Source organism: Aulonocara sp. 'chitande type north' Nkhata Bay, linkage group LG6 (assembly GCF_057382095.1).
Source record: "Aulonocara sp. 'chitande type north' Nkhata Bay isolate Kocher_YH1m ecotype deep benthic linkage group LG6, A_spYH_male_GT1.1, whole genome shotgun sequence".
Lineage (NCBI taxonomy): Eukaryota > Metazoa > Chordata > Actinopteri > Cichliformes > Cichlidae > Aulonocara > Aulonocara sp. 'chitande type north' Nkhata Bay.
This window is the reverse complement of record NC_141349.1, coordinates 27,532,013-27,592,960: the sequence shown is the minus strand read 5'-3', so window position 1 is coordinate 27,592,960 and position 60,948 is coordinate 27,532,013. Positions and strand designations below refer to the sequence as shown.

Here is a 60,948-nt window from a genome sequence, read left to right as displayed (position 1 = left end):
TTTTTTATTTTCCATTAGAGATTTACAAACCATTAATATATACTTCACAGACATATACTAGGGGGTTTCTTTTACAAGCAGGTGAGCAGGTGTAAAGGTATACAAGCAGTAGTGGTGTGTATTTCACTTTAGTTCAGCATTACATACACAACACTGTAAGTGCTATGACTCAATGAGATCAATTTATAGCAACAGAGCAGCTGTTTTTTAAGAATCATGCTTCAGCTTATAAGCAATTCAGATATAAAAAGCTAGAGAATTAACCTTTAATCTCCTAAAGTCTGCTTAATTAGTATAATAAGTATTCAATTGTTTTGATTGTGTTTATGCTAATGAACTCCCACCAAGATCCCACCAAGAGCCTCCTGGGAAATAACAGCACTCCAGGTGCAATGAAACCAGTCAATCAAATGGAGTTAGAGCAGTAATGTGTCTGGAAATGTGCACCCTAAGCTTCGGAGGACAGGACAGGACCATGTCGCCCCCTGCTGAAGACTGTTACTGTTGCCAGTTCCAGCCCAACACCTTTGACCCCTCCCGCTGTAGCTCCTGCCTGCGGCCAGATCACATGCACGTCAGCGGCGCTCCTGCAGCAGATGCTGCACAACAGGATACTCTGCAGGAGCTGGTATGTAGCTACATCAGCTACTGTGCTTTCTGTGTAGCCACCTGGGTATGTACAAAGTCTTTAAATTAAAGATAAAGCATCGTTCAGCTGATCATATAACTGATCACAAGGCCACTTACAAGTTTTTAAACCTAGAAGAGGGATTTGAGCATTTCCCAGGTCTTTTTGACCAGATCCCAAAAAACCAAATGTGGAGCAAGGGTCATGTTTGTGTTGCTAAAGATACTAAAGAATGGAAACTAAAGGTTTTTATGGTCTCACAAAAAACCTTTAGTTTATTTTATTGCCTGTTTTATTTTCTCTTTTTAAATCTTTTTATGACTTGTAATCTTATGTGCAGCACTTTGTGATTCTGTCTTGAAAGGTGCTATATAAATAAAAACGTATTTATTTATTATTATTATTAATACCCTTTATTACAGTGACCTAAAACTTGTAAGTCTTACTTTAGCTACTATCTGTCTGGTAATCCTCTGCTTCATTAAGGATGCATACATATATTGCCAGAGGTTTCTTCTTGTCAAAAGGGAGTTTTTCTTTTCCACTGTTGCCAAGTACTTGCTCAAAGGGGCTCGTTTGATTGTTGGGGTTTTCTCTGTGTTTTTCTAGAGTCTTTAATTTAATTTGATTTCATTTGATTTGGCACCATATAAATAAAATTGAATAAAATTGAAATTGCTTTGACTTGAACAGATGGTCAGGATCTCTGTGCTAAGCAGAGTCAAAGGTTGGAGGCAGATCGTTTGTTATGGTGAAGCAGCCAAAGAAAGAATTTTGATAAAACTTTAAACAATTTATTCACAAATTTGAAAATGATGAAGCTATGAATTCTTATATCCAAAAGATAAAAGGTCAAGTTTGGATTAACACAGATTTAAAGAAGAACTTTCTGATTAGCACAGATATACCGCCTTACCCTTATGGTCTCTGACTGGAAGCCCTCATTGAGGTGATGAAAATTGTAGATCCATTCTTTTGTGATTTATTCAGTCCAACAGCTCAAAAACAATTCACAAGCGCAACATAATTTTGGTTTGTTTCCTAGGTAACCAGCCCATATTTATAATTCATACGATGGGTGCAAAACAGGGTCAACATTGCACAGTTCTATATATTTGTGTACCAAAGGTTCAGGTTGACTACCCAGATGCTCAGATTCTTTGCTTATACGACAGTTTTATAAACATTTAAAATCAAATAAAATGACAATTTACAAGAATGATGTCAGCCTGTAATACAATTACCAAGTGATAAAATTGTGGAGGTGGGAGAAGGATGGTGGCATTTGATTCTGTATCATTAATTAATGAAAGCTCATTACCATCCTTAGGGAATAGGTTGTAATCTGATACGCCCATATTACACATGCAGGCACATATCCTCGTGCAACACCGGCCCACTTAACTTATTATTCAGAGCAATGTCATTGTGAAACTTATGTTAGTCAACATCATGACTCGAATGTAGATTTTATTTTCAAGTGAAAACAGAGTAAAACAAATGCATTTTATTTAGTCCTGCATCCAGGAAGCATCAGGAGCTAAAATGAGAAGAAAAAGTTTTGTGTTAATGAGAAGCTGACCAGAAGGAGAGATCAAGATAATGATAAGAAAGACAGTAAGTGGGCAGTTCTGGTGATGTAAAAGCACTGGAGCAATGAAATAATGATGAGCATGACCAGAGACTAGCTTGAGTTACGTCCTGTGCAGGCTAGATGTGTTGGCTTAGCTGGAACGACTGGAGAAGCTAAGACAGAAGTGGCTACACAGCTTTGACAGCAGATTTGCCTGAAGGTCAGTGATCAGTGACAGTAAGTGGAATTTGTGTTAATGCTCAGACTCAGCAAGTTAGTTTGTTTTTTACTTTTGTATAAAAATTCAGTTTGTTTTGCTGTGACTTGTTTGATTTTTAAAGTGAGTAGACACATGCCATCACATAGTTGCTGTATGAAGCTTTTAGTGGGTCATAATTAGATATAAGCATTGGCTGGTTTATTGTAAATCCAAATAACTGAGAAACCTGCACTTTTAGGAGGTTAAATATTTTTTAAGAATTGCAGAATAATTCAAATTAGACAAGGCTGCAGTCACTATGCCAAACTGACAATTTTGGTTCCCATAAATTTGTTGAATTCTGTCGTTTTTTTGGTTTTAAATTGGTTGAGTTATCCAAGTTAGGACTGCTAAACATGTTATTACTGAACTGTTATAAAAAAAAAAAGCAGACATTATTTCGACACTTTTACTTTGAGTTGAAATAGTTTTCAAAAATAGAGACAAAACATTCTGATTGACAGCATTTTTCTTAGTTTAAATATCTAATTGTCACTATTAATCCAAATGCTTAAGATATGTTTCTGCTCCCCACAAACCAGGATACAGATGATGATGATGACGACACATGTGCCCTGTCTGAGGTGACCACAAGTGCCAGTAGTGATGATGTCAGAGGCGGTTGGACCTACGAGTGGAGTCTAGAGCACAGTCTGAGTCCTGAGTGGGAACTTAATATCGGTGATACTGACATACAATCCAGGTGAGTGTATCCAGTGTCCCGTTTTTAAGAAACCACTTTTTTACCAAGAACCTGCCTGTACTATATACACTGAGTTAGTGAACGAGTATCACTGACTGGCCAGCTCAATAACATCCATTAGCTCAATCATGGAGTTGTGATCATAAATTTATGTACACTCATCATGGGTGTGAATGTCATGGTAATTCTGGGGTATTAATAATGTGAACTGTAATGTCCACTGTATAGATTTTTAAAAACAAGAGCTGGGTGCACAAGTTTTAATGTATTTTGGATTTTCTTAAATCCACACAGGGTCAAAAGTATACCCTCATTAATATTTGGTTAAATGTCCCTTAAAAAGTTGCACCTCAACCAAACTGTTTTGGTCGTTTCTGGCATAATTCTGGATACATATTTGATCACTTTTTATGGCAGTATTGGTAGAGTTCATTTACATTTGTGGTTTTCCTTACACAACTGTGGCTTCAGTCCTCAATAGGGTTGATGTCGGGGCTTTGAGACGACCATTCACAAAGCTTAATGTTAAGCGTGCTTTATCCATTCCAAACCCGTTTTGATGTGTGTTTGGGGTCATTGTCATGTTGGAACACTCAATTGCATCCCAGGATCAAGCCTCAAGACGTCGATGTGAGATGAAGTTGATGAATTTGGAGGAAGAATTTGGTCCTCCTTTTTTTTATTCACCATTTTTGTACAACGTCCCAGTACCACTGGCAGCAAACCACAAACCTCACTTGATCCCTAGCTTCCAGAGTCTAAAGTGCCGATAGTTAAAAAAAACAACATATATAGTTCTTGATATTTTAAATGTTCTTGCTTTGGTGAGCTCTAAACTTTTGAGGAAAAGGTTTAGACTAAGTGGGGCTTTCAGGAGGAAGAGGACCTGATTGACTGCTGATGGTGCTGGATGTTGTGGTGCCACAATAATGATAACTGATCTGTTTATTGATAGTGCAGACACAGTGAGCTTCTCTATCTGGAAATTCAGCATAGAAAGGGGTGCATAATTATCAACATAAAATGTAATAATTACATCAGTGTTTTATACACTTCATCTGTGTGGACAAAAATCTGCTCTCATCATATTTCCATAATAACTACCGTAGCACTCGGGGCTTCTGTTCAAATCACTGAATATGCACTGTTCTCTCACAGTGTAGTGATCTCAGAGAGTCTCTAACTATAACTCAGGCTCTATATTCGGTACACTGAGTCTTTTCCTCTTATCACAGCTGCAGCAGCACCGGTGAGTCTCTACACACTCCTCTAGCATTTTATATTTATTTGAAAAATCTGTTGAAACTTGAAGATGGTCTTAAGAATACATCTGCTTTTATAAATGGCATACTAAGAAGGAGTAATGATATATAAATGATGAATTAAGTACATGATAACACCTAACTAATACATTAATAATGCCAATAATTAAGTTGATTAAGCTAATAATTAAATTAATCTGTAACTTAATTGACGTATGAAAAAAATCAATGCTGTTTATAGAAATATATATTTTATATATAACCTACTGACGGTGCTAATCCATAAAATGAATACGTGATCAGTCTTAATCCTTCTGACCTGTAAGCCCGACCTCCAAAATTCTTGTACGTAAAATTAAATACCATGTGAGCAGGGGCTGTTTTGATGGTTTCCTCTGCTGATCATAATTAAGTTCTGAGTTCCTCTGAAAGTTCCTGTATGGAAAAAGAAGATTAACATTATTTTCCTTCTTTGTTTAATGCCAAGAGTTTAACGAAAGACAAAGCTGATGGAAATCTTAGACTGACAGCACAGCAGATGTGTAAAGATGTTCTTGAAGCACTTCTTCACTAACTTGAGCAAACACTTTAGATGCATTCAAATAACAATTTATCGCCCATCGACTGATTGTTTGCTACCTCTCCCAGCTCTCCAAATCAGTTGGATTCTTCAGAGAGGGGCCGATCCCCCAGCTTGGAGCGGTACTGTGTGGCTCAAAGAGAAATGACACGGCTGGACTCCTCTCCCCCACAAGGCACTGAAAGCTCCTGGATGGATGAGAGGAGAGGGAGAAACAGGTCCCGCCAGGCGTCAGGTCAGTCACAGGCATGCATCCCAGTTAGAACTAAACTCCATCATGAGCATTTTACAGAAAGATAATCCTCTCTGATAAGCTATTTACATTTACATTAAGGCAATGATCACAGATTTGTTTGATTTTCAGAGTCCTGGGGAGATAGGGGACAAGAGAGCGGTTACTTCTCTCCCGACAGAAGAGGTGATGGTGAGCAGCAGATTGAGGAGGACAAAAAACGTCAGTTTCGTTACTACGAGCGGGGGCATCCCCTTCCAAGCAACTATGTTCCCGAGCCCAAGGCCTGTGTCCCTTACAGGAACGTCAACCTGGGAGTGCCTTCCCAGCGAAGAAATCATGAGACGTATATGCAGGAAACTTGGAGAAGTGAATCCCCGCAGAGATACACATACCACTCAAACTTTAGACGAGGAGATTCCCTGACAAATTCTCCGACACGTCACAGCTCTATGAGTCCAGAACGCTACAAGCTCACCGAATCGCCTGTGGGAGCTCAGAGAGGGAGCTCCCTCTGTAGGAGTCAGACTCGGTCTCATACTTCATCTCACAGCTCTCCACAGCTTCCATCATATGGTCCTTCTTGCCATACATCAGGCTGGTCCAGTCCATCCTGCCGGAAGTTGTCCAATGCCTCTCGCACCGCGTCTCCCTCCAGGGCCACACCATCTCACAGGCGTGCAGGCTCTTTGCTCTCACAGAATGGTGAATATGATGCTATAAAGGGATATAGTCGAGAGTCAGGAAGTCCATCACAAGCTTCGAACAGGCACAGTTTAGACTCTGAGAAGCTGTACAGAAATCTCAAGTCTATCTCCCGTCGTGGCTCGTCGGCTCTTCAGCAAAATTCATATGAGCTATCCCAACCATCCCCACGAATCAGAACAGCTGTCAACAGCTCGACCAACACTCGAACTCGGAACAGTCGTGACGTTTCACCAGCCAGGAACGGCTACGGCACCAGCCACTCCCCACAAAGAGAACCCTGCTCCAGAGACAGCAGGCTGAGTCCACAAAACTCATGGCAGGGGTCCGCACACTCTTTACTCAGCATCCCGGCCTCACCTGGATCCTCGTCATCGAGGCGGGGCACAGTCTCGCAAGTCTTTGGTGGATCACTGTCACAAGCTACAATTACAGGAACAGATGAAGCCGATGAAGGAAAAAACAAAGTCATAGGTGACCGAAGCAGGAGCGCCATTAGACGAGGCATGGACACCCTGCTGATCTCTGAACCCAAAAAGGCTGCTGTAGATGCTGAGGAGGTAAATAAGTCGTGTGAGCAGGAATTTGGCTGATTGTCAACCTTGAGTTGTTAGCCAATGAACATACTGTGGATAATGCTCCTTTCTGGCACTTAGAATGACTAAACCTATGAAAAAAGACTTAATCTTTAATTCACAACTAGCAACTGACACAATAAACTCATTAGGAAGTGTTTAAAGTGGTAAAGTAAATATTCCATTATGCCATATTAATGAAATGAAGATTTAAGGCACTCCTGCACTTGCTTCAGTTTTTAGAATTATCTATTTGTTTAACAAACACTATATAAAAATCAGTCTTGCCACATGCTAACATGCTAAATCTTTTCTAAATCTAAGGTGGGGATGACCATAGATGATTACATAGTGCTGGCTGATATTCCCAAGATCCAAGTGGAATCAGAAGAAGAGTTTCCAGGGCTGAGGTTGAGGAACCAGAGTCCCAGTCCATGCAGGGACCAGAGACTCAGGACATACAGGTTGGTGATGTGGCATTGTCTCACTGCTAGTTTTGAGCACTTGCATCTGTTTAAACACCTAACTGGGCCTTACCTAAATGCCAACTGAAATGTGGTTGGACACAGAAATATTCAGCTCATCCAAGACTGACAGAGGTTCTGAGATGCACACGCTAGCCAAAATAGGCTTTAGCAGTTATAGTTGAAGTTTTCTTACCACATTTTAAACCTTATAAATCTTCAGTTGTAATGTTGCAGGAACCAAAATCAACATTAACAGCACTTCATATTGCCTTTCACTACTTAACTGCTACAAAAGAAACTAGTGGATAAAAGTGTTTTGTAGTCAGTGACTGCCTGAATTATCTCCTCTGAGATGCTCTGGTAGGTCTTCAGGGCAGCCACCGGCTGGCTGTTATTTGCTTTCTCCGCCTTCAGTTTTTGGCTTCAGTTTAAAAAAAAAAAATTAAAAGGCATGCTCTGTTAGGCTGAGATCAGCTGACTCACTTGGCCATTGAATCTTTGCGTTGAGAAACTGAGATGTTTGTGCAGTATGTTTTGGGTCATTATCCATTTGCACCGTGAAGAGTTGTCCAATCAATTTGGCAGAACCTGACCACAAAGTATAGCCCTGTAAATGCTCAATTCATCCTGCTACTTCTATGAGCAGTCACATCACCAGTAAACACCAGTGACCTTATTCCATTGCACTCTCTGATAATTGTATAAAAATGGCTGTAATCCATAAACAGTTAGTGCAATACTTTGGTTTAGTTGCTTCACTTAGTGTTTAAAGTCTGGACTTGTGCACTACAATCTGCTGTGATCTGTGCGTCACTCCTTCACTAGCTGGAAAATTAGTGGGCAGAAAACTCTTTGAAGATATGTATTTATCTGATGTGGTAACTGATAGCATTAATTTATGGCCTGAGAAAATAAACATGCTCTTGAACCTTTTGCAGAGGTCTGCAAAAGTTCACTTTCAAAACATATTTCCTCTTTTCATTTCCTCTACACATTAACTTTAAGGTATCAAGATGAAATAGACAGATCGAGCCAGTTCTACAGTTCAAGGCTGGAGTCAGATGAGAGGGGGAGAGGCAGAGAGAGAGGGAGAGACAGACGGGAGAAATGTCGAGACTCTGAGAACGGACGATCGTCTCGGAGACGATCGGCAGCATCTCTTCATACACAGGTAAGATGCAGTCACTGCAGGCATGTTTATCACAAACAGCTGTGTTTAAAAAGGCAAGAACGTCCTGTCTGTTTAATCCATCAAAGACCTCAGAGAGCCAGAGTGGAAAACACAGATCCTCCAAGGTGAATGAGCGACCGGCTCCTCCTGAACGTCTGCAGACACAGGTGAGCACTGTCCAATCCAATCCAATCCAATTTTATTTATAAAGCACTTTAAAATACCCAGCACAGGAACAAAGTGCTGTACAGAAAATAAGTTAAAACAATAGAATAACAAAAAACAGCAAATTAAATAAATAAAACACATAAGACATAAAATTAAAACAGCCCTATGTTAAAGCAAAAACAAGATAAAACAGCATCGAATCACCTAAAAACAACTAACTCATGACTTCCTGCGTCTGTATATATCACACGAGCATTTGGAGGAAAATAGGTCATTCATGTATTTCAGCCCCTCGCAGAGACACACACTCGCAGGCAGAAGTCATTACCTAGCACTCTGTGTTTTAGGGCAGCATGTTCATTCGATTTATCATCTTTATTAATAGGTTCCAGGACGGTTTCAGTTAACGGTTTCCTGTATTTGCAGTGTTGTGCTGTCATGACTAAAACAGCTGAGTCACTGTACACTGATGGATGACCACGAAATGAAACGTTCAACAATGTTTCTGTTTCACTGTTGAAAACTTTTTTTAGTAGTTCACACAGCATTTCCATATGTAGGCACCTCTGTATGTGTGAAACTTTTATGACATCCTCTTTACATATCACATCGGGCACTTCTTCCAACCTAATTCCTCTATTTCTCCTCCTCTTCATATTACGATAACAACGGATCACATTCTTCATACACGGTGAGTATTTTTCAGTTGGTACTATCGTTCTAATAATGTACCGTCGGTTCCCCTTTCCCTTCCTTTCTCCCTCTGACAGTTTGATGGTTCACAGAAACTACACATCTTCCTCTTTGAATGTTCCTGTTCAGTTGTATTTTTCTCTATCTGCACCTCGCCACATGCGTCGATCTGTATTAGTTATCTCAAGAGTGCAGTCGTCTGTTTCCGACAGTTTCCGCTTCCTCTAGTTTCACAATGAAGTGTGAGAGATAAACCACAAAGAGAGCTCTTTCATTCTGTTTGCTCGTATCGCTTTAATTGCAGATGTTGTTTCTCAAAGGGGTGGATGTCCAGACTGGATGAACATGGCAAGGTAAAGGTATTCTTTTGAAAAACGTATTATATTTAACTAAGATGCTGATTCTAGCTTTAACCACATCCTCATAAAACCTGCCAGACAGGCTCAAAACACCACCAACGTGACTCATCATCGTGAAACATCTTGAAAAGAATGCCAACGAATGGGTTTGATGGTCATGGCACCAGTTAGTTCATCCTTGTCCATGTTTACTGTGCTTTCCGCAGTGGAGGAAACACTGGTTTGTTCTCGGTGACACCTCGCTGAGATACTACAGAGACTCAGAGGCTAAGGAGGTATGACACTAAAGCAGTTTCTGGTGTGCTGTTTTTGCACAATCAGGAAGACTTTATGAAGTTTGTTTTTTGATACCAGTAGGTCAGTTTCCTGAAAAATTAATTGTTTGGGGGAGAACTGTGACCTTATTTGACTCAGCTAAAGTTATGCTGCTCTTGTCGTGCTGCAGTCAGATGACCTGGATGGAGAGATCGACCTGACGTCCTGCGTGAATGTGTCAGATTGTGATGTGGACAAGAACTACGGACTCCAAATACAAGTATGTATTTACAGCACTTTTGTTTTTTCTATATAAATAAAATTGAATTCAATTTCAATTATTAATGGTGTTGCTCAGTAGACGAAAACACTGTCAATTAATGTCTGTGAAGGTTCTCAGTCATCCAGGTCAATTAATCGCACCTCCACCCCCCCAACTCCCAGTTTCACAGCCAGACAAAAAGATGTTTGGCTGCTCCCTGTTTAACGCGTATATGTGTATGTGTGTGTGTATGTGTGTGTGTGCGTGCGTGCGTGCGTGCGTGCGCGTGTGTGTGTGTGTGTGTGTGCGCGTGCGATTGTGTCTCTTGATCTGCCCCAGACAAAAGGAGCAGTGTTCACTCTCTCTGCTGTGACATCCAGAATTCGGAAAAATTGGTTGAAGTTACTGAAGCAGGCGATCCAGAACAACACACAGTGAGTCTGGCACTATGGTGGGAGACAGTGAGACAGAAAGTGTTCAGATCCTTTAATGGGGACTTAAGGAACACATGAAAGTGTAAACATATTGTAATAATATTCAGAAAATAAATAATATCTGCAAAATGTACCCAAATTCTTAGTGCACATAGAATATGTGATCAGTGTGTTTCGCTTTTACATATTACATTGTTTTATTACTATTATTAATGCATTAGGCTTAATGCAGCAGACTGTGACTGTTGTAGCTGCTGGAACTGGAGTTCATTTCAAGAACCATATACACTATTTATTACATACATACACTATTTAGTCATTTCATTTAACTTAGAACCTGATGCGTGTAAAGCAGTCTGGCTGGATTGTTTGATGTACGTCATTTCCCTGATTTGTCTCTCTTCACTGAAACTGTCAAATAAAGGCGATTCTGGGTCGAGGTGGGTGCAAGCCGATGAGGCAGGTTACAGTCTGGACAGGTAGTTTGTCGCAGGGCTAACACGGAGAGGCAGACAACTATTCATGCTCACACTCACACGTACAGCCAATTTAGAATCACCAGTTAACTTAATCTCTCTGGATTGTGGGAGGAAGCTGGATTACCCACACATGCACAAGAAGAACATGAAAATTCCTTACAAAAGGCCCAGCCAGTCAAAAGAACCCCTTCTTGCTGTGAGGCATCATTGCAAAAGTTCTTTCTACTTTCTTATTTTTATAGTTTTATATTATTTTTTTTTTTCATAGAATTAACTAGCCCTGTACCTGCGCACTTCATAGACTTTGTGCATTTCATTACCAAAGCAGTAAATGATCTTAAATTAAATTAAAATTACTGGTATCTCTTGATCTTAATTAGTGGCAGACAGAACAGAAACACCATACATGGTGAATACTTGATGTTTATCATAGTGCTAAAATCCTCAGTCTCCAAAAACAAGATCTGAACATTTCTGTGGAGCACGGCTATGATTGGGTGGTCTGCCTGCAGCGGACCTTGTCTCTCTTATCTTTCTTTGAATGTGTAACTCTACTCTCCTGTATTTCCCTCATTCGGACCTCAGCCAATCAGACATCGGCAGCGAGAAAGAGAACCCCCTCTCCCGGAGACCGTCACCATGCCAACCCCCTGCTCAGTTCACCTGCAAGGATTCGGGCTATGAACCTGCCACTTGCACCTCCACCACTAGAGCTGCAAACTCCTACCAGACCGAAATCCACCACCAAGCAGCAGACAGAGATCTGGGTGCGGACTTATCGCTAGCCAGTCAGAGAGAGGAAGGGGAGTGCTGGGACCGCGAGCAGGCAAAACGACTGGAGGAGAGGAACAAGTGGTTTGAGGAGGGGCTCCCCGTCAATGAGATGGGCAGCAGGTGGGAGTCCATGGAGCTGAAAAAGGGGAGTGTACCTGTGCCTGTTATTGAAACTATGGACTCTGAAGTTAACAGGAAGTGGGTAGAATTTGAGACAATGTCATTTCAGGACATGAGCTCACAGTCTCTCATAGGCACCCAGGCTTATCAGTCAAGCACCGCACAGGCATCTGCATCTCTACTTACTCCCCAGAGAGATCACTCACCACCTCAAGAGGTCAACCAGTCTGTCACCGGGTCACAAACTGATACATCAAACATGAAGGAGGCTCCTCCATCCATAAATGGCGCCCAGATCACAATGAATACAGCTGAAGCACTGCAAAAAGAGGTAGGAGAGAACTTTCAATTTAAAAAAAGCGATGCACAGAGTCAGGGCAAGAAAATTATACTATTATCCAACAGGGATCGGGATTTCAGTCTTTTTTTTCACCTCCTCCCTCTCTACCCTTACACATTTTCTATAAAACAATCTTCCAGGCTGTTTTTCTTCGAAAGCAGGTGGAGAGCATTAAGAGGGAGCGTGCGGCCATGGGTATAGAGGTGGAGAGTCCCTGTGGCACTGGGGCACCTTGTAGGGCCAGACTGGAGGCCATGGAAGTAGCACACAGGAAAGCACTGCAGGAGCTGCAGGAGAAGCATGCCAAGGAGATAAAAAAGCTAGAAGAGGAAAAAGACAGGATGCTACAGGAGGAGAGCCAAGCAGCTGCTAAAGGTGAGTCACGGAGTATCAACAGTAACAGCAGCTTCAGCTAAACATGAGGATTTGCTTTTTGCTCTCTGCAGGGTGCAGTATTTATTTTAACTAAAATAAATAATTATGAATCTTAGCCCTTGGTCCCTTACATGCATGTTACACAGTCATATCATTTATCAAGATTGAATTCCTTCAGTCCTAAACATCACAATAGTAGAGTAGATACTAGACTCCAATTTACTTTGAAAGTTAATCTTTTGAAAATAAAGATCTTGCTTTAGGTATGAGGGACCATTAATTTATGACCGTAAGGCAGTATGCAACTATCCATCCACTCTCTTAGCCAGTTAATCCAGTGAGGGTGTTTTCTACAAATTCCCTCTTACGGCTCAGACTAAATCCTGGAAAAGATTAAAGTTGTGCACAAATCATTTCAGCCATTATTAGACCTACCGAGGATGACAGTGTGAAACGACTGCACTGAAATGACTCTTCTTTATTCGTCATCTAAGTGAAGAAATTGATTAATTCATTCTTTCATCTAAATTTTAACTTTTTAGGGACCTGCACTAAAACGTATTTCATGCCAAAAAAGGCATTTATTGATTTGCAATTCAGTAAAATTAACATTTCTTGACTGATACATGAGAGTCAAGAAATCATCAGCTCACACATATGAGAAACCTATTAATACCAAGTGTGTACACAAAAAAGGAACTGGACTTGGAGTCATAGTGCAACAAAACAGTGGTGCAAAAATAGAATATATGGTATTTACTGTATACAGTACTACCTACTGATGCTGCTGTCACCTGCAAGCCTATTTTTGGTGTTCTTGTTTTAAGGTTGTTTACCAAATGCATTAACTAGCTAACTTACTGTTCATCAAAAGCTATGGAGGCACTGAGAGCAGCTCACAGAGAGGAGCTGGAGAGACAAGTGGAGAAGGCCAGGAAGTCGTTCACAGGAGCGGCACATGTGGATTCATCGTGCCGAGGGCAGGCGTAAGTGTACCATAGCCCTCCTCGCTGCAGGCTGAAGATGTTCTACACTTGACCACACGCCTGTTGTGATGCATTATAATTAAGACCTCACAAAAACCTCACAACTCGTGTGTTTGTGCATGCCAGGCTCCAGGCGGATGTCTTGCACTCTGAGTTAGATGTGCTGTCAGAGCGTTACTCTCAGAAGTGCCTGGAGCTGGACCGCGCTGAACACAGCAGTAAGAGCCGAGAGACAGAGCTCGGACGCAAGGAGAAGGAGCTGGAGCAGCTCAGAAGAGAGAACCAGGTTTCTGCACAGCCTTTGTTTGCAAATGAATTTGAATACAGAACAACATGATGTGTTAGAAAGTGAAACGATGACCTTCACATCCTCTTTATTTTATTCTTATACGTTTACATATTGAGGAAACATAATAAAGAAGCACATACATTGTAATACTTCTTATTTCTGAGCTACACATCTCTGTTACAGGATCTCAAGGCCAAACTGGCAGAAGAGATCAGCCGTATGCGGTATTTCATCACAGGTCAGAGGTCGGATGTGGTATCCCTTTGCAACACTGAGTGCGCTGCATCAGAATTAGAGGTATTGATTAGAGTTTCTTATATGAAAAGAGATAAGCTGAAAAATATATTTGCCCACGCTCAAACCAACTTTATTTATAGCTGTGTGGAAATATTAAAGGACAAATGTTGACGTCACTGTCATCACTGGGAACCTCACAACAGCATCTGATCTATGTCTGTGGGATTTTGAACCCACTCCATAAAAACAAATGGATCAAAGTGTTTTCTTTTGCCTTGTATCCTGATTTAATGACCCCCTGTGGCGACTGTCACCTGTTTCTTGGCCTCATTTTTGTTGAGCATTCAGCTGCAGTACATATCGCCACCTACAGGCTGAAATAAAGTACATCATCATCCTGCGCATCTCTGGTGAATCAATCGACTGGTGAATCTAAGCACATCTAGGATGCATTTGAATCATTTCTTTTCCTCAGGTTCCTGCCTGTCAAATGTTTTCCATTTTTATTACACTGTAAAGTGATAATTAAAATTCTGATGGAGATTCTTTATTATTCTCTACAAAATAATAAAGAACTCTTGATACATGGCAGGATGGATCCATGTTTTCATGTTGTTCACACCAAATTCTGACCCTTCCAACCAAATGTTGCAGAAACTCATCAGACCAGGCAACGTTTTTCAAATCTTCTTTTGTCTAGTTTTAGTGAGCCCAGGCTACAATTCACACAGTGTGGTCATCTGCTGCTGTAGCCCTTCTGCTTCAAGTTTCAATATATTGTGCTTTGAGACATACCTACATACCTTGGTTGTAATGAGTGGTTATTTCAGGTGACTTTGATTCCTATGATAATAAAGCAATCTAGCATCAACAAGGCATTTTTTCCCAGAGAAATGGCACTCACTCACTGTCTGTAAATCCTACTTTCAGCTGCTTCCTTATTTACAATGAGTCACCATAGCAGGCAGCTCTGCATTTTTGATCTGGTGGGTTTTTTCGCTCTTCTCCTCTTCCCTTTTCTGGGAGGCAGTGGGGAGGTAGAGCATACAGCCCGATCCGGCGGGGAGGTGTGGGAAGCCAGATCGGGTGGCCCCCATCCGGCTCTCCTCTCTGCTATCTTATCCCTCTTGTCTTACTTCTATCACCTTTTCTATCCCTTTGAAAAAGTGAGGCTCCATAAATGTTAAAGAGGTAAGTATTATGTTTTAGTTGCATTGAATAGATAGAAGAAAATAAACTGTAGAAAACTAAAGAGAAGAAAGAAGAGAAATAACAATGTAACATAAACCAGTGGCCTCCTTGGATGAGGGTGTCTAATGATAATGGCCGAAACACCTGATGAATCCAAGGTCCACTACTGACAACGTGTCCCAAACTGGTAACGTTTCTGGGCTGCCTTTTCTCGTAACAGCCATCCCTCAAGATTTTCTCCATTTAAAGCAATGCATTATCAGGGATTGTAACATCTAGTCCTTTTACTGAATAAGAGGTTGTGTTTAATGTCTTACAGACTCTACTCAGAGCAAAAGAAAATGAAGTTCAGTATCTTAAAAAAGAAATCAGTTGTCTACAGAATGAAGTGCAATCTCTTACAAAGGTATGTTTTACAGTCTAATCTCTTTTATCACACAGAAATAATACACATTAAAAATTTAGAACAATTAAATGGCCTAACTATGCTTACCATGTCTGTCCTTATTCCAGGAGAAAGAAGTCGCTTATGAGCGTTTTAAGGAGGCATATGTAGAGCTAAGTGACACAAGGGGGCGTGGCCAGCTGGAGATGGGCTCACTCAATGAACACCTGAGACTGGCCAACGCTGCCCTTCAGGAGGGAGCAAGACAGACCTGACCTACGTGACCTACGAGGACACGCCTTAAAAAATGTACTTTGAGAAAGAAAACCAGCCAATATTTTAAAAAAGAAGAGAAGAGAAAAGAAGGGGGAAAAAAAGCAATATATGTTATCATGACCTGATAAGCCTAAAATGAGCCAGAATTAAAAATTTTGGGTGTTAAGATTAAATAACAACAAGTGTTTTCCACATAAGAGACTCTTTATTTATTAGTCACACACAAACATGCAAACAGGAGCGAGGCCAAAACTAGTATTGTGATAGCCTCGCATGATATGACATTTCTGATAAATTCTTGAAGGCAAAACAAGTTAAATATTAGAGAATAGGGAAAGGAAGAGGGTGGAGACAGAGGGGTTTATTTGGAAGACAAAGGGCCCCATCTTCCCCATCTTCCTTGTGCCGACTGGTATGCTTTCAGTCAATATTGCAAAGCACCCTGTGGATGTAAATGAAAAAAAAAACAGAACACAGTTGTCATCACTGGAAAAATGTCACAGATTACTTCCTTTGACATGCAGCTGACACACCCTTTACACAGTAGAAGACCGTGACTAAAGGTCCCAGCCTCAATGCTTAAAGATTGCATAAGGTGTGGCTAATAAGCACTTGAACTTTACCATTTACTTTTCCAGAGTTAGGTCAATCGTCGTCATCGTCGTCTTCAGGGACAAAGATGTCGTGCTCCTCCAGGAGGGCGGCAAAGTTCTTGCTGATCAGATTTCCCACATAAAGGAAAGGCACCACCACTAATGTCATGCGGATGAGACCAAATGGTGTCTGCAAAAATCAAACAATGAGAAAAGTTATAGCTAAACCAAGAGGATGCAAGAACTATTCAGATCACTAAACATAACTAGGTTTTCTGCAGGTGTTGTGGCACAGCTGGATTCAGGGGAGATTGGTTGTAACAGAGCTGACGTTTTACAAATTTCCAGGTAAAAAAAAAACAAAACTGAGGCCAAACTAGCAGGAGTGTTTCAGAATATCTGAAACACAAAATGCTTTCACTAAAAGCACAACTGATGTCACCAGGTCATTACATCCTTACACTGAAGCTCTATTCTGAGTCATGTTGACTTGGCTCCGGAAAGCATGGTCGATGGGTATCTCCATATGAATACATGTATTTGAGTTAACAGCCCTCAGACAGTCGTGAAGCAGATTCCAGCAGAGAATCATATACAAATGTCGAAGGCCCAAAAAGAGTGGACGACGTGTGTGTGGTTACAGAGCAGATCATTTTAGCCCTTGACCTCACGGCAGTTTCCGTCCATCGATCATTAAATATCAATTTCGCTTATTAACGTGTTTTTATTGCGACATTTTATTGCGACCAACTGGACATGTCCTGCCCGAACATCGACGAGTTTAGGCTTCAAGTCTATAAATTACTCGCCAACATTAGCGGCTGTCCAGCGGACGTATTTTTTAACGACACAACACTACATTTCGCCAAATAAAACGAGTCTTTGAATAATAAATGATCTTTAAATTTACTAGTGACTTATTTCCTTTAACAGCCTCTCCCTTTAACAAAACAAACGTTCATTTGCTGATTTAACAAGTCCGGTGCGTATCCTGTCTTTCTATTCGTCAAAGCTTCCGTCAAACCACCGCTGTCCCGCCCACTCGTAAACTCCGGTCGGCTACCTCTGTAAACTGAACGTTGGAAACTCACTTTTTCCGGCTTCGGTAGAATTGCTCCAGACGGCGTAGACACTGCGGTCCTGCTTTGAGTCGTCCTGGGTATATGTGAGGTCTTCAAGCCGGTATTACGGGTCATTATCCCCATATTTCTGGAGGAAAGTCGCAGCGGGAGCCGCAACATACTCGCCGCCATTTTTCCTGTATTTGTGACGGTAATGGGACGTTTCTAAGGGTTGGACCACATATGGGTAGGACTGGGATGCCTTGTATGGGCGTAGCTTGCGGTTTGACAGGTAAATGATGAGTAATTCCATCCTAATGTATTGTTATTATAGTTGAATGGTCTGCTACAGATAGATACATGTGGCCGTAAAATACACATAGCTGAAGTTAAGTCACTAAGGGCCTTTTAAACTTTATTTAAAATTTACGGAACTATTTACTATGTTCATATTTAACACAGTAAACCTTTGTACAAGCAACCAATCACAGTTATCAGCTTATTATAATATCAGGATTGAAACTGAAGAGAAATAACGTAAAATACTAGCCGATGGTTATAATTCTTTGCATCTTAAACTGGGGTAAAATCAGGACTTGCAGCCAGTTTATGTGTTTATGTTTATCACCTCTGTTTGGACAGAAACAACTTTTTAGACTCAATGAGACAAATGAGTTTAAAAAGTATGAGAAAAAACAAATTAAATGATCTCCTTATCTTAAGGTCTCAAGATTTTTTTTTTCTTTTATATTGACATACGTCACTCGTGACAGTTTGGTTAGAAACATGCACATTTGTGTAACCCTCTGGAGGTCACTGCTCCTCATGTTCCTCCTCAAACAAAGAAGAAAGTACTAGTCATTGCTGACAATGTCTGCTGTCCTAACTCTCCTTGTGTACTTGCCTGCCCCTTGAAATCTCTAAGTTATAACATTACGGAGAGCTGAAATTTGCAGATTTTGATGTGCCATCCTCTTGGAGGAGCTGTTCTACCTGTACAATCAGAATGAGCACCAAAGCAGGTGAAATGGAGAGTGATCTTTGACCACCAAAGTCTAATTCCCTCCTCACTGTATCAAAGGGGGAAAAAATCCTAAATGCTTTCAAGCCATGTCCTTTTTATGAGACTGAGGCAGACAGGTGGAGAAACTAAAAAACGTATGGAAAAAAGGAATGCACTGCCACAACTCTTTACAAGCTGATGCAGTAGGTAACACTCATGAGGAAACTATGGTTCAGCAGTGGTAGTGCATTGGCAGTATATGGGCAGCTAAGGACTGCCCATCTACCTGCAGAGTGCATCTGTTGTCAGGTGGGGGCAGTCTCAAATATCTGGTACAAGGAGTTGTTGCTGGTCCATCATCCAGCTGCAGAGAAGAGCAAAGTTGTAACATTACGAAGAGCTGAAGTGAAACTTATGTTAAAAAGCCACTGTCTGTGCTTTTAATAGTCTACTTTTTAAACTTTGATGTCTTTTCGTGCTTTTCCCATTCCAGAAGAATGCTGCTGCCACTCCCTTTCCTTCCTAGCATCCATGTTGATCATGTTTGGATTTTGGAGGACTGCAACAGACACAACGGTAGCATAAATTAAGAATGATGTACCAGCCTGACAGACTGTAAAATGAAGCTAATGCAGACGTGCCTAAAACTGCTGTTCTGAGAGTGGCCACTTGAGGCAGGGCCCAAAAGCAAGTCAGCCCACACAGACTTCATTGTTATAATGGCAGAACATTTGTTTACAGCCTGGTACCAAGAAAGGCCTCTATGGAGTGAAGTGTCAAAATATCATCCCCCTTATCACAGCTGGGAGTGGGCACTTGAGACTAGCCAATCCTTCTCATATTAAAAATCGTAACTTTCAATGTCTTATTCACAATGTTTATAACTTTAGGTAGTCTTTAGTGTTGTGCAATGAGTCTGCTCTAGGATCCCAATCATTTTGATATTCATATATGTGTGAATATCAAATTAGTTATTATACGTATTGGCCAGTGACAGTAGCACATATTTTCTAAATATGCTGAACATTTTAGCTTTGCAACCATGTTTCTATGTGTTATTTGTAAGATCAGAGACACTTTAAACAGTTTATATGTTTGTGTGGGGGGACACCGAAAAACTAAGAAAAAAACAAAGCAGGATGATAATAATAATAACAATAATAATTGTTGGTGATATGTAACGTCACCAAACAAGCCCGCGAGGCTGACTGCAGCACTTCCTTCGCCGCTGCACTAGAGCGCGCTCCGCGGGGACGCGCATGGAGGGGGAATAGGAAGAAGGAAGAGAGGACGCTGAACAAACTTGATAACTTCTAGCTGACTCGCTAGAAATCTGTCTGTGTGACAGTGGAACTGGTTACTTATTTCTGTGTAGATTTTCTTAGCGAACAAAGGCCCCGTCTAAATTCAGTCACCGTTGTCTCAACTCACCACACGACCCGACCGGCGGACCCGGGCAGCAGTTTTCAAACAGACGTTGCACTTGCTCGGCCGACCCGAAGCCATCCAACGTCACAAAGTCACATTTATTTGCTTTTGTTGAAGTGCAGGGATAACCAGTACATTGAAGTAACGCTGTACACAAGCAGCTCGCTGGTTAAAGGCTCGGAGTCTTCCTCTTGGTGGGAAAACTTATCCGCGGTCGGTGCTGTTGGAGGAAGAGACGAGGCCTTGCAGTTGAGGAGGCTGCATGTGTTGAAGACCGCTGCTGGCGACGTTATCTGAGCACTCATAAACATGTCGGCCCAGGCACAGATGCGAGCGATGCTGGACCAGCTCATGGGGACGGGGAGAGACGGTGAGAGGGGCCTCGCTGTGTTTGAGATTGGTTACTTACAAAATCAGCAGCGTGTATGACTGTTGCTAGCATTAGCCGACAAGCTAACCAGCATACTTTATGGTGACAGTGCGGCATGCTTTACAAATCATGCTAACTAGCCGGCTAGCTACCTGTTGTATTTAAGTTTGCTTGGCAAGTTAGGTTGTCGCACACATCTGTTACAAAACCAATCCAAAACAAACATCATGTCGGCATTTTATTTGGCTCATAGTCATGTGTTCATTTTTTCTTCCCTCCATTTCCTCCCTAGTATTTTTTTTTATTATTATTTTTTTAACCACAAGGAGTTTTATCGGACACGTTTACTGTACCTGGATGCTACAGTGGTTAGAGATGTATGACTTAATCAGTCACAGGTGCGGGCTAATAACCCAGTATGATAGTAAAATACTGTACTTTTCATGAACGCCTGCTTTTCTGGTTTCCTTCTTTTTTTGTAAAGGTGACACCATGCGGCAGAGAATCAAATTCACAGATGAGCGAGTCTGCAAAAGTCACCTCTTGGATTCATGTCCTCATGACATCCTCTCAGGCACCGTGAGTATCGTGTCTACGCACGCCTGAACACACAGAGGAGAGCTTTATCATATTTACACACAGCCGTATAATATATACAGTAAATACAGTCACACACACAAGGCTGACAGGAAATGTATGGAGAGCTGAGATGTGTTTGAGCTCTACTTCATTGTCAATGGGGTTGAAATGAAATAACTTTTATATATATGGGAAATAAACACATATCCAAACATACTAATAAGCATTTCTATTTTTACTGATCCACTCTACTAGAACAGCTTTGCATAACACACTAGCTAGCGCACAGTTTCACTTTCTAAAACATGCTGCTTTATCTTCCTCACAAGGCCAACGACTCTGAGGTGAGCTTTTTCTTTGATTGGCTGCTGAAAAAAAGGCTGGTTTGGTCTCATTTAAAACTGTACTTAAACATTCAAATGTATTAGTGGGGATGTGGCCTGAGAGTCATAGACTTTGTTTTAATTACAAATATGAGTTGGGATTAGAGCCAGATCGTGAGATGGATTCATTTTACCACTCCGATGATGTGTTGTTGCTTTTATTCATTGACTTATCCTCTTACTTTCTGTTCCTTAACTTCGACTGGACTGGACTCAAAAAGACTCTTCCGAAGTTGAACATCTACAAATTAAAACTGACAGTCAATTTAATTCCTAGAGCACTGAATATAAACAGATAGTTTGAATAGTGTATATGGAAATCATCAGACCTGTGTTAGCTTTGCTTCAAGTTAAAGGGTATCACATTTGGATTCTTTAGTGTGACATCAGTGAAAATTCTTGTGTCCAGGACATTTTATCTTGTAGCTTTTTTGTTCTTCTTCAGATTTTGGGCTAAAACGTACGAGTAAAATGAGGCAGTCAGCTAACATCATTGTCATTTTGATTCCTGTAGAGAATGGACCTGGGAGAGTGCATGAAAGTGCATGACTTGGCACTCCGAGCTGATTACGAGATTGCCTCTAAGGAGCAGGAATACTTCTTTGAACTTGATGTAAGTTGTACGCACACACCCACAAAGATATTCTCTTGAATGTCTTGTTGAACTCACTACATCTACTTTGATTGCTAAGACTTTTCTTGAGAAAGTTAGTTTCAAGCTCTACCTAAAAGACTGTTCAGAAACACACAGAAATACACACTACTAGTCAGAAGGTAGGACACCCTCATTTGTTCATATGAATGTAAGTTTGGACACAGTAAGTTTTCCTGTGTCCAAACTTACTGGAATGTCCTAACACAGAAAAACTAATTCCGGTTCAAGAATAATTATGTATTTAATTTTAACTCAGGATCATCATAATTTTTGATCAAGAGGGTTATTAGTGAAAGACGTTAATCAATATTTTTGCACACTTCAAATTTACTTTCCTTTACATTTGCAAAAAATGCCTCTAGCATTAGCAGAGGTTCTGTAGAGGTTATTCATCAAATCACTCATAAAATATGGTTGTCTGGTCTATGTATTACAGACTCATGGACTTCAGAGTAACTGACAAGTTATGTCACTTCGGTTTTCATGCATTTATTGAACATAGGAACTCACTGAGTAAAGTTAACCCTTGAATTGTAACTCAAGCCTCTTTTAGCAGCACCAGTCACCATTGGTCTTTTGATGACTGTCTTGTTGTGTCACTCAGTCTTTGCTAAGCTTCAGGTCATGGTCTGCTGCCCTGACATTTCCAAGTAAAATTTCCTAATACCAATGTAAATGTATAGTTCCTCACTTGGTGCTCAAGCCCTGGTTTAGCAAAGCAGAATCAAACCACCATGCTCCACAATTTTGTAGTCTGCTGTCTTTAGCTTATCTTTTTTGTGGACTGATGTCCGACATAGCTTTTCCAGAAGTCATTAGCAAAAAGTTCACTTACCTTTCCCAGCACTGAAGTATATATTTTAAGTCACTGTGTTTTTTGTGGACATTAAAGTAAAACTTTGTGTTTTTTGTCATTTTGACTTGGCTGAAGATGAAACCATATTTGAGTAATTAAATCAGTAATCCTGGTAATTCCAAAGGGTTGATAAGCTTCTTTTTTCATTAACACAGTTCACAACATCCTTGCTTACAAGGCTACTTTGATGTCATAGAATAGCCTGGAAGGTGGTAAATTAGTCCACACCACATTAAGATGTTAATGAGAAGGCATCCCTCTCTCCAGGCTTATCAAACGTATGGTGTAAGTGCTGCTATTAAGCTTTAAACAACTGCTTAAGATGAGAGCAGGAAATGTTTGGAAACTGAATGTTTTATAGCCGCGTTTATAAACTCACTTCATAGCAGGTACAGACTATTTAGTTCAGCCACTGTTAAATATTCTTGAGAATCCTGCAATATAATATTTCTCGGTTATTTCTGTATTTTTTCTCAGGCCGCTGAACACCTTCAGTCTTTCATTGCTGACTGTGACCGCAGAACTGAGCTGGCCAAGAAAAGACTAGCAGAAACACAGGATGAGATCAGCGCTGAAGTGGCTGCGAAGGTGACGCACTGTTGACATTTTTAGCTCTAATTATCACAGGAAAAGTCTACACACTGCCTAAAAACTATTAGCTTAGCATTCTTTTCTTTTCTTTTTGTTTCCTTTCATGAAAAGGCTGAACGTGTCCACGAGCTTAACGAAGAGATCGGGAAGCTGCTGGCCCGGGCAGAGCAGCTGGGAGGCGAGGGGAATGTAGAAGAGGCCCAGCAGCTGCTGGAAAAAGTGGAGAAGACCCGGGCATTAAAGAAGGAAGCAGAGGTTAGAAATGTGTTACCTACCTAAGTGATAAGTGGTAAGATGTTTGCAGCCACATGAGAGGTGCAATTTCTGTTTACTGTTCTCGAGCACATTTGCTCACCAGCCCCACTCGCAGTTACTCTACTTATGTGTCCGTGCCTGAGTAAACACCAGTTTGTTTCACCATCTCAACTCCTGTCACACCTGGTCTCTCTTTCATGCCATTTACTTGTGAAAATTTTGTGATTTTTTTTTTTTAATGCTTTTTGTGGCACTGTTGGGGAAGTAAATGACACACTGTCCTCTCAGTTGTTAATTACTTAAGAAATAAAGTGGTTTTGGGATTGGGGATCTGTCCTGTGGGGATCACACTACATGTATACTGTGCCTGACTCCAACAGCACCGGACCAGGGCGCAGTCACAGCAAACACACTAGTTAAGTGAACCAGACTTTGGGGATCGGATGCACTCGTAGGTGGAACAGATGGCCTAGTCTGTGTACACCATTGATGAAGGTTAAATGTGTGGTTTAATGACAGCGAGTTCATGGTTCATGCCAGTGTTAACCTGCCTGTCTGAGTAGAGCAGCTTCACGCTCTTCACAAAGTAACAGAACTCATATCGGACACACATTTTATCAGCTCCCAATCTGCAGCTTGCATAATAGGTCCGAATAATGAGATGCAGGTTGAACAATTTTTATTCTGCTCCTTATAACCATAACATTTGTGACTGCAGGATATTTACCGGAACTCAATGCCTGCCTCAAGCTTTCAACAGCAAAAACTGCGAGTGTGTGAGGTGTGCTCTGCCTACTTGGGTCTCCATGACAATGACCGCCGCCTGGCTGACCACTTTGGGGGGAAGCTGCACCTCGGTTTTATTGAAATCCGTGAGAAGCTTGAAAAGCTAAGGGTAAGGATGTCCTGGAGCAGGTCTATGCTACTATATGCATGAGTATTGATTAGTACCACAAATGTATCTGTACAGTGTTATAAAAACTACAGTTAAGGAGGCAGTATGCGCAGCTGTATCCAATTTAGTCATTTCATTTATATAACACTTTTCCAAATAAAGCTTCAAAGTGACAAGAAACACGTAAGGAATCAAATCGAAAACAAGAAGAATTAATTTGCACGTCAAACAAGTTTGATCAGTTCAGAAAGTCATAAGATGTGAGGGATAAGAACAGATTCGGGGGTTTGTCTCCCTGTTAGGCCTGTTGTGTTGACTTCATTCATTTATTTTTTTAATTCAGAAAGCTGTTGTCGACAAACAAGAAAGAATGCGCACGAGGCGGCGAGAGGAACGTGAAAAAGAAGATGAAAGAGAGCGACAGTGGGAGCTGGAGAGGGAGCGGGAGAAAGAACGGGAAAGGGAGCGAGAGAGAGAAAGACAGCGGGAACGAGAGCGAGAGTGGGAGAGAGAAAGGGACCGAAGGAGGTAAATGATCAGAATCTGTCGTTACTGTGAAACGGTTTCAAGTCATCGGGAAACTGAAGTGTCTCTTTTTTTAAGGTCAAGATCTAGGAGTGGAGACCGATACAGGTATGCAAGCATCACTTGATAAGTTTTTTTCCCAGGTTGGCAAGGCGACTTGTAATTTCACACAATATAAAGCCGAATGGTGCGGTATCTGTAAATGCACGCAGTGGGGTTATTAATGCCATAACCACAAATATGCCACAAAAATACTCAAACCTCTGCTTTCCTTGTAAAAGAGCAGAGAGGAAAACAGCAAATTCGTACGTATACTGACGTATACTTCTCGTGCAGGATGTCATTTACAAGACAAAATGCTTCCGAATTCCCACAAAGTCTTTATCTAAATTTATAGCACACATCAGTACAGCCAACCCTTTTTTTTTTTTTTTTTTTTTTTTTTAAGACTTAAACAATATCCTTTTCTTCTTTTTTTTTTTTTTTTTCCCTGAAAATGATTTATCCAGGGATGGAGGCAGTTCGTCCTCCCATCGTTCAAGGCGCCACCGCTCCTCTCACTCCAGAGAAGAAGGTGGGGAACGGGATCGGGAGAGGGAGAGGGAGAGGAAACATCGACACAAGGATAGACATCGCTCACGCTCCCACTCACACAGACGCAAAAAGAAAAGGTGCAGATTTTATTCATCACTGAAACTTGCAGAAATCTGCATCATGACCTGTGTGGCGTAACATCTGAATTAAAAGGTCAATTTTAAATAGTTTCAAGTGATTCTTTTAAATGAATACTACAAGTACTAGAGCTTTACACACTGTTGCACATATTTATAACATCTATTCATTATATATAGTAATATGTGGATATAAGGTGCTTGATCATTTTTCTTCTTGGATTATAGATCATTTTGCCATTCAGAAACCATAGACTGTATTTAAAAGGTGGACATAGCCACTGTAACGTCAACCAGTGGTTTGTCCTAAAGTATGAAAATATTATCCTAGTTCCCATTGCATTTATTACCTGAGTAAACAAAAAGCTGATGAGTTTAAGGTCTCGGCTGCTAGTTTCAGTTCTTAAAGAATAGACAATGATGTGCATTTGGTAAAATATGATACCTATTAGTCATAAATAAGGGAAAGTGTGGTACATTCTGATCGACAAGTAGCTACTTTGTGCAAAACCTCTTGGTTTTGTGGTCACATGTGTAATAATTAGTTTAAAATTAAATGTAACCAGCCAAATATTACCAACCATCTTTCTAACCATGGACCTTTCTTCAGCATTTTCATTCCATAGCAGACGTCAGTGATTCTTTTGTTTTTTCTCTCTCTCACTTTTTCAGATCCTCCAAGGACAGATCATCTCACACCCGCGACAGAGAGCGCTCAGTGTCTCAGGAGAGATGGAGGGAGGGTGCAGGAGATGGATGGCGTGGCGACAGAGCAGATTACAGAGACTGGGAGGACAGGGAGAGGTCCACCTCTCCAGACATGGCCAGGGAAAAGGAACGAGAGAGATCAGTGTCGTGCGAACGGGACCGACGGTCCAGCTCGGAAGAGCGAGAGTCCGGGGAGATATGAACAGCAGGGGGCGCCTCCAAAGAGTTTTAATTTGGATATATTATTTAGTAAAAAACATAATAAGAGCATGGAGAGATGTGAGCCTGCTGGTGCGAGTGTGTGTGCTTGTGTTGACTTTGTATACGTGTTCATGTTGAAAACGGGACATGTATATTAGGTGGGGTGGTGGTCGGTGGTGGTGGTCACAGAAACATGCAAACCAGTTTTATAAGAATGAGGCGAGGCTGATCTGGAAGCAGTGTAGTCGTCATTTTTCATGTCATGTCAATGGGCCTGTGTACAGTTACTTTCACACTGATGAGGGGAAGAGTGGTGAGAAGACTGCTTTAAGTCCATTTTTATTTTACTCACACAAAGTGCTGTATTTTTTTATCCTTAGTTTAATGTTAATACTGTTTATCCCGTTCCCTTAGGAACCTCAGTTTCAGTAGCATGTTCAGTCTCGATAATGTGGCGTGGCCCTTGCAGTAATGCTTGAAATGAGGTGTGAATAACTGAAGGCACTTCTTATGGTTGTTTTACTTGCTGCCTTCAAGCCATGACAATCTCATTTCGCAGATTTGACATGCATCGGTTAAGATGCTGTGATGAGCTTGTACTTTGAATATAAACTCACTCACTCTCACCCACCCAAAATATGTCATCCGAGTATTTCTCCCTAGACCAGGAGGTATATAAATTATGTGAATATTTGACTTGACACTTTTCAGAGGGGGGGGGTCAACTTTGCTGTGCCACCATTAATTGAATGATTTTGTATTTATTTTTTTTGGCTTCCATTCAAACAAAAAATGTTATCCAGATTTCTCTCTAACTTGTCTCCTGCTTTTTACAGCTGCATCAGATTAAACCCACCTTGGCAGCAAAAGTTGTGTGGTTGGAGTGCAACAGTTTTTTGTTGTGGTTTGTTTTTAAGCTTTAATTGGGGGGGATACCTCAATTATAGTCAGACACATTTTTTAACATTATACAAATAGGTTTCTATTTTTTTTCCCTCCTATCATGGAATGAAAGAAATGTAGATCAGTTCATCACAGCTTCCTGATGATGTTGCCTAAAGGTGAAGAAGGTTGTGGCAGAGCTGTTGTGTTGGTTTTCAGTGAAGTGTATTTCCATGTGTTTAAAACAAATCACCCAAAAATGCTGTCTTCTTATATAGAGACATTGCTGAAAACCACATACACACTCCACCCACTTCATTAGGTACACCTGTTCAGCTACTAATTAGTCAATCACAGCAGCAACTGGGTCCATTTAGACATAAAGACAGGTTCAAGCTGACCATCAAAATGGGCGGTGGTTTAAGTACATTGGGGATGGTTGTTGTTGTCAGATGGGCTGTTCTGTATATTTCAAAATATTTCACTGATGATTTAGACTGCCATCTAGGGTTTACAGAGAATGGTCTGAAAAAGAGAAAATATCCAGTAAGTTGATGTTCTCTGGTTGGAAATGTTGTCTTGATACTAGATGTGAGAGGAGAACGGCTGATAGGAAGGCGCCAATAACTCAAATAACTTGTAACAACCAAGTTATGGAGGAGCTCATCTCTGAATTTGCAGTACGTTGAACCTTGAAGCAGATTGGCTGTGGCAGCAAAAGACCACACCCCACCCCACTCCTGTCAGCTAATAACAGGAAACTGGCTGCAATTTGCAGGAGAAACCATAAGATTGTAAAAATGTTGACTTCTCTAATGATTCTCATTTTCTGCTGTGAGATGTGGGTGGTAGGGTTGGAATTGGGCTTAAAACATGAAAGCATTGATCTAGTCTTGACCATATGAAAGGTTCAGGATGCTGAGACTTGGGTGTTGTAATGGGGATATTTTCTTGGCACACCTGACCATCTGAACGTTGTTTAAACACCACATACTGAGTATTGCTGCTCAATTACACAGATTATTTTATGACCACAGTGTACCCGGCTTCTGATGGATATTTCAAATGGCCTCCACAGTCACCATCTGGCAAATTTGCAACAACTTTGTGATGATTTTCTGTTAATATGAATCAAAATCTGAGGAATCTTTCTGGCACTTTGTTGAATCTAGGCCTTGATGAATTAAGGCAGTTCTGTGGGCAAAAGAGGGTCCAGCCTGGTGCTAGCAAGATTTACCTAATAAAGTTGCCAGTGATTATGCGGTAATGGTTATTAGAGGACAAAACATAATCATGCCTATGGATTCATGTAATACTGAGTATGAATCCATACAACTTCACACTCACCATGTCTAAACATTTGCCTGGTGCTGTTTGTAAAGATGGATGCCCTAGCTCCACTTCCTCATGCAAAAGTGAAGCCAAAATTTTCAGGTAACAGGAGCTGCTTTTGGTGGTGGAAAAGATAGCAGGAAGACGTTGGAAAAGTCTGAGCTTTACAGTTTTGATGATCTTTTCCGCAGGTTGTACTTAGACTGAAGGGTTTAAAGTAAGATATCAAAATATGAATAACTATGTAGATATATATTTAAAAATGTACACATTACAGGTATGGAAGGTACACGTTTCTCTTTCTGTCATGACGTTGCGTCCCGGGTACATCAAGTTATGAGGAAATTAAAATCAGAGTGAGAACTACATAAAATGCAAAAAACAAGGTATCGTCTTCACTAAAACATTCATATACTGTTGCTGAATCAAAGCATGCTGTATATTCTCTTTGTTGTAAATACCTATATATTGTATATACGTATATATACTGTCAAGTTCCCGTTTATATGGGATGAATGTATGAATAGTAACCAGTTGTATAGTAACCGATCTAATCTGAATGTGAGGTAGGTCCACGCTTGCCAAAGGTGCATGACTCCCGGCGGCCTGTAGGTGGCAGAAGAAAACAGCCAATGAAGATTGGTATACGTCATGACGCCAGACGCATGTTTGGAAAAGAAGCGCGAGAGAAAGAAATGTTCGCCCCGGGTTTGTTTACAAAACTTTATCAAGTTTAGCGAGGATGTCGTTGTTGAAGCCTTTTAGTAAACTCCCTGGTCTGAACACAGCGAACATCTTGGTGAGTTGTTCACTTTAAGAAATAAAATTTTAAAAAGAAAAGGCAAATATCGAGCTGTGTGCTGTGACTGTAGCTGTTTTCAGGACGAGCTAACGGCTGACTGGATGTGTTTTTTATTGGGAGATATCTGGTCGTAAATATCCCAGATATATGGTCGTCAGCTTGGACTAGCAAAATCACTTAAAGACAAATATGACTGTATCAGGAAGAGGTTTTTACACAGTCTAGCAGCTGTTTGGCGTCGTCGGTGTTGTGTGGATAAATCTTGACTTTTCTGTAGATCTACCTAACAAACACTATCTCAACGTTTTTATAATACTTTTATTCTATAATAGCTCTATAACACCCACAACCAGAGGCGTTTCCAATTCAGTCCGAAGGAGGGTGGGATCCCAAGCCCAGATAAAAGGGGAGGGTTGTGTCAGGAAGCGTGCAAAATCTTGCCAACCCAAACAAACATGCGGGTCATCAAGAATGATCTTTCCATACCGGGATGACAGCGACTGCCTGTGGTGCTGGTGGAAATCGTGCTACTGTAAGACAAAGGAAAAGGAAAGGCGTGTTTAGAGACAGCAAGAAGGAAGGAAAGGCGTGAGAAGGACTTAAGGAAAAGAAGGATTGTGGATGTGCACAGGGTTGGTGTGACAGGGAGGATGCTAAGGATAGTGTGAGATGAGGGCGATGATCTGCTGTGGTGACCCCTGAAGTGAGCAGCAGAAGAACTAGAGGCAGGATTTTTTTGTTGTTATTTGTTTCAGGGGGAACCTTCAGAATATTTTCTCTTAAGTAAATACTAGGGGCAGGTGATATATAACCTCAAAATTCTATCGCAATATTTCAAGGAAATTTATAATAACGATATTGTTACAATATTGAAAAAAGTACTGAACAATTTTTTTTTTTTTACTGCAGGCAAAAGATTTGTTAGCGCAAACAAATATGAAGGGTATCTTACATCCACCTGGCAGACTACCTGGTTCAAGGTGTGAATCCATTGCCAGCAGCAACATAGAGTAATAGTGACACACAGCAGAAGTCAAATGTAAGCTCAAAAGTAGCCTAGGTAGTGTTTTCCCCGGAAATTTTAAGCAAACAAAACATTCCAACAACAGTTAAACTAAAATAACCCTTACAACACTGTCACATAAATAAAAATATATTCTCTCTGGAATATTGCATTTTATGCAGTTGCATAAACCTGTACTTTACCGCTAATTTCCATCCATCACGTGCTCTTTGTGTCATATGGAGTGCAGTGCTCCAGCGATGCCCTTGTTTAAAAGTGGTCACACTTCACCAGCTGTTAGTATCTCCTCCTTGCGCACCTACATATCCCGGTTGTCCTCAATGGTGTGTTTGTGCCTGAAGAAACAATGTTGTAGCTTCCATCTTCAGCTAGAATAGTTTTTGTACATATTTGGCAAATCATTGTGCTTTTATTTTGTAGTATCTTTCACTAGGCCTTCACTAGAGGCATACATCTTGTTGTCCACATTAGGGAGGATAAACCCATGACATCACTATATCAGTGAGATTTTTTTATATCATATGAAAATTTGTATTATAACAGACGATTTGATACACCACATTCCCAATAAATACAGAGGAGAATATTGCAGAAACATTGAGTATGATTTTCAGGCTGTTGCAGCAGCACACGTGCTATTAAAAATGGCACGACACAGGAGATGAAATATTTTTATACTGAAAATTGTTAAATTCATTAAATTCATTTTCTTTAACCACTTTAACCAACCCATCACTCCACTGTTATGTGTCTTTAAATACATTAAAATATTTTGTGGGGCTTTGCACATACCCCTTGCCACAACTCTAACAAAATGCAAAGAATCCATTCATATTTTCCAAAATAGAGCGTTTGCTTCCATTTTAGGGTTCAGGGCTGCTTCAGGAGGTCAGATGATTATTCTTAACGGGCTTTAAGTATTTGTCCTTGCAGCAGCTGAAAACAGATGTTGGAAAAATTGCTAATGTCTGGCCAGTAGGTGGTGCAGAGGGTGGTCCTTTTATTTTCCATAGCCTCTCACTGTAACCACAGTCAAATTAGATCACAGTCTGTATAAATTAATATTTTTCAGAATGTTTTATTGCATTGTAATTTATGATTTTATCATCATAAATCTCTATATGAGCAAAAGCCGCTGTAAAAAAAAAAAGAAAGTGGCAACATCTTTGAACTGTGACTGCGAAATGTTTCTTCTGACAGGTTTAAGAGATTTTTTTTTAACCTGTGTGATGGTGTAAAGTGGGATCATCAGGTTTTGTGCTGACTGGTAGTTTTTGTTTCCTGCAGCTGGTGGAGAGTGAGGAGCAATTTCAGCAGAGTTTAGCAGATGTTCTGGTGGAGGAGACCAGTGTCACTGTGAACGTGTGAGTAAAGCTCGCTTCATCCTGCAAACTGCTGAAGTCTGCTATCTGTCAGGGGAAAGTGGCTGCAGCACACAAATGGAAACCGAGTCTGCCATCCTCACAACGAAACAAGATTTGTTTTCTACCATCAGTCGCATTTATGTTTAAACAGTATGACTGTAAACGTTTATTTAGTAACAAAATATTTTTCATAATCAACAACAAACAAGTAGTTATGTACTTGGGAAAAGGACTTTTGTACTACTCAGACTGCAACGTCATAACAGGTTTCCAGCTGGTAATGTAATGTTGACTTTATGATTAAATAATTGTGAAATTCTGACTGGGGAACTCGTACGTGATGCTGCACTGTTATTCTGCAGCTGCAGCAAATTACTCAGTTATGCAATGACTTTGATGTAAGAGTCCCATGATTGTCATCGCTCTTTGTACTTAACAGGAGACTAGCTAAGAGCCTTCCTTTGCCCATGGAGAATGATGAGAGCCGTCCCAGAATAGACTTGGTTGTGTTCATCATCAACCTAACTTCAGAGCTCAGGTAACTTTCAAATCCATCCGTCGATTTTCAGCTTATCCATTTCATGGTTGCGAGGGTGCTGGAGCCAATCCCAGCTGTCATGGGGTACACCCTCACCGGTGTGTTATAGGGCAAACACAGAGAGACAAAGAGCCATTCACACTCACACTTACCTAAGCCAGGACTGTGGGAAGAAGTCGGTGCAAACTCCACAGTCCGCGGAGGCCTGATCCAGGGGTACCCTCCTTTTGTCTGATTTCAGTGAGTGTCTATTGAAAAGGAACCTGGACTTGTTCCTAGTCACCAAGATGAAAAAATACATACATGTCCAGATGCAATTTGTTGTACTGGCCACCTGAATACACAGGTTCTGCTTCATATAACAGCTTTGTTTTTGTGTTGTTCTTACTTAATTGTTACCAGAGTGAGATGTCATTTTTAAACCACACAAATTGCCCCAAACCAGCCCAGAGACTTTATTTTTCTAGTGTGTTCTGGGACTGCCCTGGGGCCTCCTTCCAGCAGGACTTGCCCAAAACGCCTCATCTAGGAGGTGCCCAGGTGGTTTACCTGATCACCATGGTGTTGATGATCACAATGATTCACTCTGACTATCAACAGCTCGTTCTGGTTCCACTCAGTCCTCTTCAATACAAGATCTCCAGTACTTAAAACTCCGCCTTACTTGAAGCGTCACCTTCACCCAAACTGTGAGCACTAAACCTCAGATTTTGAGGTTTCATGAAGGAGAAACTTGATGTCATCATGCAGAAACGAGATCCCGATGCCTCTGACATACGTTGTCCAAAATATTTTATATTTTAAGTTAAAAACAAGTTCAAAGATGATATGATGTAGCACTGCTTCATTCTGTTTTGTTTTATTTTGTTGTAGTTTGCAGTCAGCAGAAGCGTCCCTGAAATATTTGGACCCGGGATATTTCCTTGGAAAAGTTTGCTTCATGGTTACGAATGGTAGGGCAACGGTTAAAATCCTTTTATGTGTTTTTCTTTTTGTCTTGTTTTGTTTTATGTTTTGTTTTTTCCCCAGTCCCTTGATTCACAGGAAGAAGGGAAAAAAATAAGCTGAGATTAAATCAAGGAGAAATTGTCTACCACTGTTTACATTTTACTTCACCGTTGAACACCACCCACAACACATATTGTTGTACTTTCAGGCTTTTTTGTGTCTGACCAGCTGACCTTTTATGCTTCTCTTTCTTGTAGCTCGGAACGCTTCCGCCCCCGCTGAGCGCCTGGATGCTGTCAGGAAGCTGGCTGCGTCGCTCCACTGTCCCCTGTTGTTTGCGGAGAATCAGGTTTGTAGCAGTCTGGGTCACAAACACTGAAGATGTTTTAAGTCATATGTGAAATCCAAATCTAGCCCTTCACACATTTTAATCTGAATGTATGTCAGTATACAGTGGGGCAAAAAAGTATTTAGTCAGCCACCGATTGTGCAAGTTCCCCCACCTAAAATGATGACAGAGGTCAGTAATTTGCACCAGAGGTACACTTCAACTGTGAGAGACAGAATGTGAAAAAAAAATCCATGAATCCACATGGTAGGATTTGTAAAGAATTTATTCGTAAATCAGGGTGGAAAATAAGTATTTGGTCAATAACAAAAATACAACTCAATACTTTGTAACATAACCTTTGTTGGCAATAACAGAGGTCAAACGTTTACTATAGGTCTTTACCAGGTTTGCACACACAGTAGCTGGTATTTTGGCCCATTCCTCCATGCAGATCTTCTCGAGAGCAGTGATGTTTTGGGGCTGTCGCCGAGCAACACGGACTTTCAACTCCCGCCACAGATTTTCTATGGGGTTGAGGTCTGGAGACTGGCTAGGCCACTCCAGGACTTTCAAATGCTTCTTACGGAGGCTCTCCTTTGTTGCCCGGGCGGTGTGTTTTGGATCATTGTCATGTTGGAAGACCCAGCCTCGTTTCATCTTCAAAGTTCTCACTGATGGAAGGAGGTTTTGGCTCAAAATCTCACGATACATGGCCCCATTCATTCTGTCCTTAACACGGATCAGTCGTCCTGTCCCCTTGGCAGAAAAACAGCCCCATAGCATGATGTTTCCACCCCCATGCTTCACAGTAGGTATGGTGTTCTTGGGATGCAACTCAGTATTCTTCTTCCTCCAAACACGACGAGTTGAGTTTATACCAAAAAGTTCTACTTTGGTTTCATCTGACCACATGACATTCTCCCAATCCTCTGCTGTATCATCCATGTGCTCTCTGGCAAACTTCAGACGGGCCTGGACATGCACTGGCTTCAGCAGCGGAACACGTCTGGCACTGCGGGATTTGATTCCCTGCCGTTGTAGTGTGTTACTGATGGTGACCTTTGTTACTTTGGTCCCAGCTCTCTGCAGGTCATTCACCAGGTCCCCCCGTGTGGTTCTGGGATCTTTGCTCACCGTTCTCATGATCATTTTGACCCCACGGGATGAGATCTTGCGTGGAGCCCCAGATCGAGGGAGATTATCAGTGGTCTTGTATGTCTTCCATTTTCTGATGATTGCTCCCACAGTTGATTTTTTCACACCAAGCTGCTTGCCTATTGTAGATTCACTCTTCCCAGTCTGGTGCAGGTCTACAATACTTTTCCTGGTGTCCTTCGAAAGCTCTTTGGTCTTGGCCATGGCGGAGTTTGGAGTCTGACTGTTTGAGGCTGTGGACAGGTGTCTTTTATACAGATGATGAGTTCAAACAGGTGCCATTCATACAGGTAACGAGTGGGGGACAGAAAAGCTTCTTACAGAAGACGTTACAGGTCTGTGAGAGCCAGAGATTTTCCTTGTTTGAGGTGACCAAATACTTATTTTCCACCCTAATTTACGAATAAATTCTTTACAAATCCTACCATGTGAATTCATGGATTTTTTTTTTTCACATTCTGTCTCTCACAGTTGCAGTGTACCTCTGGTGCAAATTACTGACCTCTGTCATCATTTTAAGTGGGGGAACTTGCACAATCGGTGGCTGACTAAATACTTTTTTGCCCCACTGTATGTTCTCAGTAAAGTTTTGCCTTGCACACTGTTGCATGTTGTGTTTCTTGAACACATTTCTTGTTGAAATGTATGCAGAACAAAATTACAGATTTGTTATCTTTGCATAAGGATTTATTTGGCTTTATTAAACATCCAGTACTTGTTGTAGTCATCGTTTTCAGGCTTGTGAAACAGCTTCTGGCTGTTTGTCTCTTTTTCTTTTTTTCCTTCAGCAGTATGATGGCTAAGCAACTTTTTTGTTGACTGATTCATAAAGCTGAAGTTGCACAGAGGGAAAAGCCTGAAATTGAACTCAGAAGGGAAAGCTGTTTGTGTGCGTGTTGTGTAGCTCAGCATCGCTGTAGTTTAGAGGGTTCTGCGCTGTTGTTGACAATAAAACATCAAATGTAATTTTTGTGTCTTTGCGTTTCCTAAAAAGCCATCCTGTGTAATCTTTCCTTCCCTACAGACTCCAGATGGAGTGGCCAGTGCTACAGAGAGGCTGCTGACTATTCTCAAGGTGGCCGCCGGCCTCGTTCCCATTGCCACTGCTCTCTACGTGTCTAACCTGACTCGGTGCACGCTTCCCCTGGACATCGATCAGCCGAGCTTTGATTAGGTCCTCTGATTGATTCCTTTAAAGTGATAACTTCCTCTACTTTATCGTGTTTATATTTATTTGTAGAAGTTGTTAATGTCGACAATTACACGTCTTCTTTTTCAAATAAATGTTACCAGGTGTATTTAATTCTGATCCATTACATTATGTTTTACATGAACAGTGCTGTGAAAAACACTCCAAGTACACCCTACAATTCAATATCGTAGAACTACCTTGGCAGCAGGAACTAATTGCTTTTGATATGACTTTATCAACGTGTCACATCGTTGTGGACGACTTTCAGCCCACTCGTCTTTACAACGTTGTGACACTTCACTGAAGTTTGCGGCATTTGTTTACAGCAGCTCTCTTAAAGTCCCGCCACAGCATGTCATTTCGGGTTGAGATCTGGACTTTGACTGGACCATTGCAACAGCTTGATTCTTTTCCAGACATTCTGTTGTAAATTTGCTACTGTCCACGACCCACTTCCAGCCAAGCTTTAGTTGTCAAACAGATGGCATCACATTTGACTCGACTTGATGTTCAAGGAAGTTCATGGTCAACTCAATGACTGCAAGATTCCAGGTTCCAAATCATCGCCCCTTCTCCACAGTGCTGATTTGCTGCGTTTGGATTTCTCCCTCCATGGTGCTGGTGCTGTGCATTATTGCCTAACATCTCTACTTTGTGTCATCTGTCCAAAGAACGTTGGTTGTGGTTTGTTCAGATGGAACTTTGCAAACCTAAACTGTGCAGCAAACTATGCTTATTCACCCTATTTCTAATTGTACCTTAACATTTAACATGCTAACTGAGGTCTGTAGAGTCTGAGATGTAGATGAGTTTTTGTTAATTTTTTTCTGACCTTGGGTTGAATTTGCTGGGTTGTCCAATCCTGGGAAGATTGTTGTTAACAAACGAGGGGCGATCGTGGCTCAAGAGTTGGGAGTTCGCCTTGTAATCGGAAGGTTGCCGGTTCGAGCCCCGGCTTGGACAGTCTCGGTCGTTGTGTCCTTGGGCAAGATACTTCACCCATTGCCTACTGGTGGTGGTCAGAGGGCCCGGTGGCGCCAGTGTCCGGCAGCCTCGCCTCTGTCAGTGCGCCCCAGGGTGGCTGTGGCTACAATGTAGCTTGCCATCACCAGTGTGTGAATGTGTGCGTGAATGGGTGGATGACTGGATATGTAAAACGCTTTGGGGTCCTTAGGGACTAGTAAAGCGCTATATAAATACAGGCCATTTACCATTTTACCATTTAACAAACAGCTGATTACTCCAAATCTGCTTTTATAGTGGTGGTCACACTTGTTTATGATTATTAATCAAGTGCACTCATTTGGCTGCAAATTCCCCGTGATTCAGCACAGTTTTTCAGAGTTTTTCAGAGTACAAGATCCTGGGAAAACTTTTTCTGGTTCATGACCGTATATGAAGCAGTAAGTGTTAAAGGGTTGAACATAATTAAAAAAATTTCCATGTAAATACACTTCAGTGGGCTTTATATGATTGTTTGGAGTTTCATTACATTAATACCATGTTTTTATTTAGGTTCTCAAAAAAAGTTGTGAACTGGAGGCAAAATTTGAATCTTTCCAGTGCACAAATAAATCAAACTAAAAATAAATAATGAATAAAATAGTCCAACAGTTTTAAATCAAGTAAAATCCACATCTCGTTTCTTCATATTTTGCTACAAATATGGCAAATAGGTGTAAATACAGAAAAAAAGTCAAACAGAGTTTAAATCATTCTAACTGGTTTTAAAGTCAGTATTTGGTATGACCATCTTTATTCTCCAAGACAGCCTGAACTCTCTTAGGCAAGCTTTCTTGTAATTTCTTGAATTAACAAAAAGTTGATTGTGTTCATCTGGATATAGCGTTTTCAGCAGGAGAAACATTTCATCACTCATCCAAGTGACTTCTTCTGCACGCTACGTCCATGAACAGAGTCAACGTTGTTTAGATTTCTTACCTGGTTGGTTGAGCATGCATCAAGACATGTCTTCATTCAGGATAATTTTTCTATGTTTCTTGAGGGATGATCAAAGCTCTTCTTTAGATGTTGGCTGCCTTTTGTTCTGGCCTCTATCAGGAGAATCCCACACTGCTTCAGATGCTCTGGGGAGGCCAATCCATGACTGATGGTGTTGTATTGTATTGTTTTGCCAATAAGACAGTTTCCAGATGGTTTTGTATGGTGGATCAAAACCTGATGATACTTTTCTGCTTTACTATCATGTGTTCATAATTCCCAAGACCCCAGCACCACTGGCTGAACGGCAGCTCTAAACCATGTCAGAGCCTCCATACCTACTCCACACGCTCACAATGATTTCTACCAAAAATATCACAACTGGATTGTCACTCCTAAAGACCTGTTGTTGCCGATTTTAGTTTCCTCAAATGTTTTTACCCGTCAGCTATAAAGTGCTGATGAGATATTGTTAGCAGCCTGCTGGGCGGGCAGGCAACATGGACACCCAAGATTGTGAATGTGATAACTCAAGAATGAAGCAATGTAGGACTTTCTAATTGATAATAGACTTAAAACGGGTGTAAGATGCCAATTATTGAAGCAAAAAATACTAGAAAGTCTGACTCCATGCAAGAAAAAACGAGGGGTCTCTATTTTGGAAATAAAAGACTTCCTGGTCACGCCACCATCGAATCCATCCAAGTTACATGGTTTATTAAAATAATCAAATTACAGTGTTTACATTTATGTTAGACTACTTTTAATTAACTGCTTTATCCCACTTACAATGAATTTAAAAAAAAAAAAATCTTGTTCATGACCTGTGTAGCATGTTAACACTATTGGAAGTAAAAAATAACTTAAACTCCAATTTTGAAAACACAACTTTCTTTTTTTCCTTTTTTTTTTTTTATAAAGCTCTGACTTGTATTATGAGTCTGTGGTCTGGGAGAGAGTCCTGTAACTCTCTGTCTGCAAAATGCAGTATATAATGACCAATGCTGGGAAATTAATTATATAGTTACTTCTTCAAAAAAGTAACTGAGTTATGCAAACAAAGTTTTTTGCAGCTGTTTACCTAAAAATGCAGCCAAGGCGTTTTTTAAATAAACATTTCAAACTATTTACAGAACAATCAGCTGTTCTGCATCAAATTTGATGCCACACAAATTATTTGTGCCACTCCAAAAAATAATTTCTGTCCACTATGAGATAAAGGAGAACAACAGCCTGATACCTGCAGGCCTGACAACAGGAGATGTATCACTCCTGCAACACCTGTAACATTCAGCAGTCGCCTCATTGTTCTGACACACACAACAAAACTGTTGACTACACACTAACTACACAAGATTCACTCCTAACCCCCCCTCCCTCTCCCTTCCTAAACAACTAAATGCCATGTTGCCATATCATTTTTTTGATTGGTCGACATGGTACATTTTTCCACCAATAGGAAAGAGTGGGGTTTTTTTGGTTTTGGCTTTAATCACAGGAGGAGAGTGCTTTCGAGCGTTTTTCTTATAAAACGCCGTTTTTTACCGTTTCAGTAAATATAAACAACGACAGTATTCAGGAAGAAAACCCAACATTGTATAGGTTTTTATCATAACTCTGGTTTTAGTGACCTATCAACACAATTTAAAAACTGGTATAAAGTCCACACTTTTTCCTTCAATTGTTCCGTCTGTCCTGCTCACATCTCCGATGCTTGTCCACGTTGTCATTAAGGTGGCTTCACTCCACATCAGCCACGCCGCTTTGCTTGCTAAAACACCGGTGCACATAAAGACGCTGTCGTAGCCTGTCAACGACGTTGATTAGCTGCGTATATACGAATGTGAATCGCATTATTGGCTGAAATATGGGATGGTGGCATCGTTCTAATCCCGTACGGGAGCAGCCAGTCACTCACTGGCTAACACTGCAAAACAGAATTGTTAAAGTATTCATTTTATTTCAATTCTGCGTTTCTGTGCGCAACGCAGATTTTCTGTGCGCAGAGACCGTGCCAGCAGTGCGCAATTGCGCACGCGCGCAGGGAACATTGCCTTGGACGATATAGAATGATTAAAATAAAGTTTGTTCAGCTTGCAACTAAATGAAGAAACAACCTGTCGTTTTTATTAGCAGCAACTGTTTGACCTCAGCCCCAGTCAACAGCTGCTCAGACTTCAAAGGGGGTACGAACCAAGGAGAGAGGAGTGTCCTTCACAGGGTGCGACCAATAGCACTGTGCCTGGTATCACATCGGCATGCATGCACCAGCGCGCACACACACTATTAATAGTTAGGTTATCATCACAGCAATTATCTATCACGCAGGTTAGGCAAACACTGTAATGGTGTCAGGCCAGGAACTGGAAGGACAGCGAGGGGTCAGTAGGGCTGGAGAATGTCAGCAATAACACTGATATCTTTGACTCTCATGGCTCTTTCATGCATTTACGTTCTGTATACAGAAAGAAAAATAACCCCCTTTTTTTTGCTTATTGAGAAAAATGTTGGCGCCTAAACTGTGCAGAAGGTCATGAGATGGTGGCAGTGAACTGATGACCTTTTCATTTATGTACTGATGTGTTGTACTTGACGTTTGCTGTGTATTTTAAAGGATTTGTTTTTGGTTTGGCTTACAGTAATTGCACTTTCTATTCTGTTTCTACACAGAAGGTCAAGCCTTGTCCACTGGTTGGCTTTTTCTGTATCTAAGCCCTTTGTCTCTATCAGAGGTAACTTGGGGTTCAGTATCTTGACCACAAATACTTCAAGATGGAGGTTGGAGTGGGCAAGGAACTCACAACTGACCTTCTGATTGGTAGATCCCGTGCTACCTCCTGAGGCTGAGGTAGCTTAGGTACCTCCTGAGCTACAGGTCCCTCATATACAGCTAGGTCCATAAGTATTTTTGGACAATAACACTTTTTTGTTAACTTTGCCTCTAAACACTACCACAATGGGTTTGAAATCAAATAATTATGATGTGATTGAAGTGCAGACTTTCAGCTTTAGTTCAGTGGATTTTAGTCCCCCGTTTACAAAAGCTCAAAAGTAATTTGACAACAGACTTCATGGACATGTGAGGAGTGATCCCTGATTATTCCATGATACATTAAGCAGATAAAAGATGTGTTTAATTTGTATTTGGTAGATTTTCACTTGAACTATCAATATGAGCTTTAAAGAGATTGATGAGTTGATGCATGTGATGGAGTCAATCATTAGGCCGAAGGAAAAAAACCATCAGAGAGAGCAAAAACTGGTAAGTAGTATGGTGAAGGACAGACACAGCTCATAATCTAAAGCATATGACATCATCTGTCAAACATGGTGGAGGTAATGGTGTGGGCATGTATGACTGCCAGTGGAACCAGGTCACTGGTGTTTATTGGTGATGAAATACAAGATAGAAGTAGCAGGATAAAATGTGAAGTGTACAGGGCTGATTCAGGTCAAACTACTTCACACAAATTGATACGGATCCAAAGCAACCTGCAAAAGCAACCCAAGAATTTCTCAAGGCAAAGAAATGGGATATTTTTCAATGGTCAAGTCAGTCACCTGATCTCAACCCAATAGAGCATGCTTTTCACTTACTGAAAAGAAAACAAACTTTTTGGGGGCAGAAAGACCCACAAACAAGCAGGAACTGAAGGCAGCTGCAGTAATGACCTAGCAGAGCATCTCAAGGGAGGAAAAACAGCATTTAGTGATATCCGGTGGTCATTGACCGCAAAAGATTTTCATCCTTCTTTCAGCTACTCCCTTAAGGGGCTATTTTATTTAAAAAGCAAACAAACAAACAAACAAAAACGCTCATATTTAAAATCATGTTCTTCGGTTACTTTTGAGCTTCTGAAGCTGAGGGACTGTGTATAAAAACGGCTTTAATTCCCAAACTGTTAATGCAACCATTTTGTTAAATCCCTTAAATTAAAGTTGAAGGTCTGCACTTCAATCACATATTGACTGGTTTCAGTTTAAAATCTGTTATGATGGCGGCGAGAGGCAAAACTACAAAAATATTGTCATTGTCCAAGAATTAACTGTTCGTATTTGTTAGCATGTGGAGAGTGGAAGCGGGGTCTAATCTGTGACAGTCAGTGAAGATCTCATTATAGTGCAAATGTTCTCTTGTGTTTGATCACTCAGGACACATGTTCATGTATAAGGACACTGTCATTTGTTTCATCGTGGTCCCAATGGTCCATACTGGTGAACCAAAGTCCAGGAGCCACCTCACCATCATGGTAACCAGTTGTTGTTTATGTTATTGCTTTTCCTACCGTGACGAGGCCTCAAGTCTCGGCTCAGGTGTTGACAGCTGCTATCAACTGAACACGTTTTCCTGTATAAACAAATAACAGTGGTCCGCAAGGTGCAGCTCTCCTTGCACCTTGGTAATAGGTGAAGTCGTGCCAGAAGCCTCCATCCTCCATAAAAGTGAAGCCATAATTAAGGAAAGTGTTTTTGCTGCTCCTTAAATCTGAGAACTGATACTTGACGATTAGTTTGAACGGAAACAGAAGCCAACTGAGTCAGCAGCAGGGGAAGCATTCATGCAGTCACAGAGTAGAGAATTATGCTGAGCTTGTGGATAACATGCTGAAAGCATATCAGCTAATGAGTGCAGAATGTCACAGACGATGTGATTTTTACATTCTCATCTTGACTTTTTATACCCAGCAAATCTGCTCGACTCAGGGACGAGATTTGATGGGCGACCTCTGTTGGTTCTTAAGTATAGAGACGGGTGTTCAGTACAAACACGCCGTAGCACGCTGACCTGTTTTTCCGACAGAAATTTGCTTTAATGCGTCTCTGATATCATCCTCTGGTTTATCTTCAGGATGAGCACATTAAAACAATTATGGTGGGAAATAATTAAAATTCCAGACATTGTGTTGATATTGTTCATATCTGAAATCAATGTAAAGTAAAAAAAAAAAAAAAAGATAACAAGCTGGTCTGAAGTTCACAGCAGCAAACAAAAATATTTTTTTAGACGAGTATAACAGACGGCTAATGACTAATTTTTTTTTTTTTTTTTTATGTGTTCATCGTTTGCAAACGGCACACTTGAGGATACACGGACTACTGCTCAATCCCTTGTAGGCTTGTACAGCCTGTGGCCGGCTGGACCCTGTGGTTAGCGTTGTCACAGCAGACAGGGTGAGACATCAGAAATGAGGTTTGATGAATCAGTGCAGCCCACCCATCTTCAGCCTGAGCAGCTGCCTGATCTGTCACATCGTAAACACGTGTGTGAAAGTGCAGGGACTTACATAATTCGACTAACGTCCAGTTAATATCATGTTGCTTCACAGGTTCAATTAAAGCTGCAGAACATTTTGGTATTGCACAGTGTATAAAATTAGCAGAAGCGCAGTATGCTTCATGTGTTTTATGGCTATTTGAATCACCTGTGTGACCTATTTTAATGGAAAACTTTTTGTTAAAGCAGGAAAAAGGGGGATCTACTGATCCATGCAACATTAAAATAATCAACATACCTGTTTGTTTATTTTGGTTACAGTTTTGAAAAAAGGACATTTCTAAATTCAATCTTGGAGTTTTTCACATGACAGGATTATATTATCTGACGTAAGTGTGCAAAAACCTGGGAGTGTATCTATTTTCTCTACTGCTTATCCATTTTGGGGATGCAGAGGGCTGGAACCAAACCTGTGTGTCAGGGTGAGAGCCAGGGTGCACCCAGTCCACTGCGTAACACAGAGACACACCTAACATGAATGTCTTTGAACTGTGGATTTTTGTTACCTTCACCAAAGACGTCATGTTTTTGGTAGTGTGTGCGTGTCATTCTGCCTGTAAACACGATAGCATGAACATTTTTGAATGAATTCGGATGAAACTTTGTAGGGCTGTAACAATCCGATCAAATTTCACCCACTGAGGTCTTCAAGGTCACCGTAACGATTTATTGATCAAAAATTGACCAAAAATTTGACTTAGAAGCTATGAAATTTACAAGTGTGGTGTGTATTGTCCACAGATTTAAAATATCATCTCCCATTGGACCTCTGACCTCTCCTTCAAGGTCAACAGATTGATCTGAAGGTCAGAGTGATAATAATATAGAGCCATTTAAAATAACAGGTTTTCAGATTGACAAGAACCTGTTGGCATGGCATAATTTGATTGTGACTTTGTTACGTACCTTATAATAACCGGTCATAACCGTTAAAACAATTTGAATACATTTATAATGTTCCAAACTAAGCTTTTCTTTTTTTTGTAATCTTCTTTGGAAAGTAAAATAAACTGATGATCAAAAAAATTCACCCGATGAAGTGAAATGACTGCTGGACGTGTCCTATATCCACACATATAATAAAGAATAAAAAGTAATTATACTCAAAATGATGTCAAGTATAAAAAACGAGTTTCAGCAGAGCAAATAACAAAAGCCTGCACTTTGCACTTGTTATTGCTGCACTACTTAAAGTTCATTTAAAAACAACAATAAAAATGTTTACATAATGAATGCAATCCCATTTCCATAAAAGTAAATATAAATACTCTACAAAGAGTGAGCTGCATGACTGGCTGAGGCTTAACTCTCCGAGTCTTTCGTGTTTAAATGTTAGGTGTAATTTCTACTTCTTTTGTTTTCTGAACAGCCACCCATCAAAAAGAAAAGTCTTAAAAGGAGCAGTGACAATGACAATAATAGAAGAACTGTCTGCAGGGAGCACCCCGTTCCCATCTTTGGTACCAGTTGAGAACCAGGCCGGTGAAATTACGTGAAAAAACACTTGTCCTGTGTGCCACTAAATGGATAAGTAACCTGAGACTATTGTCCCGTGGATATGCATTTGAAAAGCGTTTGACCAGAGGCACCGTGCCTGATGTCACGTCTGCATGCGTGCACTAGCACACTCACTAATAATAGGTTATCATCATCCGTCATGGAAGTTAACCAAACACTGTTTTGGCATCAAGTCAGGAACGGGAAGGACAACAAGGAGTCAGTGGGACTGAGATATGTCAGTGATAAGGCTGTTATCTTTGACCCTCTCGGCTGTTTTTCACATTTTACATTCTCAGAAACAGTTGATGGCTCAACCATAAGACGTGATTTCCACTTCTTATTCAGGCAAAATGTGGAAAGTGTGCAAATAGTGAGTCTTTAATTACTTGAGGCATCCAAGGACGACTCTTCAGTACCACCGACTCATTTTAGGTTGTAATTTGTGCAACACTGACAAATGCACACCCGTTGTGTAGGAGTAAATCAAAATAGATCAGTTTCTGAAATAAAACCATCCCACAATCAAAGTCTCTTAAATCACCTCAGATGCGCTGTTTGCACTCCAGGAGGTCGTCCTGACCATGTATTCGTGCCTAAATGCACTAAGCTGCTGCCTTGTGAGCGACTGATTAGGTATTTGCAATAAGGAGTAGTTGAATATACCTAATAAAGTGACTAGTGGGTATATATTATGAGTTTCTATGGCAACAACACTTTAATCAGATTATCAGTCTGTTCTCAAAACCTCTGCAGTGCCTCAAAAACCAGATGCTATGTTTTTTTGAATTTACCGGTTGTAAAATATTCACTGCATCATTTGATTTTGCCTTTTTCCTGTGAAAAACTCATTGCTTTCATATGTTAGATTTTTTCTACTGGAAACAACCAAGAAACAGGTGATGAGGGGGCTCCAAATTTGTAAAGAGTGAGAAGAGCTCAGGGTTACTCCTCCCTCCCCTGAGCAGCAAGGATAACATTGAACACAGGGACGGGGAGAAAGGAAGAGTATTATCTCTTGAAAACAACCTCACAGGAAGTTGAAGTAATGGAGGTCCCAAAGCTGCTCATGTGACGGACTCTGCTTCTTGTAACGTCCACAGATCAGGTGATAGGTCCTAATAGCTCCCTGTGAGAGGGACTGCTAAAGTCTTTGTCTCATCCTGTTCACAGGATGAATGTGACCAAGAGTGGAAAGTGAGTCTGAAAGATAATACCCTGCGTGAGAGTCCAACAATACTGAGCAATTTGAGGGGTTTTTTGAGTGTCTTTGAGACCACGGGCACACATGCCAACACCAAGGGTTTCACTCTTTACTTGCTTATCAAGACAGTCTGACAAATGTCCTCAGTTGACTTTCAGATCAGTCAGCAGCCACTATCAAGTTTAACTATAACGTGTCAGGACAATGCATATTCAAATGTGTAGAATGAGAAAAAAAAAAAAAAAAAAAAAAAAAAAAAAAAAAAAAAAAACACCAAACAGAACTTCAATGGACAAAGTAGTGCAGAGAGTTTTATTGTTACGAGTGATTTCAGCATTATGCGTTTCCAAGTTCAAGAATGCAGATCAAGAATTTTATTTAGCTGAAACACAAAGCTGTTAATTTCTGAGTGACACTAGAAGTGTAAAGCAGTTGAATACAGTAAACCAAGCAACTCTGAATCAAACTGATTCCAGAAAGTGTAACATACAGATTACTGAGGCTTTCAATTTCCCTATAAATCATTTGCATGTGGATATTTTTCATGTCTTCAGCTCTGTATGGAAGAGTAGTAAGTCAGTCTCAGCCTGTGAAGCCCAGCTCTTTGTAGCTGACCTCAAGGTCAGCGATGACTTTGCTCATCACGTTCCTCAGGCCCTGTTGTCCAGCGGCATCGAGTCCAGCCTTCTCTGCAAAGACTTTAACGATGACCTCAGAGATCAGCTGGAAGGAGAAAAATTCATTTACTTCAGTCAAGCTCAGTTTAACAGCAAGCATGAGGTGATGGAGCTACAGTAAACTTTGTCCTCTTGCACACTAAGCTCACCTTGAAGTTGTTAATGGGGATCTTGTGCTTTGTTGCATGGCTGTTGGCCAGAGGTTTGAGAATGGCAGCATGGTTGCCTTTGGCCTTCAGCAGTTCGCCCAGTTTCTTTAGCACGGTGGCTCCATGGTCAGCAACAGCAGAGCTACTGGCCAGCTCACCCTGAGGGATGCCGACAAATTTGGGGAACAGCTTCTGGGTCTCCGGGTGCTCTGTGAATAAACTGAAGAGGAAATAGAGCAGCAGGGTCATACCACACAGATCATGGTTTGCATTTTAGCCATTTAGGGTGGCAGTGTAGATGCCATAATTTATCCTACTTTGATTACATCACTCTTATGCACAAAATGTTTATTCCTGGCTGTGATAAGACTGGATACAAACACATGGGACCGCTTTAATAAGGCCCATCCCATCTCCTTCAGTAGAATAGCTCCTGTGCCGCCATTATGATCCTCAATATGCTCATGTTTGTGTTGGCACTGGCGGAAGTTTGGAAATTAAATTAGATCAGTTAATGGCGTTTTTCCCTCTTGTCCATTAACACAAATTAGAAGGGGGGAGGAAATCTAAGCAACTGAATATAACCGAGTCAAACATCAACCATGACCTTAAGACAAAGATTTAATATCTCCGTGTTTTAAACAAACACAGATCTAGGCATCATAAGAGTTAGTGATGTGGCAGTGGTTGCCAAGTGTGCAATTAGACAGGTGGTGGCATAAATAACACATGAATTCTATTCTTAAACTGCACTGGAGGAGATGAATTTTTAAACTCCTGGCCACAGGTCTGAGTAATGAGACCTACAACGAGTACAATCTTATTTTTCTTTCCAGAGTCACTGACCGGTTCAAAACCAGGCTCCCATAGCCAGTGTAGTCTGCTTCCACTGGTCCCCAGTACTTCAGAACTGCGTCAAAGTCCCCCATGATCTGAGAAGATGAGGGGAGAGAGTGAAAGAAAAAAAAAAAAAAAGTTGCCTGATTATATGAAGCTTGTCAGTTACAGATGCAGTTATCCTGTACTGCACTTCTGTTTGAGTTAATGGCTGAGAACCAACAACAATATCAGTCAAGGGCAACTTGTGAAAGATGGATATATTACCTCAGATGAACTCAGGGAGTCTGACTGGCAACCTCAGTATAGCTTTAAATAGTTTATTTGAAGTGAAATCAGATTCACTTTTAGTTTTAATGCATTTGAGGTCATGAGAACGCTGCGCGATATGTAAACAGAGTGAAGTTCTTACAGATTATCCCACAGTGCACTAATCAGTCATGCATTTCCTTTGTTCTGCTTACGCTAGTTTATTAAGATAACTTTTAATTTAGCAGTGTTGACATTTTACATTTCCCCCTTTAACTGAAAAACTCAGATTCCCAAGCATCCTGAAAGAAAAAAAAAAGTTTAAGATTAATTTTACCCCTGAAATGTTTAACTCCCAAGTCATGATATATATTGTTTAATTAATTCTATTATTGCAGAATCCATTGCCTTACCTGCAAGCTTGTAATATATCCTGTGTAGTTACACCAAATTCCTCTTGTCCTGACTAAACCCCCCAGAGCTGACCTTTTATACTCCCTCCCTCTGTGCTGTCACCAAGTTTGTTTCCCCCCCCCCCCCAGCTCTCTGTGAGGCTGCCTCTTACTGCACGTCTCCCAAATGTTCCCAATGCCTCCAACGTCTACCTGGAAACTTAATTCCAGGTGACTTAGCCACTTGGGGCATCTTTGGTGTGTTTTGTGGCCGAGCCATCAAGTAGCCCAGGTAGAGTGAGTAAAGTAGGTCATTTGAGGGAGGAAAAAAAAAACAAAAAAAACAAAAAAAAAACCAAAACAAAAAAACCACACACACACCAACAACAAACACAACAAAAATAACTACATACAAAAATAGGGCTCTAGTTGAGAATTTAGTTTTAGTGTTACCTTTCCAAGCTGCAAATCTAGCATCTTAAAGCAATTTTCCATTTGTGATTTTAGAGCAGCCTACTCACATTAGACAGCAGGTGAATTTCACAGCAATCCCTGCACTAAAACTTCATCCAGTACTTTCACTTATCAGTTTGTCATTAGCTACTCAAATAGTTCTGCAGTAAAACCTGCAGAGATACAGTAATTCTGCTCAACTAGAGCAATTCAAACTAATTGCATCAAAATGTCATTGATTCTAAGCTTCACAATGGATATAATGTGAAGGCAGAACACACACACGCTATACTTCAGGATCTTTTCCTGCTTTGATCAAACTTTTCTAGATTAATTTCCTAATTTTGACTTTAGATTCAGATAGTGGGTTTCAATTGTAATAAATTTGATCAAATTCCTCCCAAGAGTATTAAAATGTCAGAATTGTTTCAGTCTTGATTTTCTTGAGTCTAGCCAGTGATTTTAGTTTACTAGAAATACCCTGCAGTAAAAACACAACACGCTCCAGTCAGCTTACAATAGTCTGTGCCCTTTTCTTCCATGCTACACTTAAGGACACTTCTACACGCATTACTATGATTTCTACCACCTGAGTTTCAGTGGTGGGGAGGACAGACACTTAGATTATGATTAATCTAGAAAACCCTCTAATGGGAGGAAGTAGTCAGAAGCCTGACAGTTTTCCCAGTACCTTGCATAATTTTATGTGCAAAAACAGCTGCGCACCATGTCATATTTTTATTGCTAATCAATTTATAATTTCACTCTTAAATAGCAACATTTCAACACAGTTAAGATCAGATTATCAGCCATGTTGGTGGAAATACAGGAATCTTTATATCCAACAGCCAAGATTAGTTGTGGTCATGACTGTATGCAAGATCTGATGCACTGTGAATGTAATCAGGGAATTAGATGCTATAAAAATCCAGATAACACCCGCAACCACATGTACAAAATGTGTGATTGAAATTCCATCAGGAGAATATATGTGCAGACAGACACACTCACCAACTCAAGAATACACACCAACCCAGGAAGTCAAGGTTATGTAAGACACCAGCAGCTTAATTGTTCAGTACAAACCTGCTGTAATGTTTTGTATAAAAATCATTTACCATGTGCGTAAGATAAATTAATGTACAAACACACTCATGACTAATTATCAGGAAAGCCCCTCTGGTGACCAATAAAACTACTTTACATTTCCATGAGATACATTTGGATTGTATAGCTGGTTCGAGTTTTGGGTCAGTTTGTGTTGGCGAATCACATTTTCTCAGCACGTTTACTTCTGCCCGAGTCCTAATTATTCAGTTTTCAAAAGGGTACACACTGAACAATGAAACCTCTGTTTCTTTTGATTCCAGTCTCAGCCGATTTGAAATGTATCAGATTCCGTTACTGAGGACTGATTGTTTGGTATTCCCTCCAACCTGAAACCTGAGCCCCTGCGCTGCCCACATGCTTCAATTTATTACTACGCCATTGCACAGGTAGCTGCACGGCAGAATTATTCAAATGCAACCAGTAAGAAAAATGCAAAGCGAAATGTCCAGGCTAAGGCACTGCAATGATGCCGACATGCACACATCGGTAACAAAGTCATATACAACACTCCCATTATAGCTCATCTTAACTAAAACCCTAGTCAATATTTTGACCTTTACTGCCAATAGCAGTCATTTAGTTACTATAGGACAGTAGTCAAACTTTGTAAATGTTTTAGGTTTGCAGGCAAATTGCATCCCCCCCACATAACTGCTAAAGTGCACCGTGTTGATGTTCACAATGGAATCATCTTGCCTCTCAAGCAAATGGAAAGGGTGTACACAGATGCTGCACAGTCCAGCTTGGATGCATTTGAACATAATTTGGAATCAGGTGACACATCTGATCCGAGGTCAAATACAGTTAATGACTTGGGAGAGGGGGGGGGGGGGGGGGGGGTAGGCTGCGATCTGCTGCCGCCTTCATTTGTTAAAATTACAAACTAATTCAGTGTCAACTATATAATATTAACCTGACCAGTTTCCTGGGAGAAGTTTGCGTGTTTGCAATTGCTATAATTGAGTATCAGTGTTGAACTAGACATATTAGAAGGCCTTCTTTCGTGAGTCTTCATTCATACTGCACAGTTCTGAAGTCTAGTTGAAAGCAGCATTAGGAAAAGAGCATGAAGCTGAAGTCAAGTACTGCATTTTTCCAGCATGGAACACTCGCCTACTATCCGCTGCAGCATGAATGCACACTTAAGTGTGCAAGACTAGTGTGGCACCAAAACAGTATAGATACAGCCTGCATTTAGAGTGAGGAGCAAGACCAGACAAATGCCCTACCAAGCACTTGCTGCCCATTAGAGACCTTGGGGAAATTTAGTGTCCTATCACACACACACACACACACACCTCTGCTGGACTTTTTCACATAACATTGGGGAGGCAAACGACAAGTCCCTCCTCTTCTAAACTGTGATTGGTTTACACTATGGCTTCAATAAGTGTCTAGCCAATAGAATTTCGCGTGCGGTCCAACACCCGGAAGACAGCAGTGAGTGTCAAAGAGCCCGAAGTAGGTTGAAGCAGTTTAAACGTTTAAGGAAAAAAAAAAAAGTTGTCAGTCAGGTTTTATTTGCAGTGTTTTCAGGCGCAAAGATGATGCAGGCTTTGAAAGGCGTCAGACACGTGACATCCAGCACAATGAAACAAGCAGGTAACCGGCAAGGCTCGTGCTCGTTTTAAAGCAGTCCGAAGTGGGGAAAGAAATAGTGTTTGCAAAGTAGCGACTTCGTCTACAATTAAAGCACATTCGCAGTCTTACAGCGCCGATATGAGCGAAAATGTCATTCACAGACTTAACAAAAATATCTGGACAGCCAACAGGTTTGTGGGGCAAAGGTTATTGCCCGATTGAACTTGTGATTTTAAAGTATTGTTAACTGTAGGAATAGCGTGTCAAACATGAGGCCTGGGGTCCAGCACCAGCCCACTGAAGGGTCCAGTCCGGCTCACTGGCTAGCTTTGCTAGTCTGAAAACTGCCAAAAAGTCAAATAGCTTTAGTTTTAGTAAGATGTTCAGCTCCTCCTAGTGAGGCGAGGCCAGCATTACTACATAGTTACTGTATGCGAAGTTAAAGTTGGGACTTGGACAAGGTGTTTTAAAGGATACTATTAAGAGGCAAAAGAAAAAAAAAGTCTCAAGCTGTTACCCATTTTATAACTAGATTGTGAATATTTAACTTGCTGTATTGAGATTTTAGAGCAGATTAAATCATTTGTGGCCCATTAACTGAAGTTTGACATCCCTGCCACTTTCAGTGGCATGTTGAAGACATATTGCCAGCTTTGCACAGTTTTCTAAAAATGTGACCTAGTGTAGACACGCAGCTGAACAGGGCTCCGACCCCATATTAAGTTTAAAGAAAAGTAATAAACTTGCAGAGATAAAAAGGCAAATGCGCAGGTTTTGGCTTACTTTACTTGGTGCTCATTGAGAACTTTCCCAAAGTTTTATGGATCCAGAATTTAGTCAAGTCACTCCTACCTGTGGTAAGGTTGGCATTTAAGTTTCCTGAAAACACAGAGAGAGACACATTAAAGAGTCACATAATTGAAAAATGTGTTAAAAGTATTAACCAAAGAAAGAAAACAAACTATTTCTGAATCAGTAAAGAAGCTCTCACCTTCCTTCAAGACAGGGTACCAATGAGCTGAGCACGGCTTTTATTCCTGTTCGGTTAATTGAGCAAGTGAGACACAGGTATCTGCAATTAGTCAAACAAAAGCTGTGCCCACAAAGCCAAGCCCCGCCTCCAAACAAAGGGGAGTTAGGGCGTGAGGAGACATATTTCACCCACATGACCACCAGGGAAAGTTTTTTGTTTTTTTTAAATGATTGTTCCTTTACATCAACTAATACATACAGTTGGTCACATGATCAGAAACTAAACCAGACAGATGTCGCAAGTCTTGTTAAACCAGAGTGCGCTGTGTCCAGTTTCAGAGCTCTCTGTGGCAGTCCCGTGGGGGGAGATCCGAGGTAAAGTCTGGGGTCCTGACCACGGACATCCTGTGCTGTGCCTGCATGGCTGGGCTGACAACTGCGGTACATTCAACACGCTTGTTCCCCTTCTGCCAAAAGGTGAGTGTTTTGTACAATGCACATTGACCATCTCCAGTGGCTCCCACTGTAGAAACCTCAGTGCCAAAAATTGAACCCCATGGACAATAATTCTTAAAATCAGCGGATTCTGCTGCTCAGCTCACTCAGGTGTGTGGCGTTCGGTTAATTTGAGTGTACAGCTTGTGCAAACAGGTGCTGCCGCTCAGCTGCTGGAACAGCTACATCCCATCCAAAAAGACTGGATCTGAGGATGACATAATTACCACAGCACTTTACCCAGATTTTACAATTGTAGCTGACGGATTAGGAGCGTTTTCCTAGCTTTGTGTCCTTATTAACCTGAAAGCGATTTTTAGTTTGCCTTCTCCCTGTGTCTCCACTCAGAGTGTCGATATGTGGCAATGGACCTGGCAGGTCACGGTCGCTCGTCGCACCGTCCTCCTGGAGTTCTGCACGCCTTTCCTTCCTACGTGATGGATGTACGCAGAGTCGTTGATGGTGTGTGAGTTCGAGGACACTTGCAGTTAAGCCTTTAAATCCCATCAGAGATATCAGTGTTTGTTCCAGGATTGCAGTTTGTGATCATCGAGTTTTGGCTGAAACTTACATGTTATCCTTCCATAAACTTCTGCACCCCACATTTTATAATCCTAAGAGGTCTTTAACTCTACACTTAGTTGCTTTCCCTCATATCCATGGGAGTCGCTTTGGTCCATTAGGTTGAGAGAAACTCTGTGAGAAATGTTGTGACAGCTAACATGACATATTTATTGCTCGTTACTGCTCTCAAAGGCAAGCTGCAGCAGTATACAGCTCCTGCAGCCAGCACAGCTGCTGGCTGAAGATGCGGATGTGTCTAATGCTCAGGCTATGATGCTATTTATGTATTCATGACTGCACGGTAACTATCCTTCACTGGTCCTGTTAACATGAGCTAGCATTAAGCCTGAGCCTGTGATGACAGGTATGTAATAAATACACCGCAGGTGTTCGGGAGGCAGCATGGCTGCAGTATAACTGGGAACTACTGCAAACTTTAGTTATAGTTATTGTTAATTTAAATGTAAATAATTATTGTTTTAGTTTGCACTTGAAGCAGGCTTGTAGCCCCGAACAAAAAATTGTGTTTTGGAAAAAAAGTTTAACAATGAAACTCTAAAAATCTTGGCAAAGCTTTCGAATTAGAAGGAGGAAAACAGTGAGGTTTGAAGAGCAAAGGATAAAAAGCTGAAAATGTAAATGAAGGCCAGTAGATGATGTGTGCTGAAATCACATCCTGGACTCGGACCGTTCTAGAGCCGGGGGCTGCTGTGGCTGAAGGATGATTCACTGTGTTTTTTGGTTATATGAGACACATAATCAAAACACACAGTGGGATGTTTGTGGTAAATTTACAATATTTTTATTACAGTATAAAACAAAAGGCTTAAAGGCCACCCATGTGGAACAGAAGATGCTGTTTTCCATCAACATGTTTGACATGATGCAAGCCAGTTTGAACCATTTCCATAAAAAAGGCACAGTGTATGAAAGAGCTGTCTTGTGTTAACTGACCTATCATTTCTTTACAAGTCTTGGCTACTCCTCCTAGTTTAATCAAACGTACATGCGGTGATCACCTAATGTGGCTTCACCCAAACTGAGCACAGTTTGGGTGGCTTGGTGTGTAGATAAATGCGCCTGTAACTTATTTATCTATACTTGGAGTACCACCAACTACCTGATGCGGGTGTTACTCCAAAGCTCAGCCATCCTGCAGTCACGATCACAGCTACGGCCCGTCACAGAGGACTGAAGCAGCCCCACTGTTGAAGTTTCACCCACTCACGCTGTGCTCATAGGCAGTGATGAGTTGCCGCATCATCCGTAACAGTGTCATAATACTCAGCCTTCACTGTGGATCAGAGGGAATGTAAAATATATGAATATAAAAGCATCTGTGGCTTTTTCACAGGATGCTTTGTGAGCTTTGACAGTTTTGTTGTTTTTTTTTTAAAAGTGGGCAAACTCTGACCTCTGAGGTAGAGCATACACTGCAGTTGAAAATGAGATGATTTTAATATGAATATACATTTGACATAATTTAATATGCAGTTTATGGATCTAGAAAAAAAGGCCCTTTAATGAATGTTATTAATTTCGAGCATATTGCCAGAGCTGCCATGCATCTTCCTGACAGCTGAATCATAGCAGTGAGGATTTCTTTGAGCTAAAAATGGTCTGTGTTCTGTGATGAGATACTGAACCTGGTTGATGATGTGTGAAATTACTCCCACAGCTCTGCAGTGGAGCAAATTCTCCATTATAGGCCACAGCATGGGTGAGTGCAGCTGTATAAAGAATTCAAGCTTTAAAACGTATGTTTAAAAGCGCACGTTTATTTTATTTCTCTGTCCACCTCTTTGTATTTCAGGTGGTAACGTTGCAGGAATGGTAGGTGACTTACGATTAAGACACATTTGAGAGTGCTGTGCTTTATTGGGTGGCATCATTGTCCATGTGGCGTCTTCTGCAGTTCAGCGCTCTGTATCCGGAGATGGTGGATGCCGTTGTGCTGCTGGACTCCTACGGATTTTTACCTACAGACCAGGTACTTGTTTCTTTTTTTTCCTTTGTTACTCCACATCTGTTTTCATAGGAAACATTATTCAACAATACAGAAACAGATGATACCCACACATTCTCTGACTCACCCAGTATACGGTTAACCCTGTACACCCCCCACCACCATCCCAACCTATGTAGTGGCACATTGAAAGAATTAGAATAAGTTAGAAAAGGGTTAGGGTAAAGGTGTTGGATATACATGCCAGACTGAGGTAGTTGAATGCTCACTTTTCATGTCTTACCTCACCCTAAGTGAATTTGTGAGTCGAGCCTGGGGCCACTGTGGCATTGTTTTAGTATGCAACTGAACAGTAGCTGCGTATGATTTACTGTTTTCCACAAATAATATGGCTTGAAATATTGGCCTGTCCTCTGGTGTGCTTTTGCCAGTGCAGGCCACTAGTAGCTCAGTGGGGGGAGAGCAGGTGTAGCGGTGTTACGGTTCTAGCAGGTGTCCCAGGGAGCCATGATGGCTAACCAGCATCCAAAAAATGCAGTAGTGCAGCCATCACTGGTACACTGGTTATCAATGATTATTTCTCCCCAAAACGAGATGTCTGCTGTGGGGGGGAAAAAGTCTGTTCTGTCCACCATGATTTTCTTTCCAGCTTCTTCTAGAAATGCTCCATAATAATTGATTTCCAGTCCTCATGAAATGTGGGTTGCTCTTGGGGCATCAAGGCAGACCTGGCTCTGTAGATTATTCTAGTTAAGTAAAACTACATATCAGAAAAATGGTCAAACCTTTTCTGCACAACCTGTGGAAGCTTTGGTTCAAATGTGATTGGGAAGCCTGCGTGACTTCAATAATGTTATCGTTAAAGTAGCAATACAGTGTCGTGCAAAAGTCTTGAGTCGCCCGTCATTTCACTTTACTGCATTGACGGTGTGTTTGGAAGCATTGTCATACTGAAAAATGAAACTGTTACCAGTCAGATGGGGTGGATCAAAATCTGACCATATGTTTTTATAATTCCATCAATTTGATAAGATCTCCAACACCACCAGATGAAATGCAGCTTCAAACCAGGGCAGAGCCTCCACTGTGTTTTGCAGATGGCTCTAGACAGCCTAGAGCAGGGGTGGGCAATCTCAGGCCACGAGGGCCGGTGTCCCTGCAGGTTTTAGATGTGTCCTCGAACCAACGCAGCTGATTTAAATGGCTAAATTAGCTCCTCAACATGTCTGGAAGTTCTCCAGAGGCCTGGTAACGAACTAATCATGTGATTCAGGTGTGTTGACCCAAGGTGAGATCTAAAACCTGCAGAGACACCGGCCCTCGTGGACCGGGATTGCCCACCCCTGGCCTAGATAGTCAGTGTTGTTCCTCCTCTGCTTATACTGACACAAACTGGAACCAAAAATACTGAATTCTCTAATTCATCGCTACATACTGATTTTTCCAGTTTTTGTGTAATTTGGAGTCAGGAGAACTGCTTTTCAAGACCACTTTAAAGCATTATAAGAAAATCTGGCTCCTTGGAAACAAAATGTAAAGAAATAAAGGGTATTGCAAGACTTTTCCGCAGCACTGTTTGTCACCATAAATACAATTCCCATCAGCGGTTCATTTACACCCTCTTGTGCATCATGTGAACCCATGAAGGGGGAAATTATAACGCTGACGTGTCTCCGATTACTTCTTCCTGAGTGAAGTGTGATTTTTAAGCATCGTTAGGCCTCTCACTGTGTTTGTATTATCTCATCCAGCCTGCTATTATTTAAATTTTCCAGTCTTCTGTGTAGAACAAGAACAAACTTCTTAGTTACAGCTTAAAAAGGGCTGTTATGTGTGAAATAAGAGCTGTTTGATTTACTCCAATGTTTCTTTTCCAGCAAACAGAAAGATGACCTGGGTGCCGCTTTCAAAAGTGGACAACTATTTATTTATTTATTTATTTATTTTTGATGAACTTTAATGTGACAGCTTCTTTTATAGTATGCAAAAAGGCTGCTGTTGTCTAGCAACTTCATCTAAATTAAGTTTTTCTCCTGAACACGTTGAGGTGTAGGTGAAAAGTAGAGGAGGTGCTCGGTTTTTGAGAGCATATAATTTGCAGTGACGAGAAGCCCCCCTCAGAGAGAAACACCTCTCTGGTGACCTCTAGCTAATTATAGTTTGATTTACACTTCAGGGCTTCATGACTTTGTGACAGTGTCTGATGAAGTCTGGATTGTGAGAAAATGAAAAATGCTGTAGGCGGTTTGACATTTTGAAAGGCGTTGCATTTAAGAAACACTTGCGGCCACCAGTGTAATTGAGTCTGGCGCGATTTTGACCTTTAGGCCTGGGCTAAGGCTTTACATTATATTATTGCATGTTGCATGTCTCTATATTATTCCTGTACAATTCACCCTTGTGAGTCGTTTTCAGTTGCTGTCCTTATTTATCTCTGCTCCCTCGCAGAAGGAAATGCCCAAAGTGATCAGGCAGGGGTTCGAAGAGATGCTTCTGTTTGAAAAAACGATGGAGGAGAAGAAGAGAGTGTACACTTACGAGAAGGCAGTAGAAAGGTAAAGCGCCTTCCCTTATCGGCAGTTTTAAAGGAGTTCACTCATGCGCTAACTTTGTTTTTGCAACCTTCAGGTTGATGTCTGTAAACCAAACTCTTTCTGAACGCTCTGCGAAAATCCTTCTGGAGCGAGGTCTGGTTCAGGTTGAGGGAGGTGCGTGTTTATCTTCCTCTCGTTTACCTTCTCTCAAGACTCATCTCTATTTCTTTTTCCCCTTATGTTTAAAGTGTAACTTCTCTTTCCCTTGCAGGAGTTGTGTTCTCCAGAGACTTTCGTGTTAATCTGGTAGGTTTCCCCTGATCATTTCTACCCAAGCTGTCATTTGCAGCAGATGGTATAAATGTGCACAATGTTTCTCAATTTCAGAAAAACATAGCACGCATCAGTTTGGAGCAGAGTCTGGAGCTGCATTCGAGGATCACGGCCTCTGTCCTAGTTGTTCTGTAAGATGGTCTCCTGCCTCTCGTTCTCTTATTGCTTGTGGAAAAAAATAAGAGACAAAATAGATTTGCAAATTTTTTTTGTCTTTACAGAGCAGAAAGTGGCTTGGACAAAATATTTGCTGAAGACGAGCAAAAAAAATTTACATCAGCACTTCTTCAGGCCTACAGGGACAAAAATGTGAGTGCACCTAACAGTCTGTTTGTGGAAAGCAGGTATGTTTGCATCCCCGTGTTTATTTTTAGCCGTTAAGCCTGCGCATAATTGTTCCTAGCAGACAGACAGCTGCACGGATGCTAGAGTAGCAGTGCAGTATGAGCTCAGTGTCTCAGGAGCAGCAGAAATTTATATAGCTGTGAATCTCAACACTGACCTACATACAGGAACTTGGTCAAGTGCTGCTGATGAGGGAGAGCAGAGGATGCGTTTCCACCAATCGTCTCCACTGAGTGGGTTTCTTTCCCAGTCAGATTTTCACTGAGAAACAAAAGATAAGCGTGGCATGTGGTGAGCACAGTGGAGCATTCAGCTCTTTCCCTCAGGTGTTTGTAGAGATTAAAGTAGAGATGTGAGAGCGAACGTAGGACTTGCATTCATTAAGCGCCCAAAAATATTCCAAATGACTTGCGATGCTGCTGTAAACATGGAGGACTTCATGTTTACAAGTTTAACACACAGTCATTTAAAATGGCTTTTCATAGCAGCCATGAGGGTAAGTAGCAGTCAAGTGCTGCTAATGTAGTGCACTTGATTAATTGATAATCAGTAACTGTGATTAACTCTATAGAATCAGAAGCTGGAACAAGTGTGTTAACACAATGCTTCAATGCATCTCGGACTTAGTTAGCATGTTCAATGTTAAACTTCGTGATGGCACAATAAGAGAAAAAGACTGAACAAGTATGGATACCTCTTCTCGGTAAAAAGAATATGGCAGCACATTTTAGGTTTGCAGAGGTGCTGAACAAATCACATGACTTCCGGAACTAACATGGAGATGTTTGACCACAACGCTAAACACAGCACACCAGCACAAATGTTTCATACCAACAGTGAAGCACGGAGGAGGAAGAGTAATGATTTGGGCTTGTTTTGCAGTCACAGGTCCCAAGCACCTCGCAGTCATTGAGTCAACCGCAAACTTCTCTGTATACTAGAGAATTCTGGAGTCGGATACGAGGCAATCTGTCAAACAGTTAAAGCTTGGCTAAAATAATACCATGAAACGGGACAATCATCCCAAGCACAGCAGAAAACAGAATGACTGAAGAAGAAAAGAATCAAGTTGTTGCAATCGGCCAGTCAAAGTCCAGACGTCAGCCCGACTGTAATGTGATCTAAGGAGAGCTGTGCATAAATAAATGTCTACAAACCACACTGAACTAAACTAACCTTGAAAGACTTTTCAGATTTAGTCTAAGTTCATGACCTAAACTGCATAAAAAGATGGATGTAGCCATTATGTCATTGGTTTCCATGTTGAATTCTTTACTTGTGTGATTGAGACCTTAAACTCACCATGAAAATGTTTAGTGATTTCAGAAATAAAAAGAGAACTAGGGTCAGTTTTTGCGATCAGAGAACTCGCCCCCTGCTGGGCAGATCTTTCTGTGCTTCGCAGTCTGCGGCTCAAGTGGCCGGAAAGTCCTTTATTCCATGTTGAAAGCCTGCTTTATTCACCATCGTGACTGGTCTCATCTGTGTTTTCAGCAATCCGTGGTGACTGTTCCAGGTGATCATCACATCCACCTGAATAAGCCTGACATCGTCGCTCCAGTTGTGTCTGACTTCCTGCAGACCAAAGTCCTCTCACGCTCTGCTACACCAACTAATGGCCAGACCTCTAAGTTATAACAGACCAGTTACTCCTCGAGTCACGTCACACTGACTCTACTGCTAATCCTGTATTTGTACTGTACTATTTACACAGGTTTAATTTTGGTGCTTAAAACTCACTCGGCTGGTCGTCTTAGTGGACTCATTAATTATTTAAAGCCTTTTAAAAGGTAGTGATGCTGTTTAAATGAGAAAACAAAATTTTGCCATCACTGCCATCTCTGTCTGTTAACTCAGGCTTTCTGCCTCAGGATCTGCACTCACTAACATGAGGGCATCAGAGGTTTGAGTTCTTCTATTGCGCTGCCTGGAGCATGCACCACATACTCCAAGCAGAGGCAGTTTCAAACACATTATACCACATTGGAGCTCTCAAACTTAAACTATTATTAAACTATTCCATAGCTTGATAATTGTCCCAAGCACAGCAATAGTCTGTGGCCATATTAAAGTCACACAGGTGAAACTGGATGAAGGGGTTTGTCATTATCTGTGAATTCCTCCCACACAATCACTTGAGCCACCAAACTTGGCACAAAGGTACATCTTGAAGGCCTCTGAAGGTTCTCATCTATGTCAGGTATTATTAGGTCCTGGTATTGCCTAGCAACCACCTAGCAAGAGGCTCAAATGA

The 60,948-nt window shown here is 41.1% G+C and overlaps 6 protein-coding genes across 16 annotated transcripts in view; 4 read left to right on the top strand and 2 right to left on the bottom strand.

The window, feature by feature from the left end:
- Positions 1–416: 416 nt before the first annotated feature.
- Positions 417–16,155, top strand: LOC147327972 (TRIO and F-actin-binding protein-like). Of its 3 annotated transcripts, XM_086296026.1 has the most exons (18): positions 417–628; positions 3,003–3,163; positions 5,074–5,240; positions 5,370–6,502; positions 6,842–6,981; positions 7,990–8,155; positions 8,242–8,322; positions 9,337–9,369; positions 9,582–9,650; positions 9,821–9,910; positions 10,232–10,326; positions 11,391–12,030; positions 12,180–12,414; positions 13,289–13,400; positions 13,527–13,686; positions 13,873–13,986; positions 15,437–15,523; positions 15,631–16,155. In XM_086296026.1, exons 1-18 carry the CDS (start codon positions 428–430, stop codon positions 15,775–15,777), a joined length of 3,831 nt encoding a protein of 1,276 aa, XP_086152152.1. In that variant the 5' UTR covers positions 417–427; the 3' UTR covers positions 15,778–16,155. The 3 variants fall into 3 exon arrangements, with proteins under 3 accessions (XP_086152152.1, XP_086152150.1, XP_086152151.1); XM_086296024.1 differs by lacking the exon at positions 417–628 and having other exon boundaries at positions 2,928–3,163; XM_086296025.1 differs by lacking the exons at positions 417–628; positions 3,003–3,163; positions 5,074–5,240; positions 5,370–6,502; positions 6,842–6,981 and having other exon boundaries at positions 8,025–8,155; positions 9,321–9,369.
- smdt1b (single-pass membrane protein with aspartate-rich tail 1b) lies at positions 15,964–17,663 on the bottom strand. Its single transcript, XM_086296032.1, has 3 exons — positions 17,463–17,663; positions 16,402–16,561; positions 15,964–16,220 (listed from the first exon to the last, which is right to left on the bottom strand). Exons 1-2 carry the CDS (start codon positions 17,622–17,624, stop codon positions 16,424–16,426), a joined length of 300 nt encoding a protein of 99 aa, XP_086152158.1. The 5' UTR covers positions 17,625–17,663; the 3' UTR covers positions 15,964–16,220; positions 16,402–16,423.
- Positions 17,434–27,424, top strand: LOC147327970 (putative RNA-binding protein Luc7-like 1). Of its 4 annotated transcripts, XM_086296027.1 has the most exons (11): positions 17,435–17,724; positions 18,929–19,011; positions 20,718–20,812; positions 21,710–21,808; positions 23,184–23,294; positions 23,409–23,552; positions 24,271–24,447; positions 24,791–24,975; positions 25,051–25,080; positions 25,482–25,643; positions 26,316–27,424. In XM_086296027.1, exons 2-11 carry the CDS (start codon positions 18,933–18,935, stop codon positions 26,551–26,553), a joined length of 1,320 nt encoding a protein of 439 aa, XP_086152153.1. In that variant the 5' UTR covers positions 17,435–17,724; positions 18,929–18,932; the 3' UTR covers positions 26,554–27,424. The 4 variants fall into 4 exon arrangements, with proteins under 4 accessions (XP_086152156.1, XP_086152153.1, XP_086152154.1 ...); XM_086296030.1 differs by lacking the exon at positions 25,051–25,080 and having other exon boundaries at positions 17,434–17,724; XM_086296028.1 differs by having other exon boundaries at positions 17,435–19,011.
- A 1,985-nt stretch (positions 27,425–29,409) lies between these two features.
- Positions 29,410–36,231, top strand: cenpm (centromere protein M). Its single transcript, XM_086296031.1, has 6 exons — positions 29,410–29,565; positions 31,880–31,956; positions 32,396–32,494; positions 33,368–33,447; positions 33,700–33,791; positions 35,953–36,231. The coding sequence occupies exons 1-6, from the start codon at positions 29,509–29,511 to the stop codon at positions 36,100–36,102; spliced, it is 555 nt and encodes a 184-aa protein (XP_086152157.1). The 5' UTR covers positions 29,410–29,508; the 3' UTR covers positions 36,103–36,231.
- Positions 36,232–46,328: 10,097 nt separating this feature from the next.
- On the bottom strand, positions 46,329–52,380 carry mb (myoglobin). 3 transcript variants are annotated; one of them, XM_086296020.1, is made up of 4 exons: positions 52,338–52,380; positions 47,710–47,795; positions 46,864–47,083; positions 46,329–46,760 (listed from the first exon to the last, which is right to left on the bottom strand). In XM_086296020.1, the coding sequence occupies exons 1-4, from the start codon at positions 52,353–52,355 to the stop codon at positions 46,620–46,622; spliced, it is 465 nt and encodes a 154-aa protein (XP_086152146.1). In that variant the 5' UTR covers positions 52,356–52,380; the 3' UTR covers positions 46,329–46,619. The 3 variants fall into 3 exon arrangements, with proteins under 3 accessions (XP_086152146.1, XP_086152148.1, XP_086152147.1); XM_086296022.1 differs by lacking the exon at positions 52,338–52,380 and adding an exon at positions 52,269–52,293; XM_086296021.1 differs by lacking the exon at positions 52,338–52,380 and adding an exon at positions 48,363–48,476.
- serhl (serine hydrolase like) overlaps positions 51,311–60,948 on the top strand; it is a 10,704-nt gene continuing 1,066 nt past the window's right edge. The window contains exons 1-12 of one of the 4 annotated variants that reach the window (XM_086296019.1): positions 51,311–51,506; positions 52,791–52,934; positions 53,301–53,414; positions 55,195–55,236; positions 55,330–55,349; positions 55,432–55,506; positions 57,931–58,037; positions 58,111–58,190; positions 58,288–58,322; positions 58,404–58,480; positions 58,571–58,658; positions 60,189–60,948. The exon at positions 60,189–60,948 is cut by the window's right edge and continues 1,066 nt beyond it. In XM_086296019.1, the coding sequence (XP_086152145.1) occupies positions 51,449–51,506; positions 52,791–52,934; positions 53,301–53,414; positions 55,195–55,236; positions 55,330–55,349; positions 55,432–55,506; positions 57,931–58,037; positions 58,111–58,190; positions 58,288–58,322; positions 58,404–58,480; positions 58,571–58,658; positions 60,189–60,332 (984 nt within the window). In that variant the 5' untranslated portion in view covers positions 51,311–51,448 and the 3' untranslated portion in view covers positions 60,333–60,948. Of the gene's footprint in view, positions 51,507–51,530; positions 51,677–52,790; positions 52,935–53,300; positions 53,415–55,194; positions 55,237–55,329; positions 55,350–55,431; positions 55,507–57,930; positions 58,038–58,110; positions 58,191–58,287; positions 58,323–58,403; positions 58,481–58,570; positions 58,659–60,188 lie in introns of those variants that run through there. The other 3 variants (XR_015129904.1, XM_086296017.1, XM_086296018.1) reach the window with 3 other exon arrangements.

What these genes read in the sequence shown, in the direction of transcription:
- cenpm (XM_086296031.1), top strand. Translation starts at nt 29,509, where the DNA reads ATGTCGTTGTTGAAGCCTTTTAGTAAACTCCCTGGTCTGAACACAGCG. An exon ending in ACCAGTGTCACTGTGAACGT is followed by an intron (nt 31,957 to 32,395) that starts GTGAGTAAAGCT and finishes TGTACTTAACAG; the next exon opens with GAGACTAGCTAAGAGCCTTC. An exon ending in TGTTGTTTGCGGAGAATCAG is followed by an intron (nt 33,792 to 35,952) that starts GTTTGTAGCAGT and finishes CCTTCCCTACAG; the next exon opens with ACTCCAGATGGAGTGGCCAG.
- mb (XM_086296020.1), bottom strand. An exon ending in GGGAGCCTGGTTTTGAACCG is followed by an intron (nt 47,084 to 47,709) that starts GTCAGTGACTCT and finishes TTTCCTCTTCAG; the next exon opens with TTTATTCACAGAGCACCCGG. An exon ending in TCCCCATTAACAACTTCAAG is followed by an intron (nt 46,761 to 46,863) that starts GTGAGCTTAGTG and finishes TTCTCCTTCCAG; the next exon opens with CTGATCTCTGAGGTCATCGT.
- smdt1b (XM_086296032.1), bottom strand. Translation starts at nt 17,624, where the DNA reads ATGGCGGCGAGTATGTTGCGGCTCCCGCTGCGACTTTCCTCCAGAAAT. An exon ending in TTCTACCGAAGCCGGAAAAA is followed by an intron (nt 16,562 to 17,462) that starts GTGAGTTTCCAA and finishes TGATTTTTGCAG; the next exon opens with ACACCATTTGGTCTCATCCG.
- LOC147327970 (XM_086296027.1), top strand. Translation starts at nt 18,933, where the DNA reads ATGCTGCTGCCACTCCCTTTCCTTCCTAGCATCCATGTTGATCATGTT. An exon ending in AATACTTCTTTGAACTTGAT is followed by an intron (nt 21,809 to 23,183) that starts GTAAGTTGTACG and finishes ATTTTTTCTCAG; the next exon opens with GCCGCTGAACACCTTCAGTC. An exon ending in AGAGAAAGGGACCGAAGGAG is followed by an intron (nt 24,976 to 25,050) that starts GTAAATGATCAG and finishes TCTTTTTTTAAG; the next exon opens with GTCAAGATCTAGGAGTGGAG.
- LOC147327972 (XM_086296026.1), top strand. Translation starts at nt 428, where the DNA reads ATGTGTCTGGAAATGTGCACCCTAAGCTTCGGAGGACAGGACAGGACC. An exon ending in AGGATACTCTGCAGGAGCTG is followed by an intron (nt 629 to 3,002) that starts GTATGTAGCTAC and finishes CCCACAAACCAG; the next exon opens with GATACAGATGATGATGATGA. An exon ending in CAGGTCCCGCCAGGCGTCAG is followed by an intron (nt 5,241 to 5,369) that starts GTCAGTCACAGG and finishes TTTGATTTTCAG; the next exon opens with AGTCCTGGGGAGATAGGGGA.